Genomic DNA, 72,089 nt, shown 5'->3' on the forward strand with positions numbered 1-72,089 from the left:
ATCGTTCAAATAACAGTCATGTAGCATGTAATTTAACAGAAAACTATGCGATTCTAAAAATATCGATCGTCTGCTAGGTTAAGGTAATGATAAAAAAAATAAAAATCTACAAGCTTACGTAATAAAGTCAATCCGTATCCCCGTCAGTATAAAGTTTGTTCGGAAAATGTGTTTAGTAAACTAGGTTTATAGGACTGATTTAATATATATAAAAACAAACAATTATTTACGTTAGTAGTTCAGAGTGAGCCAAGGCTCTTTGTTGATGGCCGTACATTGACCTATAATGGTTTACTTTTATAAATTGTTAATTAGATTGAGAGTTGTCTCATTGGCAATCATACCATATCTTCCTATATATATTGTCATTGTGTGACCCTTTCTAAGCACAAAAGTGTAATTTATATTGAAATTTGCATAACCAATGTGAATGAGTGTTTTTTTTTTCCCCATAAAAGTATTAATATAAGGCATTGCTAAGCAAACCAATTGTTTTTATACTTTCAATGGCTAGTTTTATTTATTGCTTCGCATCATGGTGTGGAGCTATTAGTTTTAGTTGATAGTTATCAAAGGTACCAGGATTATAATTCAATACGCCAGACGCGCGTTTCGCATACATAAGACTCATTAGTGACGCTCGGATCAAACTAGTTTTAAATCCACACCAAGTACAAATTTGAAGAGCATTGAGGACCCGAAATTCCGAAAAAGTTGGGCCAAATGCGACTAAGGTAATATATTCCTGGGATAAGAAAATCCTAATTTTTTTTCGAAAAATTCAAAGTTTTGTAACAAGACATTTATGAAAATGACTATATAACTGATTTTCATGTCAACACCGAAGTGCTGACTACTGGGCTGGTGATACCCTCGGGGATGAGACGTCCACCAGCAGTGGCATCGACCCAGTGGTGTTCATAGTTATCAAAGGTACCAGAATTATAATTTAATACGCCCATATACGCCATCTTAAAATAATTACTTATCAAAAATAGATTATGAAGCTGCTTTATGATGTGGCTGAGGTACAACAACAGCAATTGGAATAAATCAGACAAAGAACTACAGACTTTTCTCGTATCTAGTTAAGACATCAAATGCCGGAAAATTAACTATACGTAGTTAAGTTCCGATCAACTGACAATTATTCGAGTTCGTTTTACTTTGCATATATTGCACATAGAAATTCAATACTGAAATATCAATTATCTATACGTGTTTATTTGCTTTGTCATCTGCAATTTACATCATGTGTTTTGCTAAACAATGTTCCTATAAAATGTTTACAAAAAACATTATCTGTTTTTATAATTTTTGCCAATCTAGGCACTTCACAGGGAAACACACCTCCATAGTCGTGTCTATTTAGTAAAGTAAACAAATTTTTTTAAAGCATAGGTGTATAATGCACACTCTTCAAGTAAATCCAATATAATTATGTATCCGAAACGTGCGTCTGGAGTATCAAAATATAGGCCTGATTCCTTTGATAAACATTTAATGATTTTACGGAATTAAATTTAAATTTTGGATGTGAAAGTAATTGTTTTACATAGTTATACATGTAGCTGAAAAGTATGAACATTACTAAGGTTTTTATTTTCAAATCACTTCATCGGATCATACTGAAAAAAGTAAATCTGGATTTACCACTACCAAATGTACAACAGACTATACCAATAATTGATTCTACCAAGAACATTGATCTGCATATCACAGTATATTAGAATAATCATATACTTATTCTAAACAACATTTTGATATTTAGTATTATGTTGTCAACAAAGACAACGTTAATGGCACCAATGAAAACGAATATTTTTTTTTTATTTTTTGTACTTTCACTGTCGATTACTTCTAAAACAAGATAAAGGACAAGGAAATAAATATTTAAGAGGCTCTTTCTAACATCTTCTTAGTCGTGCTTTATTTTAAATTATTGGTTAACAATTTTAACCAATTTTCTTGTACGAAAAGAATCTAAAGACATCAAAATAAAAGAGCCAGAGATATCCTTATGCGAGAAAAATGAATTGTACCCTATTTTCGTGTACCAATTCACATATTTTATGAGTTCTATGAAATGATAGAATACAGAGGATCATTTTGATACCCAGATCGTTTTTTATAATATAATTTTCCATAAGAACAACTTGTTTGGTTAAACATTTTAATTCACAAAGAATACCATTTAAGAATCAAAGAGTTCATATATATAAAAATTAGAAGATGTAGTATGGTATCTAACCTATGAGACAACTCTCCTAAGGACACCAAATGACACAAAATATTCATAATTATGCTACAAAATAACATCAAGTTTCCTTGTACTGATTCATATTTTTCTTAATTTTCATGAAAAAGATTTTTCAGTAAGGCAATATTGATTGCAGTAGTATTGGACCCAGCATTCAGTACACAATTGACACATTAGAAGAAATTTCAAAATCAAAACAACCTCTGGAAGAAATATTTACAAGATGAAAAGTTAACTATGGTAACAAAGAAATTTAAAGTCCGTGATACTGATTTTAAGCAACTGGAAATGCTATTGACCAAGTATGTCACAGACCTTAAGGAAAAAATTAATTCTAGATTTGAGGATGCTCTCTCTGTTTTATTGCATTTGATTTTTTCAACCCTGTTTCTTGTGCCAGAGAGAACTGATATAGATTTCAGAGGTTATGGTGTAACATCATTAGATAAGCTTGATGGAGTCGTTCTATCCTTACATTGAACAAGACGAGAAAAATGAAATAGTAACTGAATTGAATAAGATCAAGTAAAATATGCTAGAATGGAAAAATATAATAATAGATGGTAATTCTTCGTTGAGCAAAACACAAATTATGTTAAAGATGGTGTTAATGGGAAAGACTGACTTCTGCAATTTCTTCACTCATATCATTGAGCACGCTGATATTCGCCAATCAATGCCAGTTTCAAATGCCTGACCTGAAAGGGATGCAAGCACAATTAAAGGAATAAAAAAAGCTACAAGTTTTATTATTAATTTATTTTGATAATTTACTATGTATACTATGACATTTCATTCACAAAATTGATCAAATACAGAACATCTAATAAAAGTATAAAAACAAACAAGACATTTTAACAACATTTTAAAACAAATCGCTGCATGATAGGTCATACATATTTATAACTGATTAGAAAATAATTATAAGCAATGTATTTTCAGATGATTACTCTAGAAAAAACCCACTTCAATGTTAATTTACCCAAAGTTGAAGCAAATATTACAGGCTTTTAATTTCCCTATTTTTTAAGTTAAAAAAATAAGGCTGAAATCCCTACAATCCAGTAGTTTCCTACCGCGGCTAGCCAAGAACCCACTGGTGGCCCTCAGACCCCTCGCTGTTTGGGTTAGGTTTTCCCTATAATCTCAAAGGTATCTCCAATCTAAAAACAAAAATGAAACCCTCTGAACCTAGTGACTCAGCGTAATTTTTTTTTTATTTAAAGTTTGTTTAGGACTTTTTGTGAAAAATAAACACTACAAAATCATAGAAAAACAAGACAGTCATCTATGTTAAACTCTCTGTATTGGTCTGTGGATTGTCTACAAAATTCTTGGTTTTATTCACCACAAAAATCCCTTTTTCTATCAAATGCAATCTAACAATATATTAATAATGCTGGCAGCTCTTTTAATATCAGAAGCACAAATAAACTCAAAACAAATGAGAGAAATTCTTTATTTGGCTACCCTTGACACCAGAAAGGCTTTTGATGTTGTCAATCATGACATACTCCTTGACAAGCTATTCCAAAGAGATATTCTACTGGACATCTGGGAGACCATCTACGAGATGTACCACGAACTAACCTTCAGAAATAATTGGAAAGGAAAATACAGCACTAGTTTCCTGATTAATCAAGGAATCCGTCAGGTTGGTATTCTCTCTACCCACTTCTACAAAATATATATCAAGGATCTGCTCATTCAACTGGAAGAGTCAAATGTAGGGCTTCATATCGGGACCAATTTTTCTGGTTGCCCGACCTGTGCTGATGCCATTCTCTTACTATCCAACTCAGATGAAGACATTCAATTAATGCTCAATGTGGTCAACAATTATTCAAATGAACACAAATACACAATTCATCCATCTAAAAGTGTGATATTAGGAGTCTCTATCAGCATGGGATTTAGGGGAAAAGAATTTAACAACATCTGACCGAGCTACTCATTTAGGAATAACTAGATCTTCAGAAAACGAAAACATGCTAAATATTGTAGACAGAATAAGCCTTTCAAGACGACCATCATACTCACTAATGAACTGGGGCACACGGCACAAATGGGTTAAAATCCCGCATCTTCTATAATATATACAAAATATTTATTTTGCCACGTCCTCACTACTCACGTCTTCTATACAGTCTAGAGGTACTACCTTTGAATTTAACACAAATGAAGGCGCTGAGTGACTTCCACCTAACTTTTCTTAGAAACATTCAATCACTGCCAACTATGACAGCCTCAATAGGAATCTATTCGCTATTAGGTGTTGTTCCCCTTGAAGTTGAACTCCATAAACAATAACTGAGCCTTCTCCACTCCATTTTAGTTTCTGTAAATCAAAATTTGAAAGAAATTCTACTACGTCAGTACCGTCTCCAAATAAATAAAGGTACATTTTGAGAAAGAACTGATTCTGTTTTACAGCAATATAATCTGCCAACAATAGAAGATCTATGGGATATTACACCTTCAAAATTCAGCTGGAAGCATACAGTAAGATTTGCAATCTCAGAATTTTGGAGCGACACTTTTAGGACTGAAATAGCTCAAAAATCAACATTAAATCGTCGAGATACAAACTCAATCAGCATTGTAGGAACTCACTCACTTTGGACCTCAGCTCTAAATATCCCGGGCGAAACAAAACGAGCCATTGTCAAGGCAGGAATTCTTACAGGAACCTATATGTTACAATCTAATAAAGCAAAATTTGCTCTCGAAAATGTAGATGGAACTTGCTCTATTTGTTTTACTGAAGATGAACATCTGATACATTTTATCACCAGATCTCCAGCTCTTGAAGGAATTCGTAGAAATTATTTTGGCTCAATAAAACAGCTCATTTTTCTTAAATTGGAAATGATCAGTGGAATGAAAAATTTAGAAATAGAGACATTATCTGTCAATTAATTACAGACTGCAGAAAACTTGCTGTCAAATATTTACAGCATGATTCAGAGTTAATGAACAATATAGAGACTATCTCTCGAAAGATGTGTTATGACCTACATGTGAAACGTCTGAATTCAATTGATATGAAGGAGTAATAGTGAGTTTTTACTACACCTGTACGTAGCCTAACGATCTTGTGCTTGGACTTTCGTACGCTTGATTGTATAACATGAATGGCTAACTTAATTATGTGGTTTGCAGTGCTTGTTTATGCTTGCCTCATTGACATTAAAACCTAAATAGCATTTCTAAAATGGTCTTGCTATGTTGTGTTGGTTTAATACATCAACAATATTTTTACTGTAAAATTCCAATTGCCGGGAATTTTTTACATTTAATCGTGTAAATAGATGTGTTATGGAAAATGAGAACTTTTAGTATGTGATTTTAAAGTGATATATTCTTAAATGGATCTCATCGCCAATTTTACCCGTGTAATATAAGCCTTATTGATGATTAACATTGTTGTGCCCGTGTATATAAGCCATAAACTGTTTTAAATCCTTATTGGATGTGCTCCTTATTAGTAGGAAGAAGTTACAGAAAAGAAGAAGAAGCTGAACCTTGGTGTATGTACAAAATGACCAATCTCTTTTAATTTCTTTGCTATTGATATTATTGATACTATTGCAGTTTTAAAATTTCGTAATTCTCATGGCTACAGAAGTGGTCATAGATTCATAACCTTAAGAACAGTTATCTGTAATTTATGAATTCATTGTTTGAGCATGTTTCGTATATATGTTTATTTACACAATTCAATCTAAATATATTCATCATTGTGACTTTTACTACACAATTTGCTTAAAACGTCATTCTGTGATTTCTCAGCCTCAAACAAAAAATAAACACAATCGTCAGAAATGGGTTATACGTTAGACTCGATGGAGTGTAAATAACGAATAAAAATGTACTAAAATGTGTACCGGTACATGTAGTTCTTGAAGAAATTTCAATAAAATTGAGAATGGAAATGGGGAATACAAATATGTTTTCTTCCACTGAAAGTCCGCAATCTTTGCACTATCTGCTAATGATTTGAAGACCTATAAGTATTCTGTCAGTTATAGATGCAGACAACATATAAAAATAGAAACAAAACAAGGACATTAAAGAACATGATGTTTAATTACATCCGATAGAAAAACGAAAGCCAGTTTTATTCAGTTGTAGGGATGACTTTAATACCAGTACACGAATGATATGTTTCCAGTATTGTTTGCATTATTGTTTGTAACTGTCTCTCCTATATTTATGAGGGTCTTGATAGGATTTACAAAAAATAAGAAAAAATAAAGAACAAATTGTTTTAAATGGGGAGAATAAAAAATAGAGAATAATTTTAGATGCTCAAATATAAAAAAATAGAGCAAAATGAAATGCTTTAATATTAAGAATAATGAAAAATGACTTACTAAATAATAGGAATACAAAATAAAAACCTCGTTCCCCAAATCGAAACCTTCAATTTTTATCTAAAAGTTTTTATTTTCAGCTCTCATAAATTATTTTTATATATTACCAGAATATCATGTTCATGTTATATACTTTTGTCACCGAACAGGACTTAAAATTATAATTGGTCCGAGTACACAGTTATCGTTCTTTGATTTTCGTTGTCCACGAATATAGTCCTTAGTGTGGACAGTGTGTTACTTGCCAATTTTTGTTATACCCCTTCCAAATTTATTTCTCCATGTTTTATGCCTCATATAGCAAGTTGGGGGGTGAAATGACACTGTAAAAAAATTTGGGTCATAAATATTAATGTCAAGTAGTGATTAGGTCCAGCTGAAAAAGGTCAAAAATTAGCACTTCGGAAGCTGTCAAAAGATTTCAAGACCCCCTTAACACAAAAGTGTCCATATTTTGAGTTAGAGCTGATGAAGTTTTCTATAATTTTGATATAATTTGTCCCAAAGTAGTACAACACACTGTAAAAATATTATTGAGAAAGCGCAGGTGGGATTTTTTTTAATTTTCATTTATTGTCTAAAAGAAATGCACTACGAAATAACTGTGTACTCGGACCAATTGCAATTTGTTTGCATTTGGTTGTTAATCTGAAGATTTACTTATTGTCATTTAGTAATAACAACGCGTTACGGTGTACTTTATCAATGTCAGTATCTGCGAAGTAAAAAAAAACACCAATAATAAACTGCATATAAATTACAATTTTACAATGTATGTATTAACAGTTTCCAAATTCAGAGGAAAATGAGTTTTACTATGATTAACTAAAAAGAGTGAAAAATTGTCAAATTTGATTTAGAAATATTTTAAGACAAAGAAATTAAACTTGAAGTATCTTACGTAATAATGCATATATCATGAACACAGTGTCTCCATTTTGGCGCCAGTGTTTCCCGAAATACATTTCATTATTATTTTCTTTACAACCAATATAGTAATGAGTGTTCAAAATCTGTCATTGAACATTAAGGTTAAGGAAACAACAGTTGGTCAACATAAAACTACTAAATGTGGTGCGCTGAAATAACTAGCATAACGGGTTATAATGAATGCACCACATGGTTTTAAGTTATTTCGAATAGACAAAAATATTAAGTATAAACATTTTAGCGCCTGTACCAAGTCAGGAGCCTCTGTTTTAATTTAAGTTCATTTATATGTTTTTGGAGTTTAGTGTGACGTCCATTTTTACTGAAACAGTACCTAATTTTATTTAGGGGCCAGCTGAGGACCACCTCAGGCTGCGGGATTTTCTCGCAGCGTTAAAGACCCATTGGTGGCCTTTGGCTGTTGTGTGCTCTTTGTTTGGGTTGTTGTCTCTTTGACATTCGTATTTGTTTTACATATCTCATTTGAAACAATAGTTCTTGTATATTCACAGTATACGGCCTTCGTTTTAATTCTTCTTGCACTTAAACTGCTACGATCAGAACAACTGAAAACAGTACATAAGTTTTACGGAAATTACCACGAATTGGTTGACATTGTCCATGTGCCTGTGTTTCAAATCATTAGCGTCGTGTGTCGCGATCTTATGTCTTTAGATACCAATATAATCGTCTGCTCTGTAATTTTACCGTTTGTGACATGTTAGCCGAGTGTGTATATATCGATTGATGCACGCGTAACGTACACCGTCCTTATGTCGTCACCGGCTTAAAGTCGTCGTCCGGAAATCACACGATATTCTCGCTTAATACTACACGAGGCAAAGTTCAGAAGCGGTTTGATTTGAAGCCGTAAGTATCTATTTTCATTCCTTATTAATGCTTTATTAGAATTAAGCTTCATGTAGCCTTCATTGTCAGATGTTTGGGGCCTGGGGAAAATGGTATTAATGGCATGCTGGGCGACGCATTCCTGAAATGTTGCATGTTTTGGGCGATGGTACCGTACGATGCCATTTTGAAACGTGACGTCATTCTTCCAAGTTTATCTATCCAAAAATAGTTTGTCTTGAATTAGTACAAAACGGAATTCCCTAACTTCATCAAACAAGCAAAAAATAGACTGAAACTGAGGTGACGACTTTAAGACGATACTGACGACTCAAACTCTGCCAATTTTTTCCAATAGTTATGTCCAACAATTCGTCACAAATATACAAGAAAACAGTCAAATAACGTTTTTTACTTCACACTATCGTTAAGCTTTTCCTAAGGCCACACCAATTTAATTACTTGTTCTACGGATTTTTGGACTCCAAAATTTGGGGCGAGCGGGCGATTTGAAAATTTTAATAAAAAAATATTTAACCCTTTCCTCCATAATGACGCCTTTTGACGCCTGTGTAGTACCTCAGTTGAAACGCTATGTCTCCAAAATGACTTAAAAAAATTGTATCCAATATGAAAAGGAGATTCATGAGAATATCTGACTTGAATTTCATTGGTGAAATATTAGTTTTCATAATGCATTAAAACTTTAAACTGATGATTTGTTTTACGAAAAAAAATCCTATACGCATCAAGTATTAAAATAAAAATATCCATGGAGTGAAGGGTTAATTTGCAAATTTTTGAGGCGAAGCTTGAAAAGTAAAGGCGAGCGATTATATATTTTTTTTGTAAACATAAAATAGTAGGTTTTGGACAATATTAAAACTTGATTTATCACTTGTACTTTGACATTTCTTTAATTTCTGAAGTATTTTCCCCCTGTTCACCAAGAACTAATTAAATCTGGTCTATGTATGTGTAACTGACAATGAGACAATTCTCCATCCAAGTCATAATCAGTTTGGGGGCAACCCTCTTAATGTTATAAATATCCCTTTTACATGTTTTATGGGGGATCAATATAAGTTATAATATATTTGTTTGTACAAAAGGGCTCATATTTTCTCAAAGAACTATATATCTATCTGGTATTAAATGGTCAAAACATGTCCAAGACTTTTGTAATATTCCTGGACTTTAACCATGTTAAATTAACACATTTACTTAAAGTCTTTAACAGTTTAATATTATTCAAAATAAGTGGACCCCTCTTTTAGAAAAAGTTGTTTAAAATATGATGTAGCTCTCCTCTTTTTGAGTACAAAATTCTAAGTTTTCAAAGGTTTTGTATAGAAGAACTATACAAATCCTTGATATTTCTATTTTCTTTTCTACATCAGTATTATAATAAAAATGACCCCTTGCCTGAGGGAGGGTTGTTCTCGACCTGATAATAACAAACATAATAATTTATATATTCAAACGGGAAAAAACCAATGAACAACATCAACAAACGATAACTGCTGAACGACAGGCCCCTGAATCAATCAGGACAGGTGCATAAACATGCAGCGGCTATAGATAGTTTTGTTTCGCCAGCAGTTGAAGGCAAATCCTTCAGAAGTTCTTTGTACTTTATTCTAACAACGAACATTTTTTATAGGGAACATAAGTAAGGGGGAAAGAAACCAATTTTTTGTTCTTTACAGGTATTTCCGCTGTTATAAAGTTATATCGGAGCACTTTGGATAAATAGGTTTCGTTTCATGCTGAAACACATATTCTCACGGATATTACACAGTGTGGTGGGGTGCTTTTATGTTTAAAATCGTTATATACAGGTTAGACTGTGATTTTAAAAACAAATGTTGATATCTTTTTATAATATTTACAAAAAAACGGTGCGGGGAAATGGACATGATTATATTTCCGGATGCGAGAATATAAAAAAAAAATAAAAAAAATCTGTTTTGAACCATATAGGTGCGGGCGGGTCCGTCGAACAAGCAATCAAATTGGTGTGGCCTAAGTCAACATTCCCTCTGTTAGTTTTGAAGAGGAAATATTTGTCAGACCTGTTTTCTTTATTGATTTGTTCGGAGGATATTTTCTTTGAACAGTCATACTGTTTTGTTAAAGTAATTTACGTCCAACTAAAACTGTCCCTTTGATTGGGCTTTTCTCGTTTCCTTTAGTGTTATTTCCTTGGCATATCCCCACATTTTTTATCCCAAACTCCTCCTAAACATGTCTTTTGATTGCAGGCAATGGAGAAACAAAAGCCAAAAAAAATTGTCAGTGGAACCAAGAGGATATGTCCAAAGCTTATAAGGCGGGTAAGTTAGAACAGATGTCAATAGCCCAGGCCAACAAAACGTACCACGTACCTAGAATGACTCTCCGATAGAGTAAAGGGAAAAGTTGCCATGGATGTTAAAATAGGTTCATCTACGGTTTTGACGTCCGTAGATGAAATATCTCTCGTTAATTACATTGAATACATGGCACAACGAGGATTCCCTCTGTCGGTATCACAGGTCATAGGATTTGCTTGGTGCATCGCAAAAGAGCACCCCGGGGCAAGTTTTTAATGAGCCTGGAGCCACAGAGAAATGGTGGAGGGGATTTAAAAAAAGACAACCCGAAATATCACTAAGAAGACCGGATCCATTAGATCGTGGACGAGCTGTAATGGGAAATGTTGAAACTATGAGAGACTATTTTAAGCTCCTTAAATCTTAACTCTTGAAACTAATGATCTAAAGGACAAGCCTGAACGGTTATATAATTGCGATGTAGCAGGTCTCAGTCTAAACCAAATCTCTGGACAACGTGTCGTTGTGCCAAAACGTTTCAAGCACGCTCATTCCATAAGCATTGCAACAAGTGAGCATATATCGGTACATTGCTGCGTCAATGCCGCAGGACACTCTTTGCAACCTATGCTTATCTTTAGTGGTGGATACCCGGGAGGAGCATACCATAAAAAACGGGCCCCATCAACGCTGCATACGCTACAACAGACAGCGGTTTCATGGACAAGGAAACCTATTTTCAGTGGTTTGAAAAAGTCTTCTTGTAGCACTGTGTAAAGGAACGTCCGATTATGCTATTGCAAGATGGTGCTATCTCTCACTTCAGTCCGATGCTCATTGATAGTGCTCTTGAGAATGACGTCATTCTTCTTTGCTTATCGTCTAAAACAACACATATTTTGCAATCTTTGGATGTGGCAGTATACAACAATATGAAAATTGAAACCGCAAAACAAGTTAGTAATGCAAAAATGCTTAAATCCGACCTGTGGGTATCAAAGAAAAATGTCAGCTCAATCTTCAAGGTAATATTTGAGAGAATTTTCACTATGGCCTGCATTACACAAGGATTCAAAAAGTGTGGCATATATCCTTTGGATCCCAACGCGATTGACAAGACTTTGCTGTTCAGAGGGGGCAATGATATCAACCCGGATGACCTTGATTTGTCTCTAAATGACGAACCAACAAACGAATCCGAACTGTCAGCTATTGAGGACAATACCACATATAATACAGAAAACGAGCCAGAGAACATAGTATCAGCGATGCCATCTACAAGTAACACGGGCGTAATAACCGTCATGAACCTAGAAGTTGGTGCCGACGGTGTTTTATCTCCTATAATCCACACTACCTCTGAGGCTACACAATCGTCAAACGAAATTGAGCCATCTAGTACAACTATATGTCCACCAGAACTCGCATTGTCAGCCATTGAATCCGTTTTGACAGCAATACGATGGTTAAGGGTGACGTTGTATTTCATACATGGAAAAACCTGAAGATCTCATGTACTATGTCTAGTTTTTCAAGCGATTCTACTTTGCCAATTAATGTGTCGAATGAAAGTATACATTCAATGTCGTTGAAATAGAAATGTCAAGGAAAATAGATCCGGAACGGAAACGATCACTGTCCGGAGTTTGGTTTCGCTTTTGACGTACGTTACGTTGTCTAGTTGTTTATTCATTGCAAGTTATTTCATATGCGGAGACACATCATTATTTTTTAGAGAGATCATAATCGGTAAGAGATAATTTATGTACATTTTGAGAACAATATCTATTTAAAGAAGAAATATTAAATATTGTAAAAGTATTTATAAAATAATATTTATTCTAATTAACTATTTAATTTAACAAGTTACTTATGAAGCGTGAAAGACAGTGAATCATATTGTTTTATTAGTATTATGCCTTTAGTTTTTTAAGTTATATTTTTACTTACGATGTATGTTTATGTGTATTGGTATTTTATTGTAGAGCATCGGTTGTTATGATATAGTATATGAAGCCAAAATTATATGTAGTTTTGAAGAATACTTATATAGACCGCATACTCGACTTATCGCCTAATTTGATGTCTTTGATGTGATCCGTTACAGCATCCTTTAGTTAAAGCTGGACTTTTTCCAGACGATCTGGTTTCGGTCTTGGTCGAACCAAAAACAAAAGATGTAAGTGGTAGAACGAAAACGAGGAAAGGTGACTGAAAAGCGAGGATTTTCTCAACAAAAGAGATTCAAGAAGAGCTCGACTCAAAGGAAAAAAAGTAAAAGGAAGACGAGAAAAACCAAGTTGAAACGAAAGGAGCTTCGAGAGAAAAGAAAAGCAGAGAAAAGTATTGAGGTGGAAACAAAAAAGGCTAAACAGGAACAAATGAAAAGATTGAGAGAACTGAAAAAAATTAAAAGTAAAACAGCAAAGAAGGAGAAACAGTTAAAAAAATTAAAAACATGCTGTGACGTATTCCCATGTTTTGTGTGTCAACGTATCGTCACTGAATCCAATGTTCTGTTTATGTGTTGCTTTTGCAGCCGTGTATTCCGTGCAAGCTGCACACCAACATATATCTCTACTGTATCGTGTCCATTTTGCTATTTAAGGAATGACTGTAATATTTTTTCTGTCTATGAAGAAATAACGCGCGAATACACAGAAAAAAATATTACAGTCATTTCTTATAATTTAATTCTAAATTCCAGTTTAAACCGTAGAAAACCATGAAAAAACATTCATGACGTCACGGTCACATGACTTAATTATGTCTATGGGCTCATAACAAAATAAAGTCAGCCAATCAGAAGACGCGTTACATCCAACATTAAATTATTAACTGTTATTACTCCAATTATTGATACATATGGCTTTTGACTTTTTATTTTATTTTTGTATTCCAGGACACCAAAATTAAACAGTTCACAATCAGACCATTGTTGGCAGTTGGTATGCATCATTACGGTAGACGGGAACTGTCGGTTGGTAGTAATTACCATTTGGAGGCAGAGCCGTTAAACAAATATGACTCAAATGCAGTTGCAATTTACGATGGCTCTAGAAAGGTTGGAAACTTAAAAAGAGAATACGCTGCAGCTATATCGTCGGTGATAAAACTCAATCTCGCAAAGTCGCGCTATGTAATTAGACCAATAGAATCGAGTGAAGCGACATCAAGAAAAACAGAGCCACAGCAGCTGTGTCATTAACTTTTAGAGAAGAGGATAACAGTAAGGATGGAATTAGAACAGTAGTCAAGTCCCATCAGTGCGTTTCTATAATTGCTTCATAATTAACTATGATTGGATTTACTTTTTCATGAAAATTGTATTTACTTTGTGAAGTATTTGCTGCAAACTTATTTTGTGAATAATGAACAATAAGAAAAATTCATTTAATTTTGTGTGGACTATTTTTTTCAAAAAAAGAAATGAGTTGACGACCTAAATACGGGCTAATATTACATGACGACCAACGGATGTGATATGTGACGACTTATAGACGTGACCGTCCGGAAGTCGTCTGGCTTTCCCTGTGTAGTTAAGACGATAAAAAAAAACATATTTCGAATGTTTGACGGCCTCATACTAAAGAGATCTCGAATTCTGAATATTTTTTCTGTATGATTACCTATTTACATTGCGCCGTAAGGTCGTCATGTCATTACTGTGACATTGTATTAGAAAGTGCGGACTCATGACGACTTCGGACGGTTTACGTTAGAATGAAACTCTTACCATGTCGAGGAACCAGATTTAATTCTTTATAGATTTCATTAAATACCCTCGGGGTTTGAGTGTTGCGTTTATATAAAAAAAAACCGATTAGATTGATGAAATTTGAACATCGGTTAACTACTGTCTCGTCTTTTATCTTTACGACTGGCACATTTTTGGAAGATTAATTAATATTTTTCTGTTATCTAATCAACTACAAAAGATGTAGACATTAAAAGATGATCACTCTGACGAAACAGCATGCACATTTTTATACTATAGTTTTCTCGACGATAACGTAATCTTAATTATAATACTTTATTGCATAATGTGTAGAACAAGGAAGCAATTATTATGTTAGACGAAAAGCAATAGCATATTAACAGCTCCTTAATCTATTCTGGAAAAACGCGATCAGCAAATTTGAGTCAATTTACAAAAATATATATATAATATATGCGCCTACGCAGTGCAGCTAATTTTCCCCATGCCTTTTTATGACATTTCACATCTAAAACAGATATTAAATAATGATTTTTAACACAAATAACAATAGGAGACAAAACTACTAACTAAGGAATGACATATCATGCAACAAGCAAGAGATTAATTAACGTCTTGATGACTAAACAATTGTTTCTGTCTGTTTTATTTATACTACGTTGTAACAAACGACCATTATCCACATTTTAAATGTTTATATTCCGTCATGTTATGCTCGTTTAATCAATATAATCTTTATTTGTCATATTACTACATTATACTTGTGACATAAACAAAAGTGACAACAACAATAAAATAACTGAGTTGAACACATACATATCTATATATATATATATACAAGTAAAACTAACTAAGAGTCCCCTGTCCTCAGCTCTAAAGACTGTTTTATAAAGGAACCTGTTTTTTACTTGGTTTATATTAGAAGGATTTAGTGGGACTTCTAGTTTTTGAGTATCAGATAGACTTGGAAACATAGGATTATGTATTGCCATGTCATTAAAAAGTTTTACGTAAAACATGATTAATTTAACAGTAGAGGAGAAAGTGATTTTCATCTTCTAAGATTTTACAAGTTGGGCATGTTCTATTGTCTCGAGGTATTTTTAGATATCTGTCCTTCTCAATGAGCAAATTATGGTTACTTATTCTAATTTTGGTAAATAAACGTCTAGTTTCAAAATGTTTAATGAGACGTGGGTTTTACGCTAAAGAGACCAGGACACCAAAAAAAAAAAAAAAAAAAAACACCCAGAAAAGTCCAACCTCTAATCTTCGGTGAAATTAAACAACACATTAGATATAATTTAAAATCAACCACTGACTAGATTCCCGATTTTGAACAGGGAATTACTATTTGGCGGTATAAAATTGATGTTGTACATAATATCGAACAGTGGTCGAACAAAAGAACATGCAATATAATCAGTTCAGAAAAATTCACTTAACTTGATTTATTATATATTATATATTATATATAAATTATATATAAATATACTAAATAAATAAATGATTTGGAAAATACGTTAAAGGTATAAAAAGTCAAGAGAATTCTGAATGCAATTAGGTTCTATCCGGGCACTCTGGTTCTAAACCTTGGTTCCATCTGGGTTTTTTGGTTCTGAACCTTGGTTCTTTGGTTCGAAACCATGGTAACTGGTTCAACATCCGGGTTGTTTGGTTATAGCAACCCAACTTCTTGGTTCTATCTGGGTTCTATTCTAGATCATTCTAATGTTCCCGTTGAACCCGGAGAAGATAACCGCAAGTATCCGAATAAAAAGATAAAGTAGGTCAAAAAACGCTAAAATTGTTTTATAAAATAAAAATTTCAGCATCGGTGGTAAAGGAAGCTGTAAGGTATTTATCTTCTCTTTTAATTATTTTCATTAGGAAACAAGATAAAAATACTTAAAAGATCGTATAGAATTTAAAAATAAACCAAAATATACAGTATATCGAACATCCTTTTATTTGATTCAGTCGTTCTGTTTTCATTTATTTTTCTTTACTCATCCCTTATTTCCGTTAATATTTCTAGAAGTTTTAAAACGACATGTCGTTCAATTGGCCGACAATATGTACATCTAGCCACTTGACAAGTTAACGACTTGCATATATATTTGAATGATTGCATATTTGTTTTCAAGTTCGACTGAATTTTATTTAATTGGCTTTGTAATAATGCCAGATTTGATGGAAATACATGTGAAGTATATGTAACAAATCGCTTTGTTCAAAACTAAATGTTAAAAGACATATAAAAAGAAAAAGATGATCAATTTAAGTTTGTAAGCTTTAAAATTAGTTGAAAAATAAGCTTTAAAATATTACAAAAATGTATATGTACAATAAACTTGTCAAATTTGAGACTCCTTGTGAAGGGAATGCATATAATCATTCGGCCTAAAAAAATCAAAATCAAAATTAAGATTAAATATTTTTATAATAACATTGTGTGTGTGTGTGTGTGTGTGATAATGACAGTGCTAGTGGGATGAGTATTACCAGCACAATAGTCAGAACTTCTGTGTTGGTGCCATAGTGGAGAGGCATTTATAAGGTGTTACCCTAGTCCGTCCTTCCCGAACATCCCATAAGATGAGTCTCGTTCTCCTAACATTAGTTTGCCCTGACCAATATTTAGAAATACTACAAAACTTATACACAATATAAAAAAGAAAATGTGGCATGAGTGTCAATGAGAACTCTCCACAAGAGACCAAATGACTCAGAAATTAACAACTATAGGTCACCATACGGCCTTCAACAATTAGCAAAGTCCATACACAATAGTCAGTTATAAAAGGCTACGAAATGACAATGTAAAACAATTCAAACGAACGAGAGAACTAACGGCCTAATGTATGCACACAAAACAAATATGTAACACATAAACAAACGACAATCACTGAATTACAGGCTCCTGACTTGGGATAGGCACATACATACAGAATAAGGCGGGGTAAATTTGTTAACGGGATCCCCACCCTTTACCTAATATGGCTTGAGTGCCAATGAGAACTCTCCACAAGAGATCAGATGACACAGAAATTAACAACTATAGGTCACAATACGGTCTTCAACAATGAGCAAAGGTCATACCTCATAGTCACCTATAAAAGGCACCGAAAGGACAATGTAAAACAATTCAAACGAGAATAGAAACGGACAAATTTATGAACAAAAAAATGAACGAAAACAAATATGTAACACATAAACAAACGACAAACACTGAATTACAGGTTCCTGACATGCGACAGGCACATACATACCGAATAAGGCGGGATTCCCACCATCCCCTAACTTGGGACAATGCTTATTACCACACAACACAAAATAAAATTTGAAGTTTGGTAACGTCACTCTTACCGTTTATGAGAATTTGTGTCCTATATAAAAACATAGAAAAGGCTGAATTTTTCCTTTCCGTTTTCTTAAATAATTTTTACTCAATCAAACGTTATAAACCTTACACGCAATGCTTATTACCCTATAACACAGATCTATGAAGTTCGATAATGGGTGGCGTCACTTTTACTGTTCATGAGTCATTATATGTAAGAAGATGTGGTATGAGTACCAATGATACAATTGTCAACACGGAACCTTAAGATAGGAAAATGTTAAATATGTTGTTACCGTTCTTCAACTTCAGTTTGCCTTAACCAAATATTTTGAAACTTATACATAATGCTTATGGTCACAAAACAGTCAAAATAACGTGAATCCTGCATCTATATGTGGAAGTTTACTGATGTTTTTTTAACAAGTCGGGGCATCTGTGGCCTATTGACATATTTTACATTTATTTAAGTAAACAGCATATTTACTTCCATTGAATTCTACTTCTAGAATTAACTTGTATATTTTTTCAGAATCTCTGTGCGGTTTGGTAACAGACAACGATATTTCAAGTAACATGTGACCAGCATAACAAAGTGTTTCACTAGATTGAGCTCTCTGTCTGAGTGTACTTTAATGGTTCTTTGCATTGAGTTCTGTTTATTGATATGCGTATACCTTCTATGTGAATTTTTAAGATGTAAAAACAGACTATCCATATCTGCATGTCCATGAAATGAAATGAAATCTAAGGTAAAATGATTAAAACATTTTGCATTATCTATCACAACTGGCAGCACATGGTGCTACTAAAGCAGTAATTGTTCTCTCTAATAGGGGTCTCGTTGGGGGGTCTCATCCCGGATCCCGCTTACTGTTTTGTCAGATTCCCGTATCCCGCTTACACTATGTACGTAAGCAATTCTCATTTTTTTTTTTGTAAATTCCCGTGTCCCGCTAGACTTCAATTCCCGTTTTCACGGCACAATAATTTGACTTTCACGTGTAACGCTTACAAAAAGCCAGCAATCTCGTGTCACGCTTAAACCCAAATGAGACCCCTCAAATTTTTCACGGAAATTAAAGGATTTAGTTTTCATTTGAACCTAACATTCTTAAAAATTGAGAATGAAAATGTGGAATGTGTAAAAGAGACAGTAACATGACAAAAGAGCAGAAAGCAGTCGAAGGTCACCAATGGGTCGTCAACAAAGCGTGAAAATCCCTCGACCAGAGGCGGGCTTCAGATTGTCATTAAACAAAGTGTGTACAAGTTCAAACTCCAAAACATAAAACTGAACTTACAATTAAAAACATACAAGATGAACAAAAAACAGACTCCCGACTTGTCGTCAAGGTATGCATACCAAGAGACACACCCAATATGCAGAGGCCAAGAGTCAATAAGTCATGTAGTCTGTTCAAGAGTTCCTTATAAAACACAAAGCAGATTTTGAGGAACGGGTAATCGTGCTGCACAAAACTAACAAATATATCTTTATATCTAAAATAGATATAATAAGATGTGGTATGAGTGCCAATCAGACAATTCCTCATTTAATTCAAACAAAATATACAAGTTGTACTTTGAGGCCAAAGGTCAAGCTCACATGAAGATTCTATTGCCACTAGACGCACCATCTTATGACAATATATCTGCATGCCACATATTCAGAAGCAAGGTAAATTGAAAATTATATTTCGAGGTCAAGGTAATATACACACTGTATCCCGATGACACACCTAACGTGCATAGGTCAAGAGTCAAAAAGTCATCTCTGGTCAATAGTTCCATGTCAAAAATATAAATGTAGCAGTCATTTACGAAAGTTCATAGTACACGTAGGAATGTCTTATGTCATGATGCACTACACATGCCAAATACAGAAAACCTAGGTCAGAGACAGAAACACAAGACATATAACTAAACTCAAATGGAACGGCGATTATCTCACTACTATCAATTGAGAATCGAGTGTGCAGTCATGTCAATAAATTAAAACGGTAAGCACTAAAAACTAGGGTTTACCATTAATCTCAACCTAACCATGTGATAGTTATATGGTAAACTGATGGAAACACATGATACAGTCATGAAATGCAATAGTACGACCAGAACAATACAAGACCGCGTTGTAAACAAATGAAAGTAATGATACATACGAATTTTTAATCACAATGCACAAATAAGGAACCGTAGTTTTCATTCAATTTATTTATCTAAAATGTACGCTTGCGTTAAACAATGGAAATTAGCACTGTATATTTATATAAACGATCAATCTTGTAAATATACTACATACTAAAAAAATGATTTGGAAAATACGTTGAAGGTATAAAAAGTCAAGAGAATTCTGAATGCAATTAGGTTCTATCCGGGCACTCTGGTTCTAAACCATGGTTCCATCTGGGGTTTTTGGTTCTGAACCTTGGTTCTTTGGTTCGAAACCATGGTAACTGGTTCAACATCCGGGTTGTTTGGTTATAGCAACCCAACTTCTTGGTTCCATCTGGGTTCTATTCTAGATCATTCTAATGTTCCCGTTGAACTTGGAGAAGATAACCGCAAGTATCCGAATAAAAAGATAAAGTAGGTCAAAGACGCTAAAACTGTTTTATAACATTAACATTTCAGCATCGGCGGTAAAGGAAGCTGTAAGGTATTTAGCTACTCTTTTTTGTTTTCATTAGGAAACTAGATAAAAATAAAGCATCGTATAGATTTAAAAAATATACCGAAATATACAGTATACCGAACATCCATTTATTCAATTCAGTCGTTCTGTTTTCATTTATTTTTCTTTACTCATCCCTTATTTCCGTTAATATTTCTAGAAGTTTTAAAACGACATGTCGTTCAATTGGCAAACGATATCTGCATCTAGCTACTTGACCAGTTAACGACTTGCATATAAAATTATATTTGAATAATTGCATATTTATTTTCAAGTTCGACTGATTTTTTTTTAATTGGCTTTGTAATATGCCAGATTTGATGGAAATACATGTGCAGTATATGTAACAAATCGTTTTGTTCAAAACAAAATGTTAAAAGACATATAAAAAGAAAGAGATGATCAATTTAAGTTTGTAAGCTTTAAAACTAGTTGAAAAATAAGCTATGAAATATTACAAAAATGTATATGTACAATAAATTTGTCAAATTTGAGACTCCATGTGAAAACGATGCATGTAATCATTCGGCTCCCTCCCAAAAAAATTAAGATTAAATATTTTTATAATCAAATTGTGTGTGTGTGTGTGTGTGTCTGTGGGAGTATTACCAGCACAATAGTCAGAACTTCTGTGTTGGTGCCATAGTGGAGAGGCATAAGATGTTACCCTAGTCCGTCCTTCTCGAACATCCCAAAAATGAGTCCCGTTCTCCTAACTTTAGTTTGCTTCAACCGATATTGGGAAATACTACAAAACTTATACACAATATAAAAAAGAAAATGTGGCATGAGTGTCAATGAGAACTCTCCACAAGAGACCAAATGACTCAGAAATTAACAACTATAGGTCACCATACGGCCTTCAACAATGAGCAAAGTCCATACACCATAGTCAGCTATAAAAGGCTACGAAATGACAATGTAAAACAATTCAAACGAGAATAGAAACGGACAAATTTATGAACTTAAAACAAATATGTAACACATAAACAAACGAAAAACACTAAATTACAGGTTCCTGACATGCGACAGGCATATACATGACGAATAAGACGGGATCCCCACCATCCCCCTAACCTGGGACAATGCTTATTACCACACAACACAAAATAAAATTTGAAATTTTTCGTTTCCGTTTTCTTAAATAAGTTTTACTCAATCAAACGTTATAAACCTTATACGCAATGCTTATTACCCCATAACACAGATCTATGAAGTTCGATAATGGGTGGCGTCACTTTTACTGTTCATGAGTCATTATATGTAAGAAGATGTGGTATGAGTACCAATGATACAATTGTCAACACGGAACCTTAAGATAGGAAAATGTTAAATATGTTGTTACCGTTCTTCAACTTCAGTTTGCCTTAACCAAATATTTTGAAACTTATACATAATGCTTATGGTCACAAAACAGTCAAAATAACGTGAATCCTGCATCTATATGTGGAAGTTTACTGATGTTTTTTTAACAAGTCGGGGCATCTGTGGCCTATTGACATATTTTACATTTATTTAAGTAAACAGCATATTTACTTCCATTGAATTCTACTTCTAGAATTAACTTGTATATTTTTTCAGAATCTCTGTGCGGTTTGGTAACAGACAACGATATTTCAAGTAACATGTGACCAGCATAACAAAGTGTTTCACTAGATTGAGCTCTCTGTCTGAGTGTACTTTAATGGTTCTTTGCATTGAGTTCTGTTTATTGATATGCGTATACCTTCTATGTGAATTTTTAAGATGTAAAAACAGACTATCCATATCTGCATGTCCATGAAATGAAATGAAATCTAAGGTAAAATGATTAAAACATTTTGCATTATCTATCACAACTGGCAGCACATGGTGCTACTAAAGCAGTAATTGTTCTCTCTAATAGGGGTCTCGTTGGGGGGTCTCATCCCGGATCCCGCTTACTGTTTTGTCAGATTCCCGTATCCCGCTTACACTATGTACGTAAGCAATTCTCATTTTTTTTTTTGTAAATTCCCGTGTCCCGCTAGACTTCAATTCCCGTTTTCACGGCACAATAATTTGACTTTCACGTGTAACGCTTACAAAAAGCCAGCAATCTCGTGTCACGCTTAAACCCAAATGAGACCCCTCAAATTTTTCACGGAAATTAAAGGATTTAGTTTTCATTTGAACCTAACATTCTTAAAAATTGAGAATGAAAATGTGGAATGTGTAAAAGAGACAGTAACATGACAAAAGAGCAGAAAGCAGTCGAAGGTCACCAATGGGTCGTCAACAAAGCGTGAAAATCCCTCGACCAGAGGCGGGCTTCAGATTGTCATTAAACAAAGTGTGTACAAGTTCAAACTCCAAAACATAAAACTGAACTTACAATTAAAAACATACAAGATGAACAAAAAACAGACTCCCGACTTGTCGTCAAGGTATGCATACCAAGAGACACACCCAATATGCAGAGGCCAAGAGTCAATAAGTCATGTAGTCTGTTCAAGAGTTCCTTATAAAACACAAAGCAGATTTTGAGGAACGGGTAATCGTGCTGCACAAAACTAACAAATATATCTTTATATCTAAAATAGATATAATAAGATGTGGTATGAGTGCCAATCAGACAATTCCTCATTTAATTCAAACAAAATATACAAGTTGTACTTTGAGGCCAAAGGTCAAGCTCACATGAAGATTCTATTGCCACTAGACGCACCATCTTATGACAATATATCTGCATGCCACATATTCAGAAGCAAGGTAAATTGAAAATTATATTTCGAGGTCAAGGTAATATACACACTGTATCCCGATGACACACCTAACGTGCATAGGTCAAGAGTCAAAAAGTCATCTCTGGTCAATAGTTCCATGTCAAAAATATAAATGTAGCAGTCATTTACGAAAGTTCATAGTACACGTAGGAATGTCTTATGTCATGATGCACTACACATGCCAAATACAGAAAACCTAGGTCAGAGACAGAAACACAAGACATATAACTAAACTCAAATGGAACGGCGATTATCTCACTACTATCAATTGAGAATCGAGTGTGCAGTCATGTCAATAAATTAAAACGGTAAGCACTAAAAACTAGGGTTTACCATTAATCTCAAACCTAACCATGTGATAGTTATATGGTAAACTGATGGAAACACATGATACAGTCATGAAATGCAATAGTACGACCAGAACAATACAAGACCGCGTTGTAAACAAATGAAAGTAATGATACATACGAATTTTTAATCACAATGCACAAATAAGGAACCGTAGTTTTCATTCAATTTATTTATCTAAAATGTACGCTTGCGTTAAACAATGGAAATTAGCACTGTATATTTATATAAACGATCAATCTTGTAAATATACTACATACTAAAAAAATGATTTGGAAAATACGTTGAAGGTATAAAAAGTCAAGAGAATTCTGAATGCAATTAGGTTCTATCCGGGCACTCTGGTTCTAAACCATGGTTCCATCTGGGGTTTTTGGTTCTGAACCTTGGTTCTTTGGTTCGAAACCATGGTAACTGGTTCAACATCCGGGTTGTTTGGTTATAGCAACCCAACTTCTTGGTTCCATCTGGGTTCTATTCTAGATCATTCTAATGTTCCCGTTGAACTTGGAGAAGATAACCGCAAGTATCCGAATAAAAAGATAAAGTAGGTCAAAGACGCTAAAACTGTTTTATAACATTAACATTTCAGCATCGGCGGTAAAGGAAGCTGTAAGGTATTTAGCTACTCTTTTTTGTTTTCATTAGGAAACTAGATAAAAATAAAGCATCGTATAGATTTAAAAAATATACCGAAATATACAGTATACCGAACATCCATTTATTCAATTCAGTCGTTCTGTTTTCATTTATTTTTCTTTACTCATCCCTTATTTCCGTTAATATTTCTAGAAGTTTTAAAACGACATGTCGTTCAATTGGCAAACGATATCTGCATCTAGCTACTTGACCAGTTAACGACTTGCATATATATTTGAATAATTGCATATTTATTTTCAAGTTCGACTGATTTTTTTTAATTGGCTTTGTAATATGCCAGATTTGATGGAAATACATGTGCAGTATATGTAACAAATCGTTTTGTTCAAAACAAAATGTTAAAAGACATATAAAAAGAAAGAGATGATCAATTTAAGTTTGTAAGCTTTAAAACTAGTTGAAAAATAAGCTATGAAATATTACAAAAATGTATATGTACAATAAATTTGTCAAATTTGAGACTCCATGTGAAAACGATGCATGTAATCATTCGGCTCCCCCCCAAAAAAATTAAGATTAAATATTTTTATAATCAAATTGTGTGTGTGTGTGTGTGTGTCTGTGGGAGTATTACCAGCACAATAGTCAGAACTTCTGTGTTGGTGCCATAGTGGAGAGGCATAAGATGTTACCATAGTCCGTCCTTCTCGAACATCCCAAAAATGAGTCCCGTTCTCCTAACTTTAGTTTGCTTCAACCGATATTGGGAAATACTACAAAACTTATACACAATATAAAAAAGAAAATGTGGCATGAGTGTCAATGAGAACTCTCCACAAGAGACCAAATGACTCAGAAATTAACAACTATAGGTCACCATACGGCCTTCAACAATGAGCAAAGTCCATACACCATAGTCAGTTATAAAAGGCTACGAAATGACAATGTAAAACAATTCAAACGAGAATAGAAACGGACAAATTTATGAACGTAAAACAAATATGTAACACATAAACAAACGAAAAACACTAAATTACAGGTTCCTGACATGCGACAGGCATATACATGACGAATAAGACGGGATCCCCACCATCCCCCTAACCTGGGACAATGCTTATTACCACACAACACAAAATAAAATTTGAAATTTTTCGTTTCCGTTTTCTTAAATAAGTTTTACTCAATCAAACGTTATAAACCTTATACGCAATGCTTATTACCCCATAACACAGATCTATGAAGTTCGATATTGAGTGGCGTCACTTTTACTGTTCATTAGTCAGTAGATGTAAAAAGATGTGGGACGAGTACCTATGATACAAATGTCAACACGGAGCCTTAAGATAGGAAAAATGTTAAATCTGTTGTTTCCGTTCTTCAACTTCAGTTTGTCTTAACCAAATATTTTGAAACTTATACATAATGCTAATGGTCACAAAACGTGAAGTTTACTGATGTTTTTTCACAAGAGGGGTATCTGTGGCTCATTGACATATTTTACTTTAAGCTTATTTACTTCCATTTAATTCTACTTCTAGAATTAACTATCATATTTTTTCAGGATCTCGGTGCAGTTTGTTAACTGACAACGATATTTCAAGTTACATGTGACCAGCATAACAAAGTGTTTCACTAGATTAAGCTCTCTGTCTAAGTGTACTTTAAAGGTTCTTTGCATTGAGTTCAGTTTATTGATATGCGTATACCTTCTGTGTGAATTTTTAAGATGTAAAAACAGACTATCCATATCTGCATGTCCATGAATTGAAATGAAATCTGAGGTAAAATGATTGAAACATTTTGCATTATCTATCACAACTGGCAGCACTTGGTGTTACTAAAGCAGTAAATGTTCTCTCTAATGGGGGTCTCGTTGGGGGTTCTGATCCCGGATCCCGCTTACTGTTTTGTCAGATTCCCGTATCCCGCTTACACTATGTACGTAATCAATTCTTGTTTTTTTTTGTAAATTCCCCTGTCCCGCTAGACTTCAATTCCCGTTTTCACGGCACAATAATTTGACTTTCACGTGTAACGCTTACAAAAAGCCAGCAATCCCGTGTCACGCTTAGACCCCAATGAGACCCACTCAAATTTTTCACGGAAATTGAAGGATTTAGTTTTCATTTGAACCTAACATTCTTAAAAATTGAGAATGAAAATGTGGAATGTGTAAAAGAGACAGTAACATGACAAAAGAGCAGAAAGCAGCCGAAGGCCACCAATGGGTCTTCAACAAAGCGTGAAAATCCCTCGAACGGAGGCGGGCTTCAGATGGCCCCTGAACAAAAAGTGTACAAGTTCAAACTCCAAAACATAAAACTGAACTTACAATTAAAAACATACAAGATCAACAAAAAACAGAGACTCCTGTCTTGTCGTCAAGAGATACACCCAATATGCAGAGGTCAAGAGTCAATAAGTCATAGTCTGGTCAGGAGTTCCTTATAAAAAAACACAAAGCAGATTTTGAGGAAAGGGTAATCGTGCTACACAAAACTAACAAATATATCTTTATATCTAAAATAGATATAATAAGATGTGGTATGAGTGCCAATCAGACAATTCCTCATTTAATTCAAACAAAATATACAAGTTGTACTTTGAGGCCAAAGGTCAAGCTCACATGAAGATTCTATTGCCACTAGACTCACCATCTTATGACAATACATCTGCATGCCACATATTCAGAAGCAAGGTCAATTGAAAATTATATTTTGAGGTCAAGGTAATATACACACTGTATCCCGATGACACACCTAACGTCATCTCTGGTCAATAGTTCCATGTCAAAAATATACATGTAGCAGTCATTCACGAAAGTTCATAGTACACGTAGCAATGTCTTATGTCATGATGCACTACACATGTCAAATACAGAAAACCTAGGTCAGAGACAGAAACATAAGACATGTAACTAAACTCAAATGGAACGGCGATTATCTCACCACTATCAATTGAGAATCGAGTGTGCAGTCATGTCAATAAATTAAAACGGTAAGCACTAAAAACTAGGGTTTACCATTAATCTCAAACCTAACCATGTGATAGTTCTATGGTAAACTGATGGAAACACATGATACAGTCATGAAATGCAATAGCACGACCAGAACAATACAAGACAGAGTTGTAAACAATTGAAAGTAATGATACATACGAATTTTTAATCACAATGCACAAATAAGGAACCGTAGTTTTCATTCAATTTATTTATCTAAAATGTACGCTTGCGTTAAACAATGGAAATTAACACTGTATATTTATATAAACGATCAATCTTGTAATAACTAAATAATAAATAAACTTTGTGAATAGATGCGTGGATAGATGCGCAGTATTTTCTTTTATGATTATTGTACTGTAAATTATAAATAATAACAAGGAGTGGAGCTTATATAATAGATGTCACACCTGAACAGTAACTGGCTATATCTCCTGTTATAGTATATAGTACCAAGCTTTTTGTTGTTTTGTTTCATAAAAATTGGAAATTAAAAATAAAAAGCTTTCAAATAGTAAAAACATAAAATCATTATGTAAACATTACAAACAATTGTAAATAATAAAACTAAAAAAAAAAAAAAAAACAAAAAACCACACCGTTAATGCACAAAACATATCAATTACTGTTATTATGGTGACATTCATGGTAAACATTGGTTAGATTTGACAATTGTTGTTAACTTTACCAGCATCACGCTCAGTACTCAGGAGGAGTGACATTATCAAGTATTTCATTCAGATTTTGACAGTTTTCTTGTATTGGCGTAGGACACGAATGCACTCATTTCAGTACGTGTATATTACTGCTGTTGAGGATAGGGTGCGGATATCGATCTCGTGCGAAAATGGACTCGAATAATAACCACGCCTCTTTATGTTAATCAGATACAGACTGTTGCTCGTACTGTTAATAAAGAATAGCACAAGTATCAATTCAGGGGCCTCTGGCCGTTATTAGTCTTGTGTATAGATAGAAGATGTGGTATGAGGTAACTCTCAATCTAAGTCATATTTTAAGTGTAAACCATTATAGATCAAAGTAAGGCCTTCAACACGGAGACTGGTACATATCGAACAGCAAGCTATAAAATTAAGGGTTCCCAAAATGATTAGTGTAAAAGCATTCAAATAAGAAAACCATTGTCTCTTTTTTTTTAACTTTAGTTCATTTATATGTTTTGGAGTTTAGTGTCACGTCAATATTCATTGAACTAATAGACATCAGGTTAAGCCCATCCTCGGGTGCGAGATTTTCTTGCTATGTTAAAAACTTATGCTGTTTTCTGCTTTTCTGTCCGCTTGTTATCTCTTTGGTACATTCCCATTTTATTCTCAATTTTATCCAAGACCTTCAGAGACGTATATTCGTTTTGCTGAAAATTACGTCAGTTTTTTAAACATTGACTCATCAAATTGATCAGCAGCCAGTCCACTTTGATATGCCAGGTATTTCACATACCTCCTCACCGGCGATACATTGACAAGATAAATGAAACAGACTGTGAGGAACTGCTCACTGGTGGTACCCGCGCCGAAATATTTCGGATTACAGGAAGTTGTTTATTGATGAATCTGAAAACGCATCACACGGTACAGCTGACTTATATAAACCCTGAAACCAAATTTCAGAAATCCTTGTATAGTAGTTCCTGAGAAAGATGCGACGAACATATTAATTGGACGGCAAAAAGACGGACGGACTGACAGACAGAGGTCAAACAGTAAACCCCCAATTTTTTAAAGCGGGGGTATAATAACGTTATTCGATATTGTAAACCATATGAAAAAACTCATTTCACTCAGTACTGCAAATAGTTTTCTCTGCTAAAATTACTAATCATTACGTCTATGTATATTTTTATGGTGCATTTATATGACGTATATGTGTTACTTAACTGTTCAAATTATTTTTCAACATATGGACCATGAAGTATTATTGTCATCAAAACAAGTATTTGGTTAACCATCAATTTCCATTTAAATGTTATTAAGTCCTTTAAACATTTATATTAATCTTCATGTTCGATCGTGTGTATTCAATTTTCTTTTTAACCATTATCAGTATTTTATCGGAGAACAACCGTTACAAAACTATAAATAACGCTTACAAATCAGATGCAAATTACATTCCATCACCATCAGAGTCGATTTATTGGAACTGATATTACCCAAAAGACCTATATTTAGAGCAAAAAGGACAAGGATCATATATGACAAGACAAACTCTTCTGGGATTTATAATTAAGGTCCTGTTGATTGCATTTCCGAGTTTTTACATAAATTTCAATAATGTGCAAGTTCATGTCACGTTGGGGCTTATTATTTTATTTGAAAATATTTGGCATTAACTATACTAATTTCGTACAACTACTTATAAAAAAAGAAAAAAATCATACTACTTTTTTTCTATCTAAAAACATCAAAATTTTGTTTGTTCGAATCGTTTTTGTATTTATTCTTAACAGAACGCCCACGCCCACACCCACACATTTTGAAGTACCAAGGATGTGATAATACGTAGAAACGTTAGAAGCTATATTACCAAAAAAAAAGACCAGGAAATGAATAGCAAAATTAATAAAAAATAATAAGTCGATATCTGCTTCAGGCATCTGGAACCTTACTTGATAGACAATGTCTTAAAATACTAGGGTTGTCTTAAAATTCGCACACAAGATTATTCTAAATTATTTTAATTTCCAACATGCATGTTTCAAAATACATTGTTTCCAATGAAAAGTTTGAATATTGTCATCTTTTATTAAAATATTCCTTTTAAGACTACTGTTTTTTATCTTCCATTACTTTTCCAATTTATATTACGCAATTTACATCATTTCACTCAAAAAGTTGTAAAAATACATAATGAAATATGTTGTGAAAGGTGCAATGGGTTAATTTGATGTCTTGTTTTTGCAAATATGCAATTACTAGTACATATTGACATGTTTGATTCAAAGATCTTCAGCTATTTTCATATCATTTCACTGAATCTACAGTTATAAAACAGTCTGATTATGATTTGTACTTAATTTTGCTGCGCTTTTGTGAGAGTTAGACGAAGAACAAAACTGGCTTACAATATGTGAGTAATGGTTAGTTTGGACGAGTATCGTTGGAAAGTTAAAACCTATTTTGTGTTATCAACCTCTCCTACAGTGTTCAACCCAGACCTTCATTGGAAGATTGCACATATGTTTTTAAGTTGTGCTCCTGTTAATAGATATTGTAGATTTTTTTGAGGATTTGTTTTCGCATTTTCCAGACTTTATGTTATTTCTTAGCGCAATTCACAAAAGAGAGTACACCTTTTTTGAAATCCATTCTTCATGAAGTTTCAGCCAATTTAAAAGAGGTGCGAAAGATATCAGAGAGATATTCAAACTCATAGGTCGAAAATAAACAACGTCCTGGCTAAAAAGGGAAAAAGAACTGTAATAGTACACAAGAAACAATGTAGAAAACCAAAGACTCAGCAACACGAACATCACCAATAACTTGTGGTGATCTCAGGTGATCCGGAAGGTTGAGCAGATCCTGCTCCACATGTGGCACCCGTCGTGATGCTCATGTTATTTCAAACCCGGTAAATATTCTTAATTTGTTTGGTCACATTCGTGAATAGGGAACGGGATTGTAGCTACGAAAAAAGGAATATCCTATATCACTGTGAAACGGATATTCCATAACGGTCATTAGCTCGTGATGGCGTCCGTAAAATTTACAAAGAGATGATTTCGACTTCACCATTTGGAATTCTTGGTTTAATAGCTTCCTTGTGAGATATATACTCCGTATGCAGGCGCTGTTGCTATTTTGCTTGAGAGTGCAGTATTAAAATGCTTTATCAGTTTAAAGAAAGTCAATACTCCACAGAACTAATCATCTCATCTTTCAGTCCCGTTTGGATATTTTTTTCATACTTGAATATTGAGTTATGTAATCAATGACTAATTTTATACAGCTTATAATATTTTAAGGTAATATTCTTTATAAAGCACAAATATGTCAGTATTCAGTCACTCCCAAAAAATGGGTACAATTACAAAATTACAGTGTCGCCGTCAAATAACCACAAAATGCAAGCTGAATATATGTCACAGATAATCTTTTTCGTGTTTTAAGTGATTAATGTGTATACTTAAATAAAATCATATTCTTTTGTGATGTGAATCGTAAATATATTTGTGTGATTTTCTATTCTAAACTAATACGTAAATCACACGAATTCCGAATGTCGCCAAGAAAAACTCCAAATATCGGTGTGAATTAAAATACTTAATTTCATCTGAATCATGATTAAATTTACGCTTTTTATTTGACACTATATTGATTTTTAACCACAAAAATATTTTAGAATCAAAAGTTGTAATATACACTTTGATTTACCCATTTAACCAATGTCGCCGATAAACGTATAACCTACCGTAACATATCTTTAGGTACAGTCAAAACATAATTATATGATTGGAAAACATGCCCAAAGTGACTTTAAGCAAAGTTGATACTTCAAATTTTAAAATCCTGCCTCTAACTTTTATTGCAATGAAACGAAAAATAAAAAAAAATGTTCTTTTTCTCTTTTTTTCGATTGTCGCATATAAGAATCTAACCTACGTAACGCGTATTCTGGAATCTACTAACCAAGGACAACTCAAAAAGATGATTATTACATTGAAAGCACCCATAAAGCTTCTTGAGAAAGCAACTCAACAATATTGTTACATATTTCCATGTATAATGTAAATACAACTAACCTCCGTTTAAATAACCTCCGTGACACAGTTATTTACAGTTACGTTGTCAGACTTTTTTATTAGTATCAGCGGCTGCTGACACTGCCGAAAGTCATTTTATTAGCAGACAGCATTTATTATAAAGGAAACAGACAGTCAAACAAAATACAGATATTGAGAAAAAAAATATTGTTTTGAGAAAGGTAGGTTAACTTATTTTTTCCCTATTATGTGAGCAACATTATAACGTTTAATAAACGTTAAATTACCCATTTTCGTATGTATATAATAGTCTACAGCACAACTTGTGTAAATACGACGACAATCATAACTTTCACAACGGTGTATAGCACACATTTTCAAGATTATTTGGGACTCATCAATGTAACGGAGGTTATGCAAATAAAAAAATCCAAACATGCACGTTATCACGATCATTACAATTGAAATCCTTGTACATTGTTATAGATACCAAAATCAGTCCATTTTATTATCACTAATAAATATCAAAAGGTGATGTCAATCATAGACGACATCATTGATTTGCGTTACGGAGGATAGAAATTTAAGAAAAAGAAAACAAATTCTCTAACAGGACTTTACTCTTCTTCTTTAAGGATTTACTAACAAAAATGTTTAATTCTGCTGTCTTGTTTGTCATTTAATTCCAATATTTACATTCATTTATATGTTTATTGTTGGTAAGATATGGAATTGTCCGTTATGGAAGTTTTAAATGTCGTTACGGAGGATAGAAATTTTCGAAATGAAACTTATTGACTCCAAAACTTCATAGTCGAGCATAATATAATGGCAGTGAACAATTATATTTTTTTTCTAATATAGTAAATACTTTTTACTTTTTGGTAACTTGTAATATAAAATTAAGGTAAACATTATTCGGTTTAGGTAAACAATATTTCTGAAAGAAAGTTCATGAATCGTTTGGGAGATTTTGACAAGAACAAGTCCATTTGACTAAAAGAAACATATAACTTGATAGAAAACATTTTTTTAGTTTGCAATGTCAATAAACTGTTTAGAAAAAAGCATTAAAGAGTTGAGTGTAACTATGTATCAGCATTTAGATACTGGTTTGATACTAACCTCCGTAACAAAGATGGGGTGTGGATTTACAAGCATAAACAAATACATACCAGTGATTCAAAACATATATAATAGGTTTTTTCCTGAATAGCTGTATTATGAAACTAGAATATTATACAACATAACATTTCATTAGTTTAAATTCATTACTTAATAAGTTGTGAAAACTACTAATTTGAATATTTTGAAAACGCTATATTAATTCAGACCTTAAAATTGGTATTTGCTTTCAATATTTACAGATTAAAACGTATAAATCATTTTGTTATGGTGGTAAATGTTACCCATTTCACATGAGCCTGGATTTATATCTTGTGTTTTTCTCTAATGCAATTTTTAAGGTGACTTTATACAACACTAAACTCCGATACGTTCAGACTTACCTTTTCGTACAAAAATTCTAAAACTTGAAAACAACTAAAATGGTGTAAGTAAAAATTTAAAAAGTGACAGACTAGATATAGACACAGAAGAAAACAGCACGCTCTCTCTGCTCAGTTGAAATTTATTTTTTAACATTGTCTGCATTCGAGTTGTACCCATTATTTGGGAATGACTGAGTTACGATACTGTCAGGTTGCATATTTTGGCTTTATATTGATCCACTTATAGGGTATTTGATCGGAATTAAACATATTTATTCTAAAACCAGTTGTTGGAATGACACGGGTTGTACTTCTCATCTACATGTATTTTATGAAGGTATGATACTTCCCCCAACGGGAAGGATTGTGCTTGATATTCATTTGATAAAGACATAATCTTTCAATCAGTTTAATTGAGGTCTGAAGCTTGCATGTCAGTAACTGCTAGTCGTCTTTTTTGTAATTTATGTATTATTGTCATTTTGTTTAGTTTCTTTTGTTGCCTATTCTGACATCGGACTTGGACTTCTCGTTAACGGAGTTTTACTATGCGTATTGTTGTGCGAATGTTTTTCCACATTAGCTAAAGGTATAGGGGGAGGGTCGAGATCCTACAAAGCATGTTTAACCCCGCCGCATTTTTGCGCCTGTCCCAAGTCAGGAGCCTCTGGCCTTTGTTAGTCTTGTATGTTTTATTTTTTTATTTTAGTTTCTTGTGTATAAAAATGAGTTTAGTATGACGCCCATTATCACTGAACTAGTAAACATATTTGATCAGTGTCCAGCTGAAGGACTCCTCCGAGTTTCTCGCTGCATTGAAGACCCTTTGGTGGCCTTCGGCTGTTGTCTGCCTTATGGTCGGGTTGTTGTTATTTTGACACATTCCACATTTTCATTCTCAATTTTATGAAATTTACCAAACATCTCCCGGCTATTTCCGGAACTTGGAATACATTGTCCTTCTCATAACTGTATCCGTCACATGTTTAATCTTCCTCAGATTCAAACTGTAGGAGGAGTTAAGCGGAATAACTTTATTCCCAAAATGGGACGGATGGACGGACAGGGGGGAAACAATATGCCCCATAACTTTCAGTTCCGGGGCATAAAAACAGCTTCAATTGGCTGAATCAATAGATCAGGGTGATATAAAAAGTAAAATCACAAAAATACTGAACTCAGAGGAAAATCCAATTGGAAAGTCCATAATCACACGGCAAAATCAAATGACAAAAACATCAAAAACGTATGGACAAGAACTGTCATATTCCTGACTTGACATCAAATGTAGAAAATGGTGGATTAAGCCTGGTTTTATAGCGCTAAACCCATCGGGGATAATCTCAGATGCTCCAAAAAAGTTAGAAGATTCTGCTTAACGTGTGGCACCCGTCGTGTTATTGTGAAAGTACAAAACCAGTGATTTGGTTTTATTTGGTAGTACACATTCGAGGAAAAGATGACGGTATTATGGTTACGACAACTGAAACATATCCGTCGTGATATTAAAAAAAAAATAATCTCACAGAATTCAATTGATAAAAAAAAAAGATTGATATTCGTATATGTTCAAATGATCATTCACGCTAAAACAGCATCGGAGAATTCTTATTTTATAGTATTGATGCTTTGTCGGTTAGTCCGAGCCCTCAACACCATTGTTGAAAACCATACATTCTTTTTTAATATTACCGACTTAAACTGTTTTCACATGATGACTTTGTTAACCAACATGCAGTGTTTTAAAACTTGTACATGAGTCATTCCTCAATATTAAGCAAAAACCTTTTTTTATTTATTTTTTACCGATAAAAGTATCTATAAATATACAGCCGGTCAACATTACGTTTTACACTGACAGCACCAATATCAGACGAGACACAGGGTTCCGTGGAATGTTTTACAAAACTATATATTACTGCTTCTATTTGAGAACTAAGGGGAAAAACGGCAGGACCAAGTGGTTTGGGGATATCACAATTATGTCCGAAATACTGTAAACTTTTAGTACTTTTTCTTATTGTCTGCCGTTCCCCCTTTTCATACCAAATAATTATGAACAACCACTCGAACTTTAATTTGAACTTTAAAAATTAAAGCAATGCATAGCGATATCCATCCACAGGACAGAAAAAAACCGACATATTTAAATCTGTTTAAAAATAGTACAATTTTTTTCCGAATGGTCACTTGATTTTGCCTCATCAAGTAATGGGATAACCACACCAAAGAATGACAGAACCACATCAAATAATGTAACAAACACATCATGTAGTGTAAACTCGTCAAGTTTTGAAACATCATTATGTAATATTAAAACCATGTATAGAATAGGCAAATCATCATTACGAAATAACAAAACCACATAACGTTAAGTCACATTCACATCAGTAATATTGAAACCACATTCAATTTGATTAATGACACATCCAAATCAAATAATGGTGAAACCACATGAGTAATGACAAAACCATATTTAGTAATGACAAAACTATATAAAGTCAATCAAGATACCATATCGTGTTATATCGAAATATCATTAAGTATTGACTATTCCATATTGAATTAAATCAAAACATCATTACGTAATGTCAAAACCATATTGAGTAAAGACAAATTATAATGAAGTAATAGTAAAACATCAGAGTTCCACATAAGACAGATGTGGCGTTCCATACATTATCGTTCCCCTTTTGCTTTGCTGCTAGTTTGACATGTACCCGCTTATTATTGACAATGAAATGTTAACGTATAAAAAGTGGTATTGGATGTAGGAGTAAAATGTTGAAGGCCGTACTGTGACCTATAGTTGTTAATGTCTGTGTCAGTTTGGTTTCTTGTGGAGAGTGGTCGCATTGGTAATCATACCACATCTTCTTTTTATATATATAGTTGTTCGCAAAGAGAGACTTATACCCTGTACCTGCATTTAGTTGCTGCTCTATAAATTTAGTATTGACACAATGACATTTTGAGATTTTTGGCTTCAACAAAGGGTTCAAGGGTCAAGGTCAGAGTGACCTGATTAGGTATCTGACACATCCTGTTATCATGATGCTTCTGCAATCAAAGTTTTGCCAATCTAATTGGTACGTTATGGGTACAAAAGTTGTGCACCATACACAAATTATACAATGTTTTACTTGCATAGGGGTCAAAGGTTAGTTGAATTCACCACGCTTGTCAAGATTTAAGTTTGAAGTCTTCAATATCGAGGAAAGATCAAGGTATGAAACAGACATTCTAGTTTCGCTTATATCTTCAATATTAAGATAACTGGGATAAATGGGACGTAAAAAGCCATCTAATGACAGAAATTTAATGATGACAAAATTGGTTAACATTATGTCTATCTGATTCACAGATGACGATTTATGAAGAAGAACACAAGTCAAGCCCGAAAAGCTATTTACACATGCAGTTCACTTTGTGTATACCTATACTTGCTGACAAAAGTTCGCATAGTGTGAATAGTTATCAAAGGTACCAGGATTATAATTTAGTACGCCAGACGCGCGTTTCGTCTACATAAGACTCATCAGTGACGCTCATATCAAAATATTTATAAAGCCAAACAAGTACAAAGTTGAAGAGCATTGAGGATCCAAAATTCCAAAAAGTTGTGCCAAATACGGCTAAGGTAATCTATGCCTGGGATAAGAAAATCCTTAGTTTTTCGAAAAATTCAAACTTTTGTAAACAGGAAATTTATAAAAATGACCACATTATTGATAGTCATGTCAACACCGAAGTGTTGACTACTGGGCTGGTGATACCCTCGGGGACGAAACGTCCACCAGCAGTGGCATCGACCCAGTGGTGTAAATAGTTATCAAAGGTACCAGGTGAACATGCTCGAGCCGTTCATATTAATTGCGACATGAAAACGCCATACAATAAGGCAGACGATACTAGTATGTTACTGTTTACAGGTAATATGTCTTCTATCTTAAAAAAATATGAACACAACACTATGTATTTTCAATGCATCCGAACCGCTTTCCTAGATTAACTTTCATCAGGAAAGTGCAAAGCCGAATATTTGAAAGCTAAGGAAGTATAAGAGCTGAAACATATAAAGATCTATATGACATAAAAAACCACCTGCAATACAAGCCAAATCCATCTGAGGTCAAATTGGCCTGAGGGAGTTGAAACCAAAGTTTCTTAATATGTCAGGTCAGATAACAAAAGACTAAACATTTAACTTATTGAATCATAAAGTGAACTGTTCTTTGAGAAATTGAATAACAAGAAAAAATGATAAAATTGTTTGAGTTTACATATTTTATTTGAGATTATAGTCTGCATTTTATTTGGAGCAGACAACGCAAGTAAGCTCTCTGCCATTAACGTACGGTGGACATTTCAAACTTCCACACACAGCTTCTACTGTATACAAGACAGCCTGGTTGTCATCTGAATCTTCACCAGGCACAGATTCCAGCTTCTCGTCAACACAGACGTATTCCGTTGGCGTACGATCATTTGCACTTAACTGCGACATAAGATATCCTGAAAATTCCTTATGCCATCCAGTAAAACATGTTACTTTACCAGGTATCATTAAAACTGTTGATCTTGTAGACTGGCATACAGCACATGGTGTATCTTTATTGTGAAAAGAGTATGGATATGGCTCATACTGAAGGATTCCATATTCGATACCATATATTTTCCCACTCCATATGTTCTCTCCGTATGTATAATCTTTCCATTCAGGATTCTTTGGTAAACATAGAAGATTCGATCCAGACCCACCTATGTTGTAGTGTTTACCAGCAGCATATCCTACAAGAATTTCCAAAAATATATTATATCTATTAATATACCAGTGAAATAAACATATCTATGCATTTCTAAGTATGTATACAAATGTTTGAATTTGCTCTTTTAGTTATAGAAACTACTATGTTTAGGTAAAGCGCCAGATAGTCAATGTTAATGTTATATAAATATTAACCCTGCTTTGTGCTAGACTGATATACTGAGCTGGATTTTTAATGTGCTAGTTCACAAGGTACTAGTCCGCACAAAGACATGTCACCTTACCCGGACACATTATTCCGACTTCGAGCCAAGCAATCTGTGTTCTAACTCCTTAAAACCGCATGCTCAGCGATGAAGCAAAACATACAAATTTTGTCTTTGGTTTGACCCGGCCAGTGTTCGAAACCATGACCTCCCGCACTTTTAACTAAAGAAACTACCATGTTCAAGTAGAGTACCGAAGGGCTAATCATATAAATTTTATAGTACAATGTCTATAATATGCGAAATTTGCCTATATGCATGTAGCATGCAAAATGCATTAACTAGTTGTAAGAATTTTGCATCTGTATTTTTTCTCCAATTTCCCCCCTATACATGGTGACACATTGTGAACATGCACGTGCTTAACATACTAATTGCGATATGTAATCGCCATACAAATGGGCACAGTGTACTAGCATTTTACTGATTATATTATAGGTAATGTTGTTTATCTTCAAAAAAATTTAACAACAACAACATAATTTCAATGCATCCAAATCGCTTTCCAAGATCTACCTTCATCATGTTAGTTCAAAGCCGAATATTTGAAAGCTAAGGAATTAGAAGTATCACAAATTGATATCAGTAAAGAGTTAATGTTAAACTTACTAGTACCAAGAACCTTAGCTTCGAACTGTTGAAAAGGGTTTTATATTTTCGTTTTTAACTGTTTCTTAAAAGCAATTTTCCCAAAAAATTATCTACGCAAATTTTTCAAATTTGTTTCTAATCAAAGAATGTTTATTTACTAAAAGCGCAGTATCAACCTACCATCATAAACAAGATATGACTCCTCTGGACATGATGTTTTTCCCCATCTAATATACGTCTCGCCTTGGTTTTCTGGAGAAAAAGACAGGCCATATTTATATTTTTAATATAATATAAAACTTCGTAAAAAATGCTACATTCCAATAGAGATGTAAACTTTGTGGGTATAATTTTTTTTTCTTTCTACAACATTATAAAGATAAAACTGAAAACATGTCGTGCTTTAATGTTAAGCTTATGATAAATAGCACTTTGTTTATAATAATCATAATATCCTGATCATACAATTTCTTCATATATTTTTTATTGCATGCATATATTTTTATACATCCTCTGAATTTCCATTTTTAAAACCGCAAGCAAATGAAAAGTTATTTAAAGTATCATAGTATGATACATATAATATAATGCGAATTTCATTTCTTTAAAGTTAGCCTCTAGCAATGTGTTAAAAGAAAAAAGAAAACATACCACTGGGTTTTAGGCATCCTGGCTTCCCAGCTTGACAATAAATGCAGGACAAAAGGAAAATCAAAGTGATCTTCAACATAATTATGTCAGACGCCTATAGTAGTAGTTGAACTAATACAAACTAGCTGTTAGTTTTTTTTATATTGATAAAAAAATTGCTAATGTATTGAATAACAAAAATGTAACACAAAGACTTTAATTTCTTTTGTGCGTGACTTTTTAATATATTAAATTATAATCCTGGTACATTTGATAACTATTAAATGTCATTTTATTTTGAACTTAAAAAATTGCTGTTTGACTAAATAAAAAAAAAAACCGCAGTTTTGCATACTACGTTTATATGTTCGAATATTTTAGACATAATTGTTCAATAAAATATATCGGATTAGCTCTACAGTCCTTTACCTGAAAATGAGAGTTCCTTTATTTATAACTAAACTTGTATTATCATGATCATAACAAAATAAGATATGTAAATACTAGTAAAAACTTTTCTCCATGTTTATATCTAATTTTAGAAATTACATTGATTAACTATCTGCAATTATCTAACTTTACATAAATAAAAAAAATATAAAGTATATTGCATTAGAATAGGAATAATAATACAATGTATGGGAGTATCAACTTGTTTGCAAATTTGCAACTGTTGTAAATTACAACACATAGCTTGTCAATCTTTAATTTTTCTTGCATATATCACTGATTAAAAAAAAAAACCTTTTTAGAAACTAACATTATCAAGATGCTTAATTTCTTAATTGACAATATATTATTACGTTTGGAGGACGTGGACGTATTTTTCAACAAACAATCGGCATTCCCATGAAAACCAACTATGTTCTGCTTCTTGTAGACTTTTTTTTATTCATACATGTATGAGGTTGCCTTCAAAGAGGAATTTCTTAGAGAGAAAGAAAAGAAGTTGGCATTACCCTTTAATTATACTTTCCGCTGTAAAGATTATATTCTCTCCCTAAATAATTTAAAATTTGGTAACTATGTTCAACGAATCTATCCCATCGAACTTGAGAAAGAGGATACAACAGATACAGTCAAGTCTGCCTCATATATTTACTTTCATCTAGAAATTGACAAAGAGGGTCATTTGAAAACAAAAGAGATGATTTCAGCTATTCCCAATTGTGAACTTTCCATTTCTATGTAGCAACGTTTCAGCAGCCCTTCATAGAGTATCATTTCCAAATTGATACGATATCTAAGGGCTTGTATTTCCATTCATGACTATCTTGATAGAGGGTTGCTACTTACAAGGAAGATATTAAAACAAGAGTTCCAAGTGGTGAAGTTGTAATCATCCATTCGTAAACTTTACGGACGCCATCACGAGTTGGTTGACCGTAAGGGAATATCTTTTTGACAGATGACGACGGATATGTTCAAATTATCGTTACAAAAATCTCGTCCTCTTTCACCCGAATGTGACCTACCAAATTAGACTTCTAACCGGTTTTGTACTTGCACGATGGGTGCCACAGGTGGAGCAGGATCAGCTTTCCCTGCTGGAGCACCTAAGATTACCACCCCCTCCCCTCCCCAGTTTTTGGGGTGGGTTCGTTTTGCCAAATCTTAAACAATGAGTGATTTGTCTGGTATGAAACTTGTTCAGAATAATTACTAAAGGAGGAACACCACTAATGTATGGCCCCATTGTTTTCTGTGTTAAATTCCTTAATTTCAAGCAGTCACAGCTCTTTTGTTTTTTTTTAAATAAAGTGGCAATTATTGCATGTCAAAGCTACATTTTATGGTGTCTTGTATTGAAAAAAATCAATATACCTTTAATGGCATATAAGAAAGAACTGGTTCCCAAAACTTAGGATGTACCAAAACAGGTACATCAGATCTGACAAAAAGGCAAATTGCACTCACTTTTTAAAACTTGTTTCAAGTCTTTAAATAACCAAAATAATAAGTCAAAAGTGTTCTACAATGATCACCGGTCATTCAGCTTTCATTTGATACAAAAAAAACATAAATATTCTACATATTTTGAAAGTTACACTCATGCGTAAGAACTATTTTATGTTAAATATGTACTACTTTCTGGCCGGGCCGAATTAGAAAAATCGCATTACATGTATAAAATTTATTATAAGCAGATACAAATCAAGGTACCAAAAAAACTGAGTGAATCGGATTAACTGCAAAAGAAGCGAGATCGGTGTATTGACAGGGTAAATGTTAGTCGTCACTTGCTATTTACCGCCATTTTTTCCCTGTTTTAACATACGCCTACTATACGTTTAGATTTCCAGACAGAGCACATGTCCTTTCATTAGTTACGTAGTGTATTTATCTATACTGCATAAGTAATAAATGTACGACTATACTTTAGATTGTTATGTTGAAATGATGTCAGAACTGGTTATCTGTGTTCTTTTTCCTCTGAAGCTAATCTTCAATTATAATGTAAGCCAGAATGAAACTTTATTGTTTTTCAAGAAAACAATGACCAGAACGCTTTAAACCTCAAAACTGAATTAAGAATTATTAAAATAGAGGATACAATGATGCTATTTGTAGAGAAAACAAGTTATCGCTCTATTATTGAAAACATCCCGTTATACTTTAACAATGAAGTATTACCGAAGTATCGTCAACTGCTAAAAAACTTTATTTATGATAATAAATGTTCCAAGTTTACTTTGTTTATGATAATAAATGTTCCAAGTTTACTTTATTTATGATAATAAATGTTCCAAGTTTACTTGATATCAATGAAATGGTTTTAATTGTCAAATACATCACTTCATGGTAACAAGTCATGTGAAAGATTTCGAAGAATTTAAAGATAATTTTGTGATCATCACGATCCGCACAGCTGAACGACGTGTCATCTGCGAAGATTCTGCACAGAGAAATAAGTCTTTCTGCAATATCATTAATATATATTACAAAAAGTAATGGTTCAAGGACCGACCCTTGAGGAACTCCAGCTGAAATACTGCAAAGTGTTGAAGAAGATTGCTTAATAACCACTTTTTTTCTATCACTTAAGTAGTAAATCATTTTAACAGATTTCCATGTATACCATAAGCCTTCATTTTATGTAATAAACCATCATGCCAAACTTTATCAAAGGCTCTGGAGAAATCGCAAAATACAAAACAACTTATCTCTTTCTTTTCAAGTGAGTTCAATATGCAATTATATATTTCTAGCAGTTGGTGAACCGTTGAACATTTAGGAAGAAAACCCGATAGATATTCATAGATTAATTTAAATCTTTGTAAGTGGTTGTAAACATATTTATATACAACACGTTCCATGACTTTGTCTATGCAACTAATGGGTGATATTAAAGGTCTATAATTGGAAGGTAACGTTATCACATGGCATTACGGTGATACTCGGCAAATTCCGGAAAATACACCTTAATGCTACGTTTTCAGTGAAAAACTTTACAAAGTAGTATACAATATTTGGATACTGGAAAGTATATTGTGTAATATAATAAAAAACAAAAATCAAAAAAAAATATTAATTAAATGCATTTTTAAAAGTTTCAAACATAATTTAGAAAGTTACTTTAAAAAAAAGTTGACTTTTCCAAAAAAGTGTTCATTATGTATATTGTTGAATTGTTTATTTTGTCGATTCGTCCATATTAAAATATTTTTCTTCTCTGTTGAGGCATATATATGATAGAAAGATTTCATATTAAATGTACTAAGTCTGGGGTCCGACGTCCGTGAACTTTTGAATCTTTGATTTTCTATTTTGGAACAATGTAAAAGGATCAAATATGAATTGTGTTATTTTTTCTCCATAGTTGAAGCATATGATATAAAGATCATATTAACATGTCATTTTTATTGAACCAAGGGCTGATAATACATGCGATAAAAAAAATGCCATACATAATCTGATATTATTAACATTTTTTTTTATTTATATATTACTTAAAACAATCTGTATCTGTATGGGTACGTCGAAGCTACCAATTCTGGCTTTTATACAACGGGAGTGAAGACGCCGTCGATTTATTAACGTTTTTGAGAGCAGATTTAAAGCTCTCTACACTTGTTGCGCGAACAATAGTGTCTTCTAGATGGTTCCAATTTACTATTGTGGACAAAGAATGAATTTGAATGTTGCGGTGTTTTACTAGTAGGAATGTCAAAACACCTGGTATTGTTTCTCACTTGTTTTTCAACAATGTTTGTGGCTTGATAGTTGTCAAATTTTTTAGCTGTGATGTTTCGTTTTGGTCTTGCTGATTTGAGGAAGTCGTATGGATCAATAGCAGGTACCAGCCCCTCAACCACCTTGTACATAAATATAAGCTTTTGACTCGTGCGTTTCAATTGTAATTCCTGTAGTTCTAATTTTGTAAGCATGTTTGTTATGCTGCCATCTTCTCTAGTTCTGTAATCGCCTGTTTTAAAGCGTGCTGCTTGTCTTTGTATTCGTTCTAGCTTGTTCGAGTCTGCAATACTGTAGGGGTCCCATACTGTTGCTGCATATTCCATTGTAGATCTTACTAAGGAAATGTAAGCAGTTTTCTTACATTCCTGTGGGCAGTATCGTAAATTTCTTCTGAGGAAGCCTAGGGTTGAGTTAGCCTTTTTGTCAACGTTTGTTATATGCGTGCTCCACTTCAGGTCTTCTGATATCTGCACTCCTAGGTATGGGTTGCTCTGAACTTGTTGGAGTATGTGGCCGTTGAGTGTATAGAATCTCTGGCTTTTGTTCTTTATGCTTAGTATGTAGCATTTCTTTGCGTTAAATCGCATGCCCCCTTTATTTGCCTAATCTTCTAGGCTAGCTAGGTCTTCTTGTAGCAGTTTGTGATCTTTTCTGTTTTGATGGTTCTGTATAATAGACAGTCATCGGCAAACAGCCGTACTGATGATTTGACAGTGTCCGGGAGGTCATTTATATGACATAGGAAAAGTAATGGTCTTACAATGTAAAACTGTTCCCTGTGGAACACCTGAGTCCACTTTGACTTCTTCCGACTGTTCTCCCTCTACTACTACTTTCATCTTTCTCTGTGTCAGAAACATATTTAGTCAGTTGTTTAGTTGTCCTCGAATTCGGTATTCACCCATTTTTGATAATAATTTGTTGTGTGGTACTGTATCAAAGGCTTTTGAAAAGTCCAGGATTGCGATATTAGTTTGTAGTCCGGCGTCAAATGCTTTCATGAAGTCATGTAAGGAGACTAATAGTTGTGTTTCACATGAGTAGCCAGATCGGAATCCATGGTTGAGTGATGTTAAGACTCTGTGCTTTTCAAGATGTTTGAGGATGTGCTTGCATATGATATGTTCTAATAGTTTGCAAGGTACCGATGTTAATGAGACTGGTCTATAGTTTTCTTCTGCGTGTTTGTCTTCTTTTTTGAATACACACGCGATGTTTGCGTTTAGCCAGTCTTCGGGTAGTATGGCAGTGTCTATTGAAGTTTGGAAGATGAGAGTAAGTCCTGGTGCTATATTTCTGTAGCACATTCTTTAAGTATTTTGTTTGGTATACCATCTGGTTCAGATGCTTTCGATGGGTTTACATCTTTGAGTAGTTTTTCTAGTCATTTTGTGGTAATAAGTAGATTGGGTATTCTTTCCAGTACTGTTCAACTGATATGATATCTTTATGGGCCAAGATGAAGACTCCCCCTCCAAGTGTTCCCCTGTCGTTCCTGTAGGCATTGTAGTCATCTGGGAATACTTCGCTCGATTTGATAGCGTTTTTTTTGTGCTGGTTTTCCCTAGTTTTACTCCTTTGAGCCAGGATTCTGTACCACAGATGATGTCAGGTTTTATGTAATTAATGGCTGCTTTAAATTCTGAAGTCTTGTCTTTTATACTTCGGCAATTGACGGTTAGAATTCTCAAGTTCCTTTTCTCGTTCAAGTCTAATACATTACTGCTTTGTGTTCTACTTTTGTTACTGCAATTTTTGGTATTATTTGTTGTTGAGGATTGAACTTTTAGTCTTGGGCTGCTGGTCTTTAGCGGACTAAATATGCTTGATGACACAGATTCGAATGAGATATCATGTGTGAGAAGTTCATAGTCAACTGTACAGAGTTCAATACATGATCTATGGTGCCAAATGTCACAATCATCGCAACAAACCCCATTGCACTTCCATGTTACGTGGTGGTCGCATAGTCCACATGGGTATATGCTCTGTTGTTTCCCTCTTGGCCCAGGGTTTAGTTCTACTAGAACACACCCGTGATATCACGGGTCCGTGATTGAATTAAAGTATATAACTATGCGCAAGCCTTATTTTAGTATTAGTATCGTCATCTGTTAAAGTCATGCCGATTATAAGATACACAGTTTTTCTCTGCTTTCAAGTCTTTCTGTTTGAACCCGTCGAACTGGAACTTATCAATTATTGGTAATATTAATTATTTGGAAAACAAAAGGTCCTGGAATGGAGTATTTTTTAATCAACAGCATTGTCCTGGAATGGAGTATTTTTTAATCAACAGCATTGTCCTATATAAGTTATAAGTAAAGTTGAATTCTTTGCCTCGCTGTTTTACGTCATGCCCACTAACAAATTGAAAACTGTACATATACGCCTTATTTTTAGTCCAGATTTTTAGTATTCGTATTGTTATCTTAGAAAGTCTAACTGATTAAAATACTACAATAGGTAACAATTTGACAATTTAGTAGTGTCAACCCTGTGGTTATTACCCGTGTATATAGCATATTAATCCTCAATACAACGTTTTGTGGTGCGCCTGTCATATGCGTAACGTACAGATAAGGTAATAGGTAACAGGTGAATATACTATTGGTATCGGTAGCGGACTCGACCCGGAACTTCTTCATTATTGGCAATATTAATTACGTGGAAAACTAAAGGGCCTGGAGTGGTATAATTTTTAATCTATACCTTTGTACTATATTAGTTATATATAAAGTTGAATTCTGTGATTCGTCGTTTTTACGTGATGACGGCTGACAAATTGGACCTCGTAATTTTAGTATTATAGATATCGCCTCCTAATATGAGTATTAATAGTGTTAGGTGTTGTTTCACAGTTGGTGTTGTTGGTAGTGTGATTGGTCTTCTGCCTGTTGTTGACATGTTTTTATTTAGTACACAGGTAAGTAGTTGTTGAAGTTCCCATGTTTTACTGGTTGTTAAGTTTGTTCCAATATTGTACAGCAAGCTTGTTAGTAGTATGCTGTTGATTATATTCATTGTAATATTGTAAATCAATTTATTGATATGAAAAAAATACAATGAACAGGATAAACTTCTAATAGTTGATTTGAGGTTTATTAAATGTTCTATGAGGCGCCGTTTTACTATTTATTCACTATTTTCTGATATCAAAAATTATAATTCTTGATATCAAAAAATCGAATTCCTGATATCAAAAAATCTATTTTTTGATATAAAAAAATGAAGACTTATTTTCTGATATCAAAAAAAGGAATTTTTTTTTCATATCAATAAAATGATTTTCTAATATTAAAATTTCGATTCCTTGATATCATCAAATGATTTTTTGATATCAAGAAATATGCTTCATTTTTTTATATCAGAAAATATGAAAAAATAATGACGGCTCCCCTTACATGCACATACATACTAGTCATTAACTTCAGTGCGAGACTGCTACTGACAGAAATGTAAATTTTGGATTATTTTTCCAGATTTTGCAAAATATACGGGATTCCACCTTTTTGTCTACCCAAATTTTTGTCTTGAACTAATATGCCCATAAACTTATTCAATAGACAATACATTATCATCATCCATATATATATATATATATATATATATATATACAACTCGTCTAAACATCAACCCAACAATGTTAGATCTGTAAATTTGCTTTCGCAAATTTTTGGTTCTTCCCTCGCCGGGATTCGAACCCATGCTACTGTGATATCGTGACACCAAATCGCCTGCACTGCAGCCGTCCCGCTAGACCACACGACCACCTGTAAAATAGCTATACTTTAGTCTGCAGCATATTAAAAATATAATAATTCAGCAAACATGTTCCATTCATATACTTAAAAAAATACATGCCTTGAATGTTTTGGTTAAAATACATGTAATTATATTTGCATATATTTCTAATTTCTGTAATGCTTTTCCCCTTCATATTAGTATTACAAAATGTACTAGTCCAAGATTACTCTTACTTCCCAGGCCGCCCCAGCTTGTCCGGCAAAACATCGAATGTACATGTATGACAGTGTGTATACTATAAACTACACGGTTTTTTTTAAATGGACATGGTGTGGTCCAAAGTAAGGAGTATTATGTTTGTAACAGTCAGAAACGACATGTTCATCCCTCAAACCTGTCCTTTTTATAATTGTGAATACTAAAACGCTCCATATGAAGTAAAAATTTACACGCCTTTATGACGTCATTTACTGGATAGAGGGGACTGCCTGTATCACTGCACTATTAAAAATCATCAAGTGTCTTTGTGATCGTCAAAATAAACTAGAAAAAAATAATGTTTGTTCTAAAACGTTCTCAATAACGTTTCTCCAATGACACTAGTGCGGATTATTAGTTACAAAAATTCAATTCACCAAAATGATTCGTGTAAGAAAGCTTTTTTATGCCCCTGTCGTAGCGGAAATAGTGTTTGTTCTAAAACGTTCTCAATAACGTTTTTCCAATGACACAAGTGCGGATTATTAGTTATAAAAATTCAATTCACCAAAATGATTCGTGTAAGAAAGCTATTTATGCCCCTGTCGTAGCGGGGGGGGGGGGGGGGGCATAAAGTTTTACCCTGTACGTATGTACGTTCGACCCAAAAATTGGTTTCTGTTCTTAAACTTATACATAATGCTCATACCTCAAAACTCTGATCAAGTTTTAATTTTGGTGGCGTCACTTTTACCGTTCTAGACTTAAATGTATGCCCCTTTACACATTGAAAAATTGCTGATTTGTTAGTTTCCGTTCTCTAATATTTATTTTAGTTTGCCTCAACCTAATGTTATCAAACTTATACACAATACTTATCACTACAAAACACAGATTAAGATTTAACTTTGATGGCGTCACTTTAACTGTTCTAGATTTCTGCCCCTTAATAAATTGAAAAACTACAAAATCGTTAGGTTCCATTCTCTCACTTAAGTTATCCTAACCAAATGTTATCAAACTTATACACAATGCTTATTACCATAAAACACAGATCATGTTGTATGATTAAAACTGTCAGCAAAAGGAGTTGTACAATCCATTCAATGTGCCCATTTATGTCGAGATTAAAGCATTTTATTTGCACTTTAGCCAAACATTTTTTGTCCAGAAACCAAATAAAAAAAGCTCAAATTTTCCAACAATGATACTCGTGATATTAAAAATATGATGCTACATTGTACATGTAGGTGGTTTTGTAACACTTTTTTAACATCTGTGCTGCCTACTGATGAGTCATCAGTGTAAATTATCTTTAACTTATACATACCGGTAATGTTCCTAATATGAATATGACCTACCGAATTAGACTATTTACCGGATTTGTAATCACTTAAGCAACACGACGGGTGCCACATGTGGAGCAGGATCTGCTTACCCTTCCGGAGCACCTGAGATCACCCCTAGTTTTTGGTGGGGTTCGTGTTGTTTATTCTTTAGTTTTCTATGTTGTGTCGTGTGTACTATTGTTTTTCTGTTTGTCTTTTTTTTTTTAGCCATGGCGTTGTCAGTTTGTTTTAGATTTATGAGTTTGACTGTCCCTTTGGTATCTTTCGTCCCTCTTTTCCTAAAGTATAAAATATATTTATTATCCCATTATCCGTTTGTCCTTTAAGTTATGAGCATCTGTATTGGAATCTGTCATATCTGGCATATTATCGTTACTATCAAATCATTATATATTTTGAATTACCACATTTAAACAAAAACATTTACTAATGATACTGGGGAGATCCTGAACAATGCTTTCGTGTTTATTGTGGGTATGACTACCTCATAGGAACATAAATAGAACCATACAAATATTACATGCATACTACAACCGCATCATGCAGAAATGCACATAATGTGGTTCTCTATCTTTAAACTTTTGCTGCTATCCCAAATCAAATTTTGAAACTTTTGGAATAATTAGGTAATCCCTACAAATCTTTTGCTTCTTTATGTAAATCTCTTCAGCATTGGAGCACATTCAGCTACAGTCGTGCATGTTCCCTTAACAGATCATTTTTTTAAAATGTTTATCTATTCACATAGAAGTTACTTCAAAGTTAAAATGTAAGGACATCCTTAATGTAACGTTGCGCGTCATGCACATACTATTTGAACAGGAGTATACATATTATATACAGGAAACAATCATAGCACGTTGGTTACTATGTAAAATTAATATTAAAAGCAATTTCTAGCTAAATAAAATCTATGAACTGTCAGCACTGATTTAAAGTAGTGTCTACTTCATGACAGTCTTGATTAACCAGATAATGGTTTAATTTTTCAAAGTGAAACTTGGATGGATAATTGTCTCATTGGTATCACACCAAATCTTCTTATATATATTGAACAGTAAAACGCAATACTAAATATAAGACTGTTTTCAGTGTTTGGTACAGGTTGACTGTCACTTGGCACAACAGTTCAACATAGAACACTATGAAGAAAACCAGAGAACTCTTTTTGTCAGAAAACTCTGTCAAACAAACAAGCGTGTTATCCACACTTGTTACGTTATAAGAAATAATTATTTACGTTGAGCGATTTATAATTGTTAACAATGTGGAATTCTTTTCGGCGTACCATGCCGGTCTTAAGCTTTGTGATTTTATTAAAATACTTCTACACCTTAAAGGTAAAGTAAACAAAGACTACCATATTCTAAATAAATTTTAAAAAATGCAATAAATCTTGAGTTTTTCTGTCAAAACGATGTACAAACACAAAAACAGAACTGCTTAATATCTTTATATATCAGCCGTATTTGTGCTCGGCTCGCTGACAATTATAGTCTTTGTAGATAGGTCAATCAAAATATAGATACTTAGTAGTCTAGATCGACATAAGGGTAGATATACGATAGGTAAACCTATAGACAGGTATATTGATTTCCTGATAATAAAGATAGAGTTGAAGATAGATAGATTTGAAAAATACTACCGATAGAAAGATAGAGATTATAGTGATTTGTGTACTTACCCTTTCAATAAGTCTACGCTGCTCTGGAACAGAAGCAGGAGAGCCAAAACAGATACAAAGTGTACGTTCATTGCTTGTACCTGTAAAACTACGAAATCATATCAAACGAAACAATACATTATTTGTTTTCATATTTCACCACAGTAATATTTATAAACTAAACTGTCCAATCCTTAGAATGGAAAAATCGCAAAGTCAACTTACTGAATTTGATTTACCTACACCAGTGGTATAATCGGTACGAATGTCACTGTGATTGTTTGAAAAGAAAAAAGTCTATAGTGGTTGTGAAGGACAAACTTTAGGCTTCGCAATTGATGTAGTTAACTTGAATGTGGTAAAAACTTTAAACCTTCAGCAGCTTTTGGTGGATTTTATATGCTTGATTGTTAGATAAACAGTAAAATAACAAGAATATTGAATTCCGAGAAAAAATCAAAATGGAAAGGTCATTAATCAAATGGCAAAAAACACAAGCTCAAGCAATTCCAACGATTTGACATTAAACCCCATATTTAGTATTTTTCACATCTTGTTCAAACAATTTTGGAAACAAATAAAAGGTTATCATCCAATATAAATATAAATCGATGGGTGTCCATTTTACCGTTGTATATACTTGGCCTATGTTTTGAATTGTTCCTTTCAAGAAAAGAAATATTATGCTAGAATGTGTACAACTATTATGTTCATGTGCAAATAAAAGAAATTTATTGTAAAATAAAGACAGAAATGGACAGAAGGTTCACGCGTTGATAAGATTATTTTTGTCATATCTATTTGAATATTTAACTGTAGATATAATAGTTTCATTCAATAAATGCAAAAATTCATTAATTGATTGTGGTATATTACACTGTTGCATGCATTATATTGTGTTCAACCATTATTTGCAGAAATACAGAAATTCCCAATAAAGAAAGAAGTGGAAAGGAGGTTCACGTGTTAACAAGATAATTTAATGTTGGAATTAAGGAACAAGAAAGTAAACAACTGTTGTGGTAAACAATATTTTATTTAGCTCACCTGGCTAAATGAGCGGATTGTTAAAAATGTCAGCTGACTCCGGAGCAGAGATATTGCCCTAATTTTGATGATGATGTTTACCAATTCTTTTACGTTTTTGTCTTTTTAATTCAATTTTTTTGTTTTGTTTGCCATACATAAATAAAATAATAATAGATATATACCAGGGATGGGTTAATTGAAAATGAAATGGTAATTTAGTGTGATGCATTACAATTTTCCATGTAATTGAATGTAATGTTTAATTGAGCATTTTGTGATTACATGTAATGGTAATTTAGTTAATTACAATAAAAAAAAAGCATGTAATGCTAAATTACATTTCAATTACATGTACTTTGATGGATTAAATGATAAGAAATTATATTAATATAAATTTTAATCAAATGTTTATTTTACAAACAAATTTATATAACTAAAGGTACATAAAGGTTAATAGATTGATTACTAGTATAAACATACCTGGCATCAATTCATGAATGTATGGTCAAACAAATGTGTAAATTTATCTTAGATAGTTCATTTAGAATTTTTTTTAAAATCACTGCACACAATCATTTTGTCAAAATTAATATACACAAAAGGATTATAAATATAAATACAATTAGCAGCTGTAGAAACAAATGACAATTAATCAGATTAAAACAGTATAGGTTTAATGTCAATTAACATGTATTTTATCTTATTAGCAAAATATGTAGATATTAGACAAAGTTTGTACTAAAAATTATTTTTAATATTGTGAGAAGTATAGTTTTGATTATTTGTAAAGTAAAAAAATATGAAGACGTTGTTTTTTTGTTTTCATTTCATTTCTGAGTTGTCAAAACACCCCTTTATGTATTGACAAAATCAATAGGAACACATTATCTCTTCTATCAACCCATCTTATAATCTAGCAATACCTCCCACATCAGCTAGTGCCGTAACAAGTGTTCAGATCAGAGAGATGCAAATCAAATGACAAAACATTAAAATGTAAAAAATACTAATGATGATCAAATGTAATGGTAAAACTATGTCATGTATGTCATGTATGTTGTAAGCTTACATGAATATTTAAAACGTGTTATATATACATGATATATGTTGTTTAATAAAAATATGAAAAAAATGTAATGTGTACGTAATCTAATTAATTACATTCTAAAACATTCGTAGTGGTAATTAACGTAATTTATCATATTTGCAATGTATTACTAACGTGTAATTTAATTACTCAAGAACTCAAAAATAAAATTTTGAGTCATCACCAAAAAGTATACAGATCTTTAAATTAATATAACAAAGAAGTGTGTAAAGTTTTAAGCAATAATCATAAATCGTTTTCGAGATACGGCACGACATGTAAAAACCCCCTACCCCTTTTTTTCCAAAATACTCAATAACTCAAAAATGAAATTTTGAATCATCACCAAAAAGTATACAGATCTTTAGATTATTATAACAAAGAAGTGTGTAAAGTTTTAAGCAATAATCATAAATCGTTTTTGAGATACGGCGCGACATGTAAAAAACCCTCCCCCTTTTTTACAAAATACTTAATAACTCAACTAGAGGCTCTCTAGAGCCTGTGCCGCTCACCTGTTACCGTCTTTACTGATGTCGGCCATCTTGGTTGGTAGGCGGGGTCATCGGACACAGTTTTTAAACTATATACCACAATCATAATTGTGGCCAAGTTTGGTTAAATTTGGCCAAGAAGTTTCAGAGAAAAAGATTTTAGTACAAGTTGACTGACAATTTTGGTCATGTTTGACTTATTTGTAGGTCTTACTTTGCTGAACATTTTTGCTGTTTACAGTTTATCTCCATCTATAATAGTATTCAAGATAATAACCAAAAACTGCAAAATTTCCTTAAAATAACCAATTCAGGGGCAGCAACCCAACAACAGGTTGTCCGATTCGTCTGAAAATTTCAGGGCAGATAGATCTTGACCTGATCAACAATTTTACCCCTTGTCAGATTTGCTCTAAATGCTTTGGTTTCAAAGATATAAGCCAAAATATACATTTTACCCTTGTGTTCTATTTTTAGCCATGGAGGCCATCTTGGTTGGATGGCCAGGTCATCGGACACATTTTTAAAACTAGATACCCCAAGGATAATTGTGGCTAAGTTTGGTTAAATTTGGCCTAGTAGTTTCAGAGGAGAAGATTGTTGTAAAAGTTTACAGACGACGGACGCCAAGTGATGAGAAAAGCTCACTTGACCTTTCAGGTCAGGTGAGCTAAAAATGAAATTTTGAATCATCACCAAAAAGTATACAGATATTAAGATTAATATAATTAAGAAGTGTGTAAAGTTTTAAGCAATAATCAAGAATCGTTTTTGAGATACGATGCGACATGTAGGTTGCAGTCTTGTAATTGACTGCTCTATAGGCTTACATGCAAAACAGCTGATCTTTGAAAATAAAAAAATAAAAAATGATACATAGAAAAAAAATTTCATGTTCATATCATGTATGTACTAATGTGAAATTGTGATTTAATCGAGAAAAAAAATGGGGTCTTGCCACGAAGAATAAAAAGTTACGCAATCCTAATGTCAAAACATTTTTTTTCTACTTTCTGTTTGCTATTTTTACTAGGCCGCACCACTTCCAGTAAACATGATATACTTCCACTTTTCTGGATTGATATCCCCCAAAAGATGCAAGATTTTTTTAAAGTCTATATATATGTTTCAATTCAGCATAAACCTACAATTAAACAGAATAAATTGAGTTCAGAAAAAATGCACTATTTTGTTTCCCTCCATGTTTTGACATGCACCGGAAACTGGAGTTGTAATACAAGACTGGTACCTGTAGAAAAAAACACACCCCTGTTTTAGTTACAAAGTACCGTAACTCAAAAAGTTTAAATCTTATTTTCACCAAAAAGTATACAGATCATTTGACCATCATAAAAAAACAACTATATTAAGTTTCATGAAATTTAGATAAGTCGTTCTCAAGTTACGGTGCGACATGTTTACGCCGGACAGACAGACAGACAGACGGACGGACACCGGACATTTGTATACCATAATACGTCCCGTCAAAATTTTGACGGGCGTATAAAAATGTCCAATTACAAAGAAAGACTGATTTTTAAATCAAGAACTGGTTATGTACCACTGAACAAACATTTGCATAAAATAGGCTCATCTAACACTAAATTGTTATGGAATGTAATGTCGAAGAAACAGTAGAACAGTTTTTATTACACTGCAAATATATAACACAGACAGATTTTTATTCGACAGTTTAAACAAAATACAAGTACAGAATATTCAACTTAAAAAAAACAGGATATCATTTTTTACCGAGTGATACAAACGTAAACAGTACGAATAGAATAATACCCTAAAATTGTTATTTTTATTTATTAAATCCTGTACAGAAACTTGTTTTTATTTTTTATACAAAATAAATGGGGTATACCTACATTATAAAGAACTCATTGAGATCTGTTCCCACAAAAAAAAGAACCCAAAGAAAATTTGTTAATGGATAAAATGTTTGTTATACTTATTTTAGATTTTAAAAAAATGAAATGCTGCAAAACAAACGAAAAGTCAGCTGCTCCTTCATAATACTAAAAACGTTGAACACAATATGCCTCTTTGGCAACAGGACGCCGATCTCTGGGTCCAAAACATAAAGTAAAAGTAGTATCCGAAGTCACGGTGTCAATAATAGGTAAAATAGTCACATATGGGTACATCAGTCATCATCGTATAACAATTTTAAAAGGAACAATTTAACAGAACACACAAACATCTACTACATGTATCTACGAACACATTCATTGATTTGAGTGTCTGACGTCAGAAAATTTTATACGTCACATAAATTTGTCGTTCAATGTGCATACAAACAATTTTAAAATTTACATAGGAATGTTAGCATACAGGGTTAAAAAATCAAAAGTATGTAAAAATAAATTTCAGAATTAGACCGAGATTTAAACTAGTCCATAAGTTATATATAGAATTTATAAGAATCCAAAAATAGTTAATTCCACTACGCGACTGAATGATTTTGACGTTTGTGGTTCAACGTATATTGTGATTCATAATAGAAATATATCATAATGACGTATAATAGTACAGAGTCACGTTATAAGAACAAAAGAAATACAAAAAGTCGCATATACAAAACAAACCACCAAAAAATGAAAGCCAATACAAACACATTGACGAGATGTATAAGTACCGAGCCACGTGAAACGGATATCACATAAAACCATTTAACAGTAAAAGTAATATTAATAATAGAACAAAGACAAATGAAAGAACTATAAAACACGTTGTTAAGATGATAAACAACATCAGTACTCAGAATCTATACAGGTGATGTTACAAGGGTTGGTAAAAGTTAGCTCCCTGTAGATTTGAAAAATTTGTTGCTTTATCATTCTCGTAGTATGATACTAAAACTTAACTGTACCTGTAGAAAGCATATTTTTACAGATATGTTGTTTCCCGAGTACTAGTCTATCCTTTACAAAACAAACTTATTCTACAAGGTTACGAATTGAACATTGTGATTAGATCCTTGAATATCAGAATTGTTTTATTGGTATTAATATAGATCGTGTTATCAGAAAATTATACCCAATTGCAATTGTATTGAAATATACACATTTATGGTTTTACAATCTGTCGATTCCTGTATCTCGACAATGCACGTTTTTCTCCTGTCCATCGGATGTATGCCGATTTGTTTTAATTAACGTTGAAGTCACCTATCAACCAACGTGCACCATTGGTAAGTATATCAACGACATCGCCATTGGAGTTAGTGTGCATGGACTTCCTAACCCTTGAACCATCTAAGGGAGGCTATCAACATCTATTAGTTATAACGGACCATTTCACCCGATTTGCCATGGCAATTCCAACCAGGAATCAGCTTGCTAAAACAGTTGCGGAGGCATTTTACAGTAATTTCATCTTACATTATGGAATACCAGATAGAATTCATTCAGACCAGGGGGCAAATTTTGAAAGTACCATCATTAAGGAACTATGTGCCATCACAGGAATGTCCAAGTCAAGAACTACTAGTTATCATCCTATGGGAAATGGACAATGTGAGCGTTTCAACCGGACGCTGTTTGACATGCTTGGCTCACTAGACACCAGCAAGAAGATTAATTGGAAGAGTCATGTTAGTCCATTGGTTTTTGCATACAACTCCACCAGACATGAGAGTACAGGACAGTCGCCTTACATGCTGATGTTTGGACGTAACCCTAGGTTACCGATAGATGCAGCTCTAGGACTGAGGAAAAATCAACAGGAGATAACTACAAAGTATATAAAAGATCTGAAGGACAGAATAACACAGGCACATGAATTGGCAACTACATCCGCAAATAAGGCCAGAGATCAACAAAAGAGCCATTATGATAACAAAGTTAGAGGAGGAACAGTAAGGGTAGGTGATAGGGTATTGGTAAAGATTGTTAGTTTTGAGGGAAAACATAAGTTCGCGGACAGATGAGAACAAGACCCCTACACGGTTCTAAGTCAGCAGAATGAAGATATCCCTGTTTTCATGGTAAGGAAGGAAAATGGAGAGGGACGTATAAGGACGCTCCACCGTAACCTTTTGCTACCTATTGGTTTTTTAAGCGATACACCAGAACCTTCACCTTTACCCACAACTATACCCAAACCGAAACCAAGACCAAGGAAAAGACCTGCCAAGAGGACAGAAGAACTGGGAACAACCCAACCTGACTCCAAAAAGGAATCGGACGAAGAGTCAGAATGGGACTTAAAAATCATCACTAGAACTGGTATGGTTAGTGATTCATCCATCACTGAGGAGAACATACGTAGTAATGATGATGAAGATATGTTGGTTACGAGCCAGACAGAAGGGGACGCCCAGTCATCTGTGGGTACTATTGGTATTCCAGATGATGTTGAGCTTGTACAAGAAGGAAGCGCTTCGAACAATGAGACTGTTCAGGAGGAACCGCCTGATGAAGAAACAGCTCAGGACACTGATACAGATGAGGATGATGAACCAGTTCAGCTACGTCGTTCCACCAGAGAACGGAGAGTACCCCCTCCGATTTAAATCTGGAGATTATGATATGACCAAATCTGCACAGAGAATACCGTTATCAGATTGGGAAAAGAAAGTGCAATACATCACGTCACTGTCAGATAGAGGATATATGGAAGGATTACAGTCTGAGGCAGCAAAGACCATATTGGACATACTGAAGTCGTCTTCACATACTCCTACGTGAAATGACGAGACGTCATTTTTCAGCTGGGGGAGTATGTGGAAGGGTGAAATTTAAATGGTTTGTATGTATATAGTTTTAACTTTCAGAATTGTGCTTTGATCTATATGATGTTATGTTTTTCTGTATAATAAAATATCCATTGGAACGTATTTATTGGATTTGTTTACTTATTTACAGAATAGAATCTTATGTCAATAATAAAAGAATAAAGCATGCTGTTTTGTTTATCTTTATATGCTAATTAAGGTGATGACCTGAGTTCTGGTATGTGAACCCTTTAAATGCCTATTCATAGTACTGATGGTCAGTATTGGTCACTTTGATTATTCTCATTGGTCAGTTATATCACATGTATATGTGTGGAGGGAAATCTCTTTGTTCTTTGAAAATTCTTCTTTTGGATTTACTCAGCATGAAGGCAGACATTTTGAACTATTCATACTAATTCATATTCTGATGTCCATTTGAGTCTTTATACTCAGCCACTGTGTTAATTTGTCACCGTATTATTCATTTAGGTATTTATGATTACTCACATATATTTAATTGTCATTTAATTAATAATTCTAGTGTATTTGAAATGAATGATTGATTGACTGACGGATAATACAGCTAAATTGATTAAATGGTTAAAAACTATAAAAAGTATTAAAAACGTTTATGAGCTAATATTTAAAACCATAAGATATTTATATAAACTATCTGAGTAGTATTTTTCATTAAACTAGTAAATATAAATTAAAAGTAAAGTTTCATGTACAAAATGTGTATTAGTGTAATTGTGCATTTTTGTGGCACAATAGTTATATTCCTTATTTTATATTCAGGAGTTACTATGTACTGTTGATTCCATCCCATGATGGGATATTGTTATTGACCTTTGCATCTAATTGTGAGGTAAGCATTGAGTTGGGTTTTATATGTTTTGCTATCAATGCTTATTATTTTGTTTGCTTATGCTTATTTTTAATTGCTTTGCTTTTGCTTAACATTAGCTATTTAGTTTGTTTCATGTAGAATCTAGTTTTGCATGTAGTTATATTTCTAAGACATTATATTAATTGAATAGTTTGTTAAATTAATAAGCAACTTAATTCAATTAGAGTACATTGATATTTTGTTAGAATAACAAAGTAAGAGAAAGATTAAGAAATTGTATTATTTATTTTAATTGGAAATTCATTGAGTTCATATTGTACTCATGCTATCATTTTTGAACCACGAAGTTTCTCCTTGGTAGATGTACAAAATGGTTCATATCTATTATTCATTATCTTTGCTGTTTTCATACTATTGCAGTTTTAAAAATACGTAATTGCCAGGCCACAGAAGAGGTCGTAGACCTTAAACCCGCGTAATTTGTTTGCACCTGTTCTAAGTCAAGAACCTGATGTTCAGAGGTTATAATTTTTAAGGTTTCTTATATAGATTAGACCGTTGGTCTCCTGTTTGAATGGTTCCACACTATCCTTTTTTGGGGCTCTGTTTAGGTTGCCGTACTGTGTGAGCCAATGCTCCGTGTTGGAGGCCGTACCTTGACCTATAATGGTTTACCTTTACATATTGGGACTTGGATGGAGAGTTGTCTTGTTGGTCCTCATACCACATCTTCTTATATATATATTGAAGGCTTTTGGGGATAATCATAATATGAAATGTAGTAATACATTTGTAGATATCTATATAGCTTAAATTGTGCTTGGTTGATCAGATGAAACGGGAAGTGTAATATCTGTGTTTTCTTTTTTTATTGCTCATCTGGTTTAAGCAGTCGATTCTTATATGGCATTATTGTGATGCGCAAAAATGATGACTGATGACATTCTTTTTCGTGTGCTAAAATTTCCAAGAGCTCTTGGGGGTACCACATCATCATATTTTTATGCCCAACCTACGATATTAAAGGGGTAATAAGTTTTCTGGTCTGTGCGTCCGTTCGTTCGTTCGTCCGTTTGTCCTGCTTCAGGGTTAAGTTTTTGGTCAAGGTAGTTTTTGATGAAGTTAAAAAGTCCAATTAACTTGAAACTTAGTACACAGGTTTCCGTTGATATGATCTTTCTAATTTTAATGCCAAATTAGCAGTTTCTAACCTCAATCTCACGGTCCAATGAACATAGAAAATGATAGTGCGAGGGGTGCATCCATTTAATATGAAAAAATTCTTGTTTATCATGTTGTGAGATCTTGCAGTTGCAGAACTCCTAAAGGGTTATCAAATCTCTCATCATTAGTTTGGTGCACAATGAGTATTTTAGAGGATTAATTGTTTTTATTCTGGGTTTTATTAAATGTATAAATGAGGACTGATACCTCCGAAAATGTATCCCTTTGTTTGATTTAATTTTCTGACTTCTGTTATGTTGCGATTCAAATCTCTCATTTCATTCTCTGTCTCCGTCCAGTGAATATGTTTCGTTGTCTCTTTCTTATGAACTACATGTAAAGAATTTCTGAATTGTTGTTTCAGGGTTTATATAAGTCAGCTGAAACGCTTAATGCGTTTTCAGATTCATCACTCAACAACTACCTGTTCATTGAACACTTACATATGTGTACACTCTTAGAATAATCCAAATGAGGCGGAGATATCATAAATGTCAAGTAGCTCACAGTTTTACTTGTTCTTTCTGGTCACCTCTGGTTTGCATTTGTCTGTCCTACCACAATACTCCCATGATGTACATGGTTCTTTGTTACAATGAAATGCCCTTATTTCCATATGATGTATGGCCTCAAACATGATAAATTGCACATGTCTGGTTAAGCAAAAACCTTCAATGATGAACTTGTCAATTTCTTTCTGAGCCGCAAGAGCTTTCCCCAACTTGTCATTCCATATGTTAACATTGTTTTGTTGTAACTATGAGTAAAATATGAGTCTATGTATTTTGCCTCATGTTACACATGTAAATATGTGTGAGGGTTCAAATAAAGTATATATAATATATATATATTATTTATTCATTTTAGTTTATCGGCCTTTTTCTCTTTAATCTTTGATAAACAACTTCCTTTTTCATTCGCTCTGCATGGCTCGTTGTTATTATAGTAGTTACTTGAATCGCAGGGTTTTGTGTTTGTGGTAGTTTTCAATTTTTAAAAAATTATCTCCTTTGATTAAGGGCCATACTTTTATGTGGAAACATTATTAACATGTCTTTTTTCTTCTCTGTACAGATAGTTTCAATAGCGTTAACTCTTATGTTCATTAAATGTGGCAGAGTACTTTTAATAATCTGAACCAAGTTATTAAAATAGTCTCAGCCGACTGGCATCAGTCTTAAAACTAATTTTTTTTATACAATTATGGTGTTGATAATTATATTTTTCAAAGTTGTACATATATCGATGCTAGTTTGTTATGTTTGGTAAGGAACATGTGTTTACGCTATTTATAGAAAGGTCTGTTTGATTGGATATATAAAGTAAGCGGGAAGAATTTCATGCACGGGTGGTTTGATAGTAGGTAAAGTCATTCGAGTCATTGCAGCAAGTGTTCTAGATGCTTTTTTCCAAATAAATAATTATGAAAATTATTTATTTACAGGTTGATAATCCAAGAAGAGTCGCAAATATTGATGATCATTGATGTTGCAGTGCTAGTTAGAGACAGACAATTTTCACAATTCTCATTGATATCAAATGAATTACGTGTACTTATTACCTGAATAAAAATGCACTTGACTTTTGCAAGTGCAGTCAGGATTCTTCTTCGTCAAAATTATCTCCCCATTACGCCAGTTCATTTTCACAATCGTAGAAATGGAAGCCATTATAGGGATGACGCGCGGCCAATTTTGCTCTTGGAAACCGATAAATTTATCCACATTGCACTATTACGATCCTTAGCTGTCAGTTGTATTTTAAAAGACAAATTTATCAACTAGCTAATGAGCTTTAGTTAATGATCTTGTCTGCATTGATTCAACTTAAAAATATTGTCTGATCGGTTGTCGGGTGGAATTTTCGAATATTCATAAACATTTTAATAAGTTCTAATTAAATATTTCGTGGAGGGGCAGACTAGATTTTTTTAGTGGTTATCACACACAAATTTTTTTTTTATAAAAATCGGAGGTTATGCATTTTCTACATCCAACTTGAAAGATACCCATGTCGTCGACTTGATATCTAATTGTTCTACTTAACTATGTACTAGATAAATTGAAAACTTATGCAAATGTTGTTTTTAAAACAAAACACTTCGTAATTGAAAAGAAAATTGTAATTTTGTTTTGTTTCTATTAACTTTTAAATTTTTTTCACTATAGTAAACATTACAGTAAGCATTTATCGCCTTCTCTAACAAAGAGCTTCGATTCTTTTGTTCTATTTCAACCTGGTTTCCGACTGAGTGGCTACTCCCATGTGAGAGTTTTGTATTATATTGTTAAATGTTTTATGTTCGGTTGAGGTTACGAATTAGAACATAATGACAATAAAGTTACGCAGCTTATTAGGGACATCAAGACCAATGAAGAGTAAACATGTGTTTATATACCATTTTTATATGGAGTTATATTCTTTCTTAAGAACGACGGGTATTTCTTCTGAAGAAACAACCTGGACGATACGTTTCAATTAATGTGCTACAAGGCATAAAATAATGACCTGTGTCAAGATCAAGATATTTCCCGTTTAAAATACAAAGCTACAAATTACTAAAAAAATAATCCTGCTTTGTTGCCAATCTGGTTTTATTGTGCATTTTCTATTTTTAACACCATTATCATAACATCAGCTCACGGATTCTTATTTTTATCTGCTTTTACAGTTCCTTTATTTCTTTACTATCGATTTATATTAGTCTTTTACAACTCTTGTCATTCTCAAACAGAGTAGCGAACACGCGGAATAATTTTATTGTCACCGTTAATGCCATTTGCCTTACATGTAATATCTGTAAATATTGACAATGCAATTACAGACAATTTCAAACTCCTTTTACGGCTGAACCTGTACCACTTTTACTATGAAGTTTTGAATAAATTATATCCTAGAATTGAAAGTTCATATACAGTACTATTTTTCAAGTCAAAATATGGGGCTGTGCGGAAAATTTCAACGTTAATATACAAAGAACTTCCAAGACTTTAAACTTTTAACTAGTATAGGGACGAAGTCCCCTATTACAGTAGAAAATTAAAAAAAAAACAGGAAAATTTCCCGGATTTTTTTATTATACTAATGAACTCAAAATCGTTCAAAAATTTGTCGGATCCGGACGGTCGCGTTTTTGAATTTCCGGATCTGCACAGAAATCTACTTCCGTTTGCGGTCTTGTTTGCAAGAGACTTTGAATAAAATGTTTATTTATCAGTCTAAGAAAGAAACTCAATAAAAATTCATTTTTAAAAATTGTTTGTTATAAAAAAAAGACGTTACCTAATGACAGCGTTTCTTTCTTTACATTGAATATGACGTCATAACGTCACAACTAAATCCCTTACAACAGAACCAAAATCGGAAACGTTACGGTATTTCCGTTTCTCTTTTAACATGTTTGATTTAAAAAAAACAAAAAAACATACAGACTTCGTCCCCATTTCACAGGTAATGCCTGTCTCATATTAAACTCACCAAAGATTGAAAATTTGTATGTGCGCCAGACGGTGTCGTCTACACAAGAATTATCAGTAACGCTCAAATAAAACAAAGTTAAAAAGGTCAAAGTACGAAGTTGGAAAGCATTGAGGACCAAAACCTCTTAACGTTTTGCCAAATACAGCTAATGTAAATAAACTCATCATAGATACCAGGACTAAATTGTGTATATACGCCAGACGCGCGTTTCGTCTACAAAAGACTCATCAGTGACGCTCAAATCCAAAAAGTTAAAAAAGCCAAATGAAGTACAAAGTTGAAAAGCATTGAGATCTATTTCTTAGGTAGAAATGCTTTAGTATTTCAAAAATTCAAAGTTTTGTAAACAGTTAATTTATAAATATGACCATATCAATGACAACTCATGTAAACACAAGTGCTGACTACTGTACTGGTGCTCCCCCATCCTTGGCTTAAGGTTCATGTGGACCCAATGGCTAAAATGGCCGTATTTTCACCTCAAAATTTTCTCTGAGAACAGGCAAACCTGTACATCTGGAAAAGTATTAAGGCATAGCATGCCCTAGATAAATAGAATTCAAATGCATTGTATGATTTAGAAAATTCATAACCTAACTGGATTTTGCCGTACACTTTTTTTCGTCTCTGCAGAAGATGATAACATTAACAAACAGTTGAGTTTACCTGGATATGGTCCACTCAGGTACACAGTTTAAATAACCAATTGATGTCAGGTATCCATTGTCCATCTAATGTCCATGTCAATTAAAAATGCTCACTTTAATTTTTACCTGCGGGGAAGTTCTCAAACCTGTTTCCCAACTTAGTTTATTTTGGCACCTTCTGGAGGAATGAAAAAAGTGCACGGCAAAATCCTGGTAAGTTTTTATTTTTCTAAAACATAAAACATATTTAAAATTCATTTATCTAGGGCATGCTATGCCTGAAAAAATTTACAGATGTGCAGGTTTGTCTGTACTCGAGAGTAAATTATGAGATGAAAATACGGCCATTTTAGCCATACGGTCCACATGAACCTTAAGGTTTTCAACAGGGTTCAATTTGACCGATATGCATATGTATATTAACTGATTACATTTCCAAGTTATGTCTCTAAGAGATGAATCATATTGATCATATCGGGAACCAGAACGTGAACAAAATTATCTATGAATATTATATATATATATATCTTCACAAAAGAGGCATGATTTGAGAAACAGCTGTATTTATAACGTGCAACCTATATCCAACAGCATCCTTAATTGGATCATAGATATAATAGCCATATCACAGGCCACTACGCCCAGTGCCGTGCATTTGATATTTCAAAGGAACGTTTTAAGTTTTAAGGCAAAGCATGCCCTAGATAACTTAATTTCAAATATATGTTTTATGTTTTTAGAAAGATAAAAAGTAAACTGGATTTTGCAGTGCACTTTTTTCATTTCTCCAGATTGCTAAAAAATAAACTTAGTCTGGAAAGAGGTTTGAGAACGTCCCTACAGGTAATAATCGAAGTGAACTGTTTTGATTGACATGGACAATAGATACCTGACAATAATTGGTAATTTAAACTGTGTTCATGAGTGGACCATATCAACCGAAACTCAACTGTTTGTTAATTTCATCCTCTGCAGGGACGAAAAAAGTGTACTGCAAAACGTTTGAATTTTCTAAATAATACAAAGCGTTTGACTTTTATTTATCTCGAGCATGCTTTGCCTTGAAATTTGTCCTGGTGCACAGGTTTGTCTGTACTCAGAGTAAATTTATAGGTGAAAATGCAGCAATTTTAGCCAAAAGGTCCACATGAACCTTAAAAAGGAGCCAATGTAGGACAGGTACACGAATATCTTTCAGAATCCTGTAATAATCTAGTTAGAAAATATTTCAAGATCTTACATGAATAAAGACAAACAAATCAAATGCACTACTTATATACATGTAAGGAACTATGAATATTGTTCATTTGCGATTTTATCTTCCAAGGTTATAGATACATGAGTTGTCTTCATATGTCATATACATTAAGTACGTTTGAAAAAAAAATCACTCTTTTTGTCAAATAACACCTTGGTTCTACGTGAGCACACAAACCAATGTTTTTACCGTTTTCATGTATCATGCCTGTAAACTGTTCCAGCTATCCGGAATATCTTTAAAAGTCGGTTTACATGTTTCACAAATACTCGATATTTCCTAATTATTTTGTTATTTTTTTCTGTTCTTGACGCTTATTCCTTGGCACCCGGCATAATTGTGCTAGCTTAAATGGTGTAACGATAGGAAAGCGTGAAGGGTTCTGTATATACAATTGCCTAGAATATAACAATTCCTTGGAATATTAAGGGTGGGCCTATCGCCGCTGGGTGTCATCATTTCAAAGGTGTTTGCATCATTATTGTGTTATTAAAATCCCGATTCAACATGTACAATAGTTTTATTGTTATCAATAATGACTTGTGTATGTATACAGGGAAACCTCTATTACCACTATAGTATATCTTTTTGGGTTCATTAAATGGCATTATAATTGCATGCGACGTGCCATCAATACAACCATCAGCTTCCTTTAGTTTGTTACGTTTCCCACGTTAATGTCGCCATTGACGTCGAGTTGGTCATGTTCTGTTTTTATGTCGGGTAACATTTTAACCAAATAAGGATCAACAAAAGCATTTTGCGTCGATTAAGTCTTTCGATATGTTTAAATCGATATGAAATGGAAACAAACACATTCAAGATTTTTCCAAAAAATTAGTCAGTTACACAATTAAAAACATGCATTAGAAATTAAAAAGTTGCCCATTTGCATTATTGTAATTACATAAAATTAAAGCTCGGGATCACTTACTGTTTTTGGTATATTTGCAGATGCGTATACGTCAACGTATATGATACGGTTGGTACGTCTTAAAATGACCGACCTCTATTAGAGCATTTGCATTATTCACGTTTATGGATACGTGCACGGATCGACGTATACGTATCGGGCAGATTTTAGTTTTAGTCCCGATCTCAATTAAAACTAAACATATGTAAAATATGAACCAAATGTTGTTGATATATAGTCAAAACACTAAATATTTATTGCTTTTATTAGACCTGGAACATACATGCTTCGTATTTAATAACCGTGTGTGATAAGTGTATCTTTTTCATGTACAAATATAAAAGGATCAAATCGAATACACCTTGCTTACAAAAATTTACAGGAACATTTTGTGTAAATAAAACTGTGTGTATTGCCAGAGGTGAGTTAAAAAGGGTCCCTGTCCCCGTTATCTAGGATTTATTTAAAATTCTCATGGAATTTTATGGTCCGGGCCCCATTTTCAAACTGCTTATAATATCGTTCAATTAAGCGGACTATACCCATTACCTATCTCCCATCTAAAAAAAACCAATCTGGATCTACCATTAATTGCTACACAAGTTATGTTTTTTGCTTAACTACCCCAGCTAATATTTTTATTTGTTCATGTACGTGTTTACTCTAAATTTCAGATATTTAAAGTTATTGAGACACAAGGGTGTTGATTGGGGTATGTAGGGCTTAATTTTTGTATGCCTTATCTTTAAAAACAAAAGTGTCTATTCTATAACATCATTTGTATATTCTACACATTTTTCTCGCTGCGTTGAAGACCTATTGGTAGTCTTCGCCAGTTTTCCGCTATTTGGTGCGATTGTCTTTGACATATTACCTATTTCAATTCTTAATTTTACACGGACGTAATATCCGCCCATGTCAGCATCCTTTAATCTATGTTCTCTGTTTTTTTTAAACAAATGAAAAAACATAAACCCCAATAACCTAGCTGTTAAATGTTCGTTCCCTTACCACTAAATTTAACAAAAATTTCAAGTATATTTTTTTATATTTAATATTATTCCCTGGACTCAGAATCGTAGAGCCTGAAGAAGAGATTCCAAAGATATCATGTCGATGTTAATAAAGATACTTCAACATTTTGTGCCTCAAAATTTCTTTTTCCTCGATCATCAATTGTCTAGTGGACATCTTACGGGATCTTTCAATATTTCTGGCCATACGTCATCATCATTGTCTGAAGATTCTTGAAGTTGCTGATCTGGGTGAGCATCTTCACCTACATTCCTCAAATGACGGCGAACTCTCTCGTTGATATTTTGCCTAGGGCCGGAAGTCGCGAGACGCTGGTTGTTGTGGCCTGATGTGAGATGTAGAGGACTGATTGCGAGATGTTAACGGAGGGTTGTGAGATGTTGACGGCGGGTTATGAGATGTTGACGGCAGGTTGTGAGATGAAGACGGCGAGTTGTTAGATGTTAACTGCGGGTTGTGATATGTTGACACCGCCAGGGGAGAAATGTGTTTGGATCATTAATTCTGCGATGTCGCCACTTTAAAAATTCGACAGGAGAAACACCAGAAACATTTTTGATATTCATTACTCATTTTATCAGAATATGGTTCCTAATTCCCGACGTAGACCCTCCCGGATTGATCGCCGAAATCAGTTGTTGACATTTATGTGGCTGAAATCATACCCATTGATGAATCATCTTTCTTTTATCTTTGACTTAAGCATTTCCCAAACATCACGCATTGTTCACGCAACCTGGCAATCACTTGAGGCCAATTTATGCCATACTAATACTTGTCCAAGCAATGAGGAATAGTTGGGTATGCGGGGCAGATGGAGACATATTCCCCGGGTCGTAGGTTGTATAAATAGCACCTCGCACAAAATATATCGCCCGAACAACGAAATACAACAGATGTATTACAGTGGTCATCGTCGTTTTCATTGCATACATGTACAAACGCAAGTTGTTATTGACAATGAATAGCGAATACGGCATGTAAAGTATGAAATTTTTAGGTCATACCAACGATGCCCAATCGTTTGCTCTGATGTCGGAGATTTCCGAAAATGGACAGCTCCCTATTCCGGTACACTGTTTTTACTTGGTGACTGCATATTTGTCAGATTTGTGTAAAAATTATCTAACCCCGACCTCAATTAAAATTTGATTAAAATTTAAAGCTTTATAAAATATTTTCATCGGGACCAACTTGACTTGATTTAATCTTTCCTCGTATAGATGTTTTACGATACGTCAAAACGGATACGCCAGCAAATACGTGAATAATATTTATGCAAATATAATTGGACATAATGTAGTACTAAATCCTGACTTTGTTTATATACGTTTTGTTATTTATGTACTTTCAGGGTTATTTATTTATGTCGTATAAATAAAACATCTTAAACTTAACGAGTCCAAGAACCCTGTTGCATATATTGTTTTCGTTTCTTACTGTAACTAACAATAAAGCTAAATTTATAGGTAATTGTGGTTTTCTGCCTCACATTAAAAAGTATGGTGATTGATTAGTTGATTTATGTTTTGTACAGTTATATGCACGAATAAGTGATCCTACATGTAACTTCAAATTGAGTTTTTGATTTGGTTCCCAAGTTCCTAACATAGAGAGTAAAATACGGTTTGATCTTTCAGTCATTCCATTTCCAATTACATAAGTAGTTGTTCTAGATTTATTAGTTCACTAAAGTTTACATAGTTCCTGTATTAAATTTTATTCAAAATCTGCTCCTTGATCTGAATGAATGCATTTCGGTATTCCGCATTTGACAATACACTGGTGTAAAAGAACTGTTCCTGTAGTTTTAGCTGTCTGGTTGCTTGTTGAAAAAGCTGAAGAGTCACAATTTATAAAAGTAAACTATTATAGGTCAAAAGTATGGTCTTCAACACGGATCCTTGGCTCACACCGAACAGCAAGCTATACTATGTAAAGGGCCCCCAATATTACTGGTATAAAAGCATTCAAATTGAAAAACCAACGGTCTAATCTACATAAAAAACGAGAAACACTTATGAAAAGAGGTGAACAAACGACAACCCCTGAGCATAAGAGTCCATGCATACCAAATCTAAAGGTTGTGAAGTCGTAATACTTTCCAGTGGTTCTCCGGATGGTGTTTTTTTTTCTTTTGATACAACGACCACAGGGATTTACAAGAAGCTAAAATAAAATAACTTATATTCTAATTCGTCACCTCAAACGTATATAAAGTTTATTTTTAATAAAAACAAACACTTGTTTCATAGGAATAGCTCGCCAGCATGTGCAGCTTACTGTTATATTTTATTAAATCAAAATATTGAGTCCCGATGTCATGATATCGACAACACAGCTGCAAAGTACACGACAGCCTACAAAATAGAAAAACAAAATCAGAAATCATATATATATATATATAAACGCCTAAAAAGTGTACATAATAACACCAATGATATACAAAGGAACTATAAATGTAATTATTTATAAATATTTCGGATAACAGATATCCTTCGTCAGTCAGATTCTGATGTTAAATGAATCATCTTTAAGTCTTCTTAGATTAAACTTTTACTAAATCTTGAAATTTATACAATAAAAAAGGCAAACCGAACATCAGTTAAGACGCTTGCACCATTCTAAAATTTTGTTGAATATGACATAGGTTATATGATTAATTACATCAGAGAGTTCAAATATATGCTTTAAATAAAATAATAATGTGTGATGTGAACTAGCACAATTTTAAAGCTTTAACGGTGTCGATATTATGATGTTACAAGAAAGATTGCGTCAATAAAAATTCCAAATAAACAGCACTGAACGGTCTAAATTTCTAAATATTTCAGATTTGACAACTGTAGTGTAGTTGCATTAGAGTCTGCGATGTTCAAAACAAACGGCCGTTAAAATATAATAACAAATTTTAACTAAAGTAAAATAGTTGGACGTGGCTTGGTACTTATACATCCCTAAAAAAATTAAGCAATTTAAATTGTTATATTCGACAGATTTATTTTAGAGATGAGTAAGGTAAAGAAATAGAAACGGAGACTGTAATAATAAGTAATATAACCCAGATGTGAAGCATTGCATGGTGTCGAACTACATCTTTTCATTTATCCCATTTGGTACCAAAGTTGTTAATTTTCTTATCCAAAATCTTTCCCGAGTAAGTCTATCCTCCCTAGACCAAGCAGAGTTGAGGTCAATGATAATAATGGTCAGTCGATTGAGATCTGCCTTAGTGTGCCCAGGGGAACTCAAATGTCGACTAAGAGGGAGGTCTGGCTTGCATTGGTAGTCGCTACCATGACAGTTCATTCGTTTGTGATACGGCTGTTCTGACTCGCCTACATACTGTTTACCACATTTACACTGTAGGAGATACACAACATTTGTAGTCTTGCAATTAACATTGCAAAATATGGTGTATTCTGTACAAGTGGAGTGACTGTCTGGGTATCCAGTATTTGTTTGCAATTCAGACATCGTTTGTTTCCACAACCCCTACAAGAGCCAACTGACGAAGAGCCTGCTTGAGAGGATAACTCAGCTCTCACCAGCAAGTCTTTAAGGCTTTTGGGTCTGCGGAAAGCCAGTACAGGTGGCTCGGGAAAGATCTTGGATAGTTTAGGATGTTTTTCGATATCTTTCCAACTTTCGCGGATAAGACGAGACAAGTTGTCAAATTTTGGATGGTAAGTCAACACAAAAGGCACCCTCCTGTTGACCTTTTTGACTTTATATTGTAAAAGTTCATCTCGGCTGATGTTGCTAGCACGAGAAAAACCTTTATCAATGTATTTCCTTTTGTAGCCTCGATGTTTTAGGTGACCGCGAAGTTCTTGTAGTCGTTTTTTGGCAACATCGTTGGTGGAGCAAATCCTTTTTATTCGTATGGCCTGGCTGTAGGGAATGCTCTTGGTGCAATGTTTAGGGTGACAACTTGAAGGAGACAGATATTGATGTTTGGTCTGTGGGCTTGCAATACAGATCTGTAAATATGTTTCCATCCCTCACTTGCGTTGTAGTGTCAAGAAATGTGATCTTAGAGTCAGAGATTTCATATGTGCATTTTATTGAGGGATGGGCACCGTTGGCATGTTGAATAAACAAATCTAGTTCTTGTTCAGTATTATCCCACTTCATGTCAATATCGTCAATAAATCGGAACCAAGAGAGGGGTTCATAAAGAAAAGAATTGGGAATTCTCTAATTTCCCCATAAAAATATTGGCATAAGACGGGGCCATCTTTGTTCCCATTGCTGTTCCATTAACTTGGAGAAAGTTTTCACCATTAAATGTGAAGTTATTGCATTTTAATACCAAAGTTAGAAGCTGGATGAGACATTCAGTTGGTGGATGTAAGGTGTTACGAGAGTTCCAGACTTCCCTACAGGCTTCAATACCATCGTCATGGGGGATATTAGTATAGAGGGAGGTAAACATCAAGCGAGACAAGGATCGTTTCAGGTGGGAGAGGGTTCAAAGATTCCATTTTTTTAAGATAATGTGTTGTGTCTTGTATATATGATGGTAAATTTTCTACGTGTGGTCGGAGATAAAAGTCAATGAATTCT

Source organism: Mytilus galloprovincialis, chromosome 4 (assembly GCF_965363235.1).
Source record: "Mytilus galloprovincialis chromosome 4, xbMytGall1.hap1.1, whole genome shotgun sequence".
Lineage (NCBI taxonomy): Eukaryota > Metazoa > Mollusca > Bivalvia > Mytilida > Mytilidae > Mytilus > Mytilus galloprovincialis.